Source organism: Heterodontus francisci, chromosome 1 (assembly GCF_036365525.1).
Source record: "Heterodontus francisci isolate sHetFra1 chromosome 1, sHetFra1.hap1, whole genome shotgun sequence".
Lineage (NCBI taxonomy): Eukaryota > Metazoa > Chordata > Chondrichthyes > Heterodontiformes > Heterodontidae > Heterodontus > Heterodontus francisci.
This window is the reverse complement of record NC_090371.1, coordinates 33,652,307-33,724,395: the sequence shown is the minus strand read 5'-3', so window position 1 is coordinate 33,724,395 and position 72,089 is coordinate 33,652,307. Positions and strand designations below refer to the sequence as shown.

The following is a 72,089-nucleotide window of genomic DNA, read 5'->3' as shown; positions in this document are numbered from 1 at the left end:
AGTTCTTGTTTGTTGATATATTTTGTTCTACTATGTCTTCACAGTTTCTTGAACCTGGCACAATTCAAGAGTCAGGACATTGTGAGGCAGTGATTCCTCTATCAATAGCTGTGTCTGGGGAGAAGACATGGGTGAGGACGAATCATAGGCTGGGTCCAATGATACTTTTATTTACATTGAATTGCATAAAATATACAACCCAGGAATAGGCTATTCAGCTCAACCAGTGCATGTTGGCATTTATTCTCCACTCGAGGTACATCATGTCTATTCTCATCTAACTTTATCACCATAACCTTCTATTCCCAATTTTTTACTCATTCATGGGATGTGACTATTGCAGACTAGGCCAGCATTTATTGCCCATCCCTAATTGCCCTTGAGAAGGTGGTGGTGAGCTGCCTTTTTGAACTGCTGCAGTCCATGTGAGGTAGGTACACCCACAGTGCTGTTAGTGAGGTTGTTCCAGGATTTTGACCCAGTCACAGTGAAGGAACAGTGATATAGTTCCAAGTCAGGATGGTGTGTGACTTGGAGGGGAACTTGCAGAGGGTGGTACTCCCATGCATCTGCTGCCCCTGTGCTTTGAGGTAGTAGAGGTCGCGGGTTTTGAAGGTGCTGTCAAAGTAGCCTTGGTGCGTTGCTGCAGTGCATCATGTAGATGGCACACACTGCTGCCACTGTGCGTCGGTGGCGGAGGAACTGGATGGGGTGACAATCCAGCGGGCTGCTTTGTCCTGGATGGCGTTCAGCTTCTTGAGTGTTGTTGGAGCTGCATCCATCCAGGCAAGTGGAGAGTATTCCATCACACTCCTGACATGTGCCTTGTAAATGGTGGACACGTTTTGGGGAGTCAGGAGGTGAGTTACTTGGGGCAGGGTTCCTAGCCTCTGAACTGCTCTTGCAGCCACAGTATTTATATGGCTACTCCAGTTCAGTTTCTGGTCAATGGTAACCTTCAGCAATGGAAAACTGGGCATGCATGAGGCAGCAACAGAATTGTATTCAACTACAACCTCTAACCTCATGGCCTGGCATATCCCCCACTCTACCATTCCCATCAAGCCAGGGGACCAGCCCTGGTTCAATGAAGAGTGTAGGAGGGCATGTCAGGAGCAGCACCAGGCATACCTAGACATGAGGTGTCAACCTGGTGAAGCTGCAACCCTGTACTGCTTGCATGCCAAACAGCGTAAGCAGCATGTGATAGACAGACCTAAGCAACAGATCAGATCTAAGCGCTGTAGTCCTGCCACATCCAGTTGTGAATTAAACAACTAACTGGAGGAGGTGGCTCCACAAATATCCCCATCCTTAATGATGGGGGAGCCCAGCACATCAGTGCAAAAGACAAGGCTGAAGCATTTGCAGGATTCTTCAGCCAGAAGTGCCGAGTTGATGATCCATTTCGGCCTACTCCTGAATTCCCCACCATCACAGAAGCCAGTCTTCAGCCTATTCGATTCACTCCATGTGATATCAAGAAACGACTGAAGGCACCGGATACTGTGAAGGCTATGGGCCCTGACAATATTTCGGCAATACTTCTGAAGACCTGTGCTCCAGAACTTGTCGTGCCCCTAGCCAAGCTGTTCCAGTACAGCTACAACACTGGCATCTACCCTGCAATGTGGAAAATTGCTCAGGTATGTCCTGCAGATAAAAAGCAGGACAAATCCAACCCAGCCAATTACCGTCCCATCAGTTTACTCTCAATTATCAGTAAAGTGATGGAAGGTGTCATCGGCATGCTATCAAGCGACGCTTGCTCAGCAATAACTGCTCACTGATGCTCAGTTTGGGTTCTGCAAGGGCCACTCAGCTCCTGACCTCATTACAGCCTTGGATCAAACATGGACAAAAGAGCTGAACTCAAGAGGTGAGGTGAGAGTGACTGCCCTTGACATCAAGGCAGCATTTGATCGAGTATTGTATCAAGGAGCCCGAGCAAAACTGGAGTCAGTGGGAATCATGGAGAAAACTCTCCCTTCTCCCTCATATGCTTATCTAGTCTCCCCTTATATCTATTCACCTCAACCACTTCCTGTAGTAACGAGTTCCACATTCTCATCGCTCTCTAGATAAAGAAGTTTCTTCTGAATTCCATTTGATTTCCTGGTGACTATCTTATATTGATGGCCTCTAATTTGCTTTTCCTCACAACTAGAAATATTCTTCACGTTGCCTATGCTTTAAAAACTTTCATAATTTTAAAGACCTCCATTAGATCACCCCTCAGCCTTCTCTTTTCAAGAGAAAAGTGACCTAGCCTGTTTATCCTTTCCTGATAGGTATAGTGTCATCCTTTTAAATTCTTCTCTGCACCCTTTCCAGTGCCTCAATATCCTTTTATTAATATAGTGAGGAGAACGGCATAAATTTGTTTTTAGCAGTACTGGTTGAGGGATAAATATTAGACAGACATTAGTTGAGGATGTAACTAGTAGAATAGATAAGGGAGAACCAGTGGATACTATAGACCAGTTAGCTTAACATCTGTCATTGGGAAAATGCTAGAGTCCATTATTAAGGAAGAAATAGCAGGACATTTAGAAAAACATAATGCAATCAAACAGAGTCAACATGGTTTTAGGGAAGGGAAATCATGTTGGACAAATTTGTTAGAGTTCTTTGAGGATATAACAAGCAGAGTGGATAAAGGGGAACTAGTAGATGTAGTGTATTTGGATTTTCAGAAGGCGTTTGATAAGGTTCCACATAAAAGGTTATCGCACAAAATAGGAGCTCAGGGTATTGGGGGTAATGTATTGGCATGGATTGAGGACTGGCTAACACACAGAAGGCAGAGAGTTGGGATCAATGGGTCTTTTTCAAGTTGGAACGCTGTAACTAGAGGGGTGCCACAAGAATCGGTCCTAGGGCCTCAACTATTTACTATCTATATTAATGACTTAGAGGAAAGGACAGAGTGTAGGGTATCCAAATTTGCTGATGATACAAAAATAGGTGGGAAGGCATGTTGTGATGAGGACACAAAGAATCTGCAAAGGAATTAGAGATAGACGCGATGTGAGTGGGCAAAAACTTGGCAGATGGTGTTCAATGTGGGAAAGTGTGAGGTAATCCACTTTGGTAGGAAGAATAAAAAGGCAGATTATTATTTAGATGGAGAAAGACTACAAAATACTGCAGTACAGAGGGATCTGGGTGTTCTTGTGCATGCAGGTGCAGCAAGTAATGAGGAAAGCAAATGGAATTTTAGCCTTTATTGCTGGAGGTTAGAGTTTAGAAATAGGGAAGTCTTGTTACAACTGTACAGGGTGTTGTGAGGCCACACCTGGAATACTGCGTACAGTTTTGGTCCCACGTTTAAAGGAGATACTAGCATTGGAGGCAGTTCAGAAAAGGTTCATTAGGCTGATTCCTGGGATGAAGGGTTTGTCTTTATCAAGAATGGCTAAACAGGTTACGCCTTTATTCATTGGGGTTTAGAAGAATGAGAGGTAATCTTATTGAAACATATAAGATGTTAAGGGGGCTTGACAGGGTAAATGTTGAGAATATGTTTCCACTAGTGGGGGAATCTCGAACTAGGGGACATTGTTACAGAATAAGGGGGCACACATTTAAAACTGAGATGCGAAGGAATTTCTTCTCTCAGAGGGTGGTGAATCTCTGGAATTCTCTACCTCAGAGAGTTGTGGAGGCTAGGTCACTAAATGTATTTAAGGAGGAAGTAGATAGATTTTTGAAATCTCGGAGAGTCAAGGGTTAGGCGGAGCAGGCCCAAAAGAGGAGTTGAGGCCTGGCATAGATCAGCCATGATCTTATTGAATGGCGGTGAAGCCTTGAGGGGCTGAATGGCCTACTCTTGCTCCTATTTCTTATGTTCTTATGTTTCAGTTCAACAAAATAAGTGACAGCTATTTGTAAGATTTAAGGTAGTTATGGAAAAGGACAAAAATGGACCAGAAATAAAGGTACTGAATTGGGGGAAGGCCGATTTCAATATGATAAAACAGGATCTGGCCAAAGTGAACTGGGAGCAGCTACTTGTAGGAAAGTCTACATCAGACCATTGGGAGTCATTCAAAAAGGAAAGAGTGAGAGTTCAGGGCCAACACGTTCCTGTCAAGGTGAAGGGTAGGACCAACAAGTCCAGGGAACCCTGGATGTCAAGGGATACAGAGGATTGGATAAGGAAAGAAAAGAGGTCTAAGGAGCTTTGGTGAGTTGCTGCAGTGCCTCTTGTAGGTGGTACACACCGCTGGCACTGTGCATTGGTGGTGGAGGGAGTGAATATTGAAGGTTGTGGATGAGGTGCCTATCAAGCGGGCTGCTTTGTTCTTGGATGGTGTTGAGCTTCTTGAGTATTGTTGGAGTTGCACTCATTCAGGCAAGTGGAAAGTATTCCATCACACTCTGACTTGTACCTTGTAGACAGGCAATGGGGAGTCAGGAGGTGAGTTATTTGCAGCAAACTTCCCAGCCCCTGACCTGCTCTCGTAGGCACAGTATTTATGTGGCTTGTCCAGTTCAGTTTCTGGTCAAAGGTAACCCCTAGAATGTTGCTAGCGGGGGATTCAGCAATGGTAATTCCATTGAACATCAAGGGGAGATGGTTAGATTCTCTCTTGTTTGAGATGGCACTTGTGTGACGCGAATGTTACTTGCCACTTATCAACCCAAGCCCAGATGTTGACCAGGTCTTGCTGCATCTGGACAAGGGCTGCTTCATTATCTGAGGAGTCGCTAATATTTCTGAGCATTGTGCAATCATCAGTGAACATCTTCACTTCTGACCTTATGATGGAGGGAAGGTAATTGATGAAGCAGCTGAAGATGGTTGGGCCTAGGACACTACCCTGACGAACCCCTGCAGTGATGTCCTGGGAGTGAGATAATTGACCTCCAATAACCACAGCCATCTTCCTTTGGGCTCGGTATAACTCCAACCAGCGGATATTTTTCCTCCTGATTCCCATTGATTCCTGTTTTGCTAGGGCTCCTTGATGCTATACTTGCTGAAATGCTGTCTTGATGTCAAGGACAGTCACTCTCACCTTACCTCTGGAGTTCAGCTCTTTTGTCCATGCTTGGACCAAGGCTGTAATGAGGTCAGGAGCTGAATGGCCCTGGCGGAACCCAAACTGAGCTTCAGTGAGCAGGTTATTGCTGAGCAAGTGCCACTTGATAGCACTGTCAATAACCCCTTCCATCACTTTACTGATGATCGAGAGTAGGCTGATAGGATGGTAATTGGCTGGGTTGGACTTGTGCTGCTTTTTGTGGACAAGACATAATTGGGCAATTTTTCACATTGCCGGGTAGATGCCAGTGTTGTAGCTGTACTGGAACAGCTTGGCTAGGGGCACGGCACGTTCTGGAGCACGTCTTCAGCACTATTGCTGGAATGTTGTCAGGGCCCATAGCCTTTTCAGTATCCAGTGCCTTTATTCGTTTCTTGATATCACGTGGAGTGAATCGGATTTTTTTTTTTAGAGATACAGCACTGAAACAGGCCCTTCGGCCCACCGAGTCTGTGCCGACCATCAACCACCCATTTATACTAATCCTATACTAATTCCATATTCCTACCACATCCCCACCAGTCCCTATATTTCCCTACCACCTACCTATCCTCGGGGTAATTTATAATGGCCAATTTACCTATCAACCTGCAAGTCTTTGGCATGTGGGAGGAAACCGGAGCAACCGGAGGAAAGCCACGCAGACACAGGGAGAACTTGCAAACTCCACACAGGCAGTACCCGGAATTGAACCCGGGTCGCTGGAGCTGTGAGGCTGCGGTGCTAACCACTGCGCCACTGTGCCGCCCCGATTGGCTGACATCTGTCATCTGTGATGCTGGGGACCTCAGGAGGAGGCCGACATGGATCATCCGCTTGGCACCTCTGGCTGAAGATGGATGAAAATGCTTCAGCCTTGTGTTTTGCACTGATGTGGGGGATACTTGTGGAGCCTCCTCCTCCTGTCAGTTGTTTAATTGTCCACCATCATTCACGACTTGATGTGGCAGGACTGCAGAGCCTATATCTGATCCATTGGTTGTGGGATTGCTTAGCCCTGTCTATCACATGTTGCTTCTGCTGTTTGACATGCATGTAGGTCAATGGTGACTCCAACTTTGTGATGGTGGGTGATTCAGCCATTGAATGCCAAGGGAAGGTGGTTAGACTCTCTTGTTGGAGCTGGTCATTACCTGGCACTTGTGTGGCGCAAATGTTACTTGCCACTGATCAGCCCTAGCCTGAATGTTGGCCAGATATGGCTCCATGTTGTCACTGGCTGCTTCATTATCTGAGGAGTTGCGAATGGAACTGAAGACTGTGCAATCATCAACAAGCATCTCCACTTGTGACCTTATGATGAAAGGAAGGTCATTGATGATGCAGCTGAAGACAATTGGGATTAGGACGACTAGGACGACTGAGCCTAGGATGACTGCCCCTAGCAACTCCTGCAGCGATGTCCTGGGGCTGAGATGATTGGCCTTTGTGATAGGTTTGACTCGGACCATTGGCGAATTTTTCCCCGATCCCCATCGGCTTCAATTTTACTATGTCACACTCGGTCAAATGCTGCTGTGATGTCAAGGGCAGTCACTCTCATCTCACCTCTGGAATTCAGCTTTTTTGTTCATGTTTGGACTAAAGCTGTAATGAGGTCTGGAGCTGAGTGGTCCTGGCTGAGCATTAGTGAGCTTATGTTATAAAAACAAGAAATACTAGAAATACTCAGCAGGTCTGGCAGCATCTGTGGAGAGAGAAACAGAGTTAATGTTTCAGGTGAGTGACCATTCATCAGAACTGGGCTTATGTTAATTTGTATCAATGCCCGGGACATCCATCAGCCTGTTGTTCTCAGACATTATCATTTGAACAGATAAATAAATAGCTAGTTAAAAAGAAACTGATCAACCCAGAATTGAAGAGCCTGAAGGGTGAATTAATTTCCACCTGTTTTGGAACATGAACAGGGTGGCGTAATAACTGGTCAAGGGTCATTTCTTTGAGAAGGGGGTCATGACATCAACTTTGAAATGGAAAATAGACAGTTTTCATACGGTGGATTGGTTCAAATATTAGTCCTTGATAACTAAAAACTATAAAGACACCACTAATATTCCCTTGAAACATTTCCTTTAAACATAAATTTACTTACAGTAACCTCACTCTAGTTTATCTTGCCTTGCTTCGCTGACACTGAAATATTGAAGGACACAAAGCCTTCCAGCTATTTGTTCAGATTCACACAATTACTGGCTATGCTGTTGGCTTGTTCCTAGTATAAGAATTCGGGCCCCAAATTGTCACCAAGGGCCCCAAATTATCAATGAGCCAGTACCCTTTTTGAAAGATCTCAGAAAGGACTGTCAATCATATTCATAACACAAGGGTCGACAACATTTTCTTACCTGACGAGCCATTAAAGAATGGCGTAAATGCATAAATACACCTCAGGAGGAAAAAGTTGTTTATCCAGAATCTGAGGAAAATTATGCACTTATTTGATGTTGTGAAAAGTAATTTGCTTTAACTTCTCTCTGATGCTTATTAGAATGATTACAGTTACAACTGAATTTCATGCCATTTCAATCTTGCCTACAGGTCAAGCAAAAATCCAGTTTTTACATCCTAGGAATAGGAAAAAACTATTATTTTTGTTTTAAAACTTGAATCTTGACGCTATTCAGTCTTAAATTTGCATTCATCGTTATTAACATTTTCCTGGAGAATCATAATAGCACTTTCATGTCCAGTAAAATCATGTCCTATTCATAACTTTAAACATGGACTGTATTCAGGATAAAATCTTCTGGAACTGCATTCTCTGTTTTTATTTTTAAATGAACCACAATGGATATTAAAAGGCTACATAAGATGGCGACTGAGGGTCAGGTGACTTTTGCCATTTCAGCCCAGACTCAGGAGTATCTCAAAACTCCGGAAGTTTCGAATTGAATGACCATAGGTGGAATGCCTCCCTTGAATGGTGTTACGGCCAGGTGAGAAAGGTGTCTAGGGGTCTCTTTCAGCATTTACCTGGTCTTATTACAACAGGATTTAATTTTTAAACACACTGTGTTTTGAGCTCCCCCTTGGTGAATCCTTATTCACCACTTTCCAATTATAAGGCAAAGAAATGAGCACAAACAGGCCTTCTTAGGTTTAAAGAAGAAAAGAGAAATGTATTAAAACTTAAACTTAAACTCTAATTCGGTTAACGCCTATGGATACATGCTATCCCCCACGCAAGCATGCATACGTGATACGCACATGCAAATAGAGACAGAAAAGAGCAGAAGAAAAATAAAGTGGAGAGGTTTGAGGCAATATCAGAAGAGTTTCTTGTTACTGTGCTTTGAGCTCACTGTGGTCCTTTTGCAGGTAATTCTTGCTTTTTATTGGGGCCCAGTATTCTTCTTAAACCTTGTTCACTGTAAGAGACTTTTCTCTCTTAGGGTTCCTGTGTTTTCAATGGATTTCAAAGCTGGTGAGAAAGAGATGAGCAGACAGGAGAAAGATGTTCTCAGTCCAGGAGTAAACAGCTTTCCCAGTTCAAATTCTCTGTGGCAAGTTCAGATTCAAAAAACTCCAACAGCCAGTTAGTCATGTGACTAATATAATAAAAGCAAGATATGCTGGAACCACTCAGCAGGTCTGGCAGCATCTGTGAAAAGAGAAGCAGAATTAACGTTTCGGGTCAGTGACACTTCTTCGGAACTGAAGATCATGTGACTAAAATGGTCTGACCACGTCTTCTGTGTAGTGGGGGAGCAGGAACTGGGTCCTTTGTTCCAACACTGTCTGCTAGTATGCAAATAAAGTCTTTCCGGTGAGGGGCCTGGCAATTCCTTGTGATAGGCCCTCTTTTCTTCTCAGCAACAATTTTAAATTTAATGTCCATGTGACGTAATTATGTGCCTCGTTCTTGGCAGATGGGGGCCTGCATGACAATGGACATACCAAGATGAAACCATTTGTGCAATTCACACCTCCTATTGTTTCTGATCTTACCCAAAATTCAATATCGCTATGGACTCCTAGACTCTCTGTCTCCGAGCTTGAAACTTAACAAAGAGAACTGTAAGAAAATGGTTAAGTCATAAGTAGGTGCAAATGGCCACCATCCACTCCCACTGTGTAGCAATGGCTTCGGCCTTCAAATCATTCTGCGTGGACAATAGAAGTATTGATCAGGTGGCCACCTGACTGAAACTAATCACAAATAACAAATCATGCTGCAGCTGTACAAAACTCTGGTGAGACCGCACCTGGAGTATTGCGTGCAGTTCTGGTCACCGCATTATAGGAAGGATGTGGAAGCTATGGAAAGGGTGCAGAGGAGATTTACTAGGATGTTGCCTGGTATGGAGGGAAGGTCTTACGAGGAAAGGCTGAGGGACTTGAGGTTGTTTTCGTTGGAGAGAAGGAGGAGGAGAGGAGACTTAATAGAGATATATAAGATAATCAGAGGGTTAGATAGGGTGGATAGTGAGAGTCTTTTTCCTCGGATGGTGATGGCAAACACGAGGGGACATAGTTTTAAGTTGAGGGGTGATAGATATAGGACAGATGTCAGAGGTAGTTTCTTTACTCAGAGAGTAGTAGGGGCGTGGAACGCCCTGCCTGCAGCAGTAGTAGACTAGCTAACTTTAAGGGCATTTAAGTGGTCATTGGATAGACATATGGATGAAAATGGAATAGTGTAGGTCAGATGGTTTCACAGGTCGGCGCAACATCGAGGGCCGAAGGGCCTGTACTGCGCTGTAATGTTCTAATGTTCTAATTCTAATGTTCTAATGTTTTTACTCCAAGCATCAGGGAGAAATGTGTAAGTCTTCAAACAACAGCAGAACACCTACACCTTAAAACTGTAGACCACAACATTCTAAGATTTCCAAGCCTGTTCCTTTTCAGGTCCACCAGTACAGAAAACTGACCTCTTAGTAATGAGACTACAAGCAATTAACATTGTGACCTGCTGAATATCCACCTCCTCGAGAGAATCCTGCAACAACTTCGATATATGACTCCGTCGATGGAATCCACCTAACTACACTTCAGGAGTGAAAATGCCTTCTTCACCAGGCTCACACCTCATACCTTTTCCCCAGGATGAGCCAAAAGCATGTGACTTATGAACCATTCCTTTGCTTGTAATTTGTAAAAGTACACTATTCTCTTTAACGGTTCTCTTTCTCGAGTGAATGTGTGAGTGGTGAGTGAGTAACAACGTTAGACTTTTGGAGTGATGTTAAAGAGTCACATGTGGCTCCAGACCCATAGGTTCCCGACCCCTGCACTAGCCCATGGTGGGACTTATTATTTGATCTGTGTCTGGATATTTTGGATGCATCCCAAAAGCCATCCTGAAAGAAAGGCAGCAGATATAGCTACAGCTTTAATAATTACATCAGAAAAAATTACCACTCATCATTATGGGCAATCTTTAACGAAGGGAAAGATGTATGAGATTCAATCTACTGGCCCCAGGTTGATCACTCAACTAGCACTTTAGACAACCATTGCACAGTCTTAAAAAGACTTTATGCCTTGTGGAGTACTTTCCAGACAACTCACATGTTCTGAGCTGCTGACTTGTTGCTGAAATTATGTTTTATGTGACCATGGGTGTTAATCCCTTACATATTGTTTCGAGCAGTGTAAAATGTATATAAGTTTACAGAAGGTAGAATGTGGCAGGCCGGCTAGGAATATGTTAGAATAGTCAAGTCTGGAGAAAACAAAGGCATGTATGAAGGTTTCAGCAGCAGACAACATTGAAGCAGGGGTGGAGACGGGTGATGTTACTGAGGTAGAAATAGACGGTCTTAATGATGGCACAGATAGATGGTTGGAAGCTCATCTCAGGGTTAAATATAACACCAAGGTTGTGAACAGACCTTTTCAGACTTAGATAGTTGCCAGGGAGAAGGATGGAGTCTGTGACGAGGGGAATGGAGTTTGTGGTGGAACCAAAGACAATGGCTTCAGTCTTCCCAATATTTAATTGGAGGAGATTCCTGCTCATCCAATACAGGATGTCAGATAAGCAGTCTGACAAGTTAGAGAGAGTGGAGGGCTCGAGGTGGTGAGGTAGAGCTCGGTGTTATCAGCATTTCTGTGGATACTAACGTTGTGTTTTGGATGATGCCGCTGAGGTACAGCATGTAACTGAGAAATAGGAGGGGACCAAGGATAGATCCTTCGGGGACCCAAGAGATAATAGCGTAGGAGTGGGAAGAGAAAACATTGATGCCAAATCTTTGGCTATGATTAGATAGATAAGGATGGAACCAGGTGAGTGTAATTCCACCTAGCCAGAAGACGGTGGAGTGGCATTGGAGGAGAATGGTCTGATCAACTGGCTCAAAGGCTGCAGATATGTTGAGAAAGAGGAAGAGGGATAGTTTGCCTTTGTCACGGTCACATTTGTGACTTTGCTAAGAGCCATTTTGGTACTGTGGCAGAGCGAAAATCATAGAGTTCCTGGAAGGATGGGCTTGGATTTGGGAGGTGACAATACATTCAAGGATTTTGGAGAGGAAAGGGAAGTTGGAGATGAGCTGGTAGTTTGCAAAGACAGAGGGGTCAAAGGTTGGACTTTTGAGGAGAGGAGTGATGATGGCAGATTTGAAGGCGAGAGGGGCAGAAGGTGAAGAGAAAGAACTGATAATAATGTCAGCTAGTATGGGAGCCAGGAAAGGAAGTCGGGTGGTCAGCAGTTTAGTGCAAATAGGATCAAGTGAGCAGGAAATGGGTTCCATGGACAAATGACAAACGAGGGATGTAGAGATGATGATGAAACATATCAGGTGAATTCAATTGAGAACCAGGCCATGTACAATAAGTTTAGAGTGGAGGTGAAGAGGAAAATAAGACTGGCAAAGAGAGAATATGAAAATAGAATGACAGTCAACATAAAAGGGAACCCAAAGATCTTCTACCGGCATGTAAATAGTAAACAAGTAGTAGGAGGAAGAGCAGGGCCTATCAGGGACAGAGAGACTAATAAATGCTTAGGACAAGGCTAATATACTTAATGAGTACTTTGTATCAGTGTTCACTAAGAAAATGGAGGCTGACAAAATATCAGTAGAAACAGAAAGGAAAGGAAAAATTGAGAGGGGTAAGGTCCTAAAAAGGCTATGCTTAGGGTAGATAGTCACCTGGTCCGGATGGCTTGCATCCCTGGTTGCTAAAGGAAGTGGGGATGAGATAGCAGAAGGGCTTGACATAATCTTCCAATCTTCCCTGGATATGGGGGAGGAGCCAAAGGACTGGAGAGTGGTAAATATGACATCTTTATTCAAGAAAGGGTATAAGGACAGTCCTAGCAATTACAGGCCAGTTAGTTTAATATCAGTGGTGGGTAAAATTTTAGAAACAATAATTAGGGAAAGTATCAACGGACACTGAGATATGTTGAATTAATTAAGGAGAGCCAGCATGGATTTGTAAAGGGAAGATCATGCTTGACTAATCTAATAGAATTCTTTGATGAAGTAACAGAGAAAGTTGATGAAGGAAATGCAGTGGATGTTGTTTATATAGATTTTAAGAAAGAATTTGATAAGGTACCACATAAAATGTTGATTAAGAAAATTGCGGCTCATGGAATAGCAGGGTCAGTGTCCAATTGGATAAAAAATTGGCTTAAGGACAGAAAACAGCGAATTGTAGTAAATGGTTGCTTTTCAGACTGGAGGATCGTAGACAGTTGTGTTCCACAAGGGTTCATGCTGGGACCTTTTTTTTAGCCATATATAAATGACTTGGATCTTGAAATGTAGAGTAGAATTTCAAAATTTGCTGATGACACCAAACTTGGAGGTATGGCATACAGTGAGAGTAATGTGAACTGCCTGAAACAGGACATAGATAGGCTAGTAGAATGGGCAGAGAGGTGGCAGATGGAATTTAATACTGCCAAGTGTGAGGTGATACATTTTGGCAGACGTAATAGGGAGAGGCAATATAGACTTAATGATACAGTTCTACAGAGTATCCAGGAACAGAGGGATCTGGGAGTGTATGTGCATAGATCTTTGAAGGTGGCAGGACATATTGAGAGAATGGTTAGTAAAGCATATGAGATCTCGGGCTTCATAAATAGAGGCATTGAGTACAAAGGCAGAGACGTTATGCTGAACCTTTATAAAGCTCTGGTTAGGCCCCAACTTGAGTATTGTGTCCAATTCATACTTTAGGAAGGATATGCGGATCTTTGAGAGGGTGCAGACTGATTTATCAGAATGGTTCCATGAATGAAGGATTTTAGTTACAAGGTTAGGTTGGAAAAACTGTGTTTGTTCTCCTTAGAACAAAGGAGATTGAGGATAGATTTAATAAAATGTACAAGATTATGACAGGCTTAGATAAGTTAGGTAAAGAAAAACAGTTCCTATTAACAAATAGTACTCAGTCTAGGAGACACAGATTGAAAGTTTTCAGCAAAAGATGCAGGGGAAATATGAGGAAGCACCTTTTTATGCAGTGGGTGGTAATAACCTGGAACTCGCTGCCCACAGGGTAGTGGGAACAGAGATGATTAATGATTTCAAGACGATGTTGGATGGCCTCCTGAGAGAAATAGACTTGCAGGGATTCGAGTCAGGGAGTAGGACTGTCTGCATAGTTCTGTGCTGAGCCAGTATGGGCTTGATGGGCCAAATGGCCTTCTTCTGTGCTGTAAATGACTCAATGAATCTATGAGCTTGGAGAGGGCATGGGGGGAGATAGGAGTGAAACTGGAGAAGGAAACAAGTTCCGGGCTCAGGCGGGAAAGAGCCTTAGAGGAAGGTTGGCCCAGTAGTTAGCAGGAGGGAGGGAAGTGACAGAGGCATCTAATAAGATGGTCTCAATCTTGGTGACAAAGAAATCCATGAGCTCCTCACACTTCTCGTTGGAGATGAGGCTGGAGGGGACTGGGGAGAGAGGTTTAAGAGGACGGTTTGCAATAGAGATAGGAAGGTGGGTGTTCCCTTTGCATTCCAGGATAATCCTGGATTAATGCTCCTGTGAAACATCTTTGGGATCTTAGTGCCTATGTTAAAGGCACTATTTATATACAAGTTGTTATTGTTGATATTGACATCTTTGAATGTTGTTCAAATCAATGCAGTTGACATTTGTGCCAGTTCCAGCTTCCCACTGTCTTGACTGGGGAAAGAATACCTTAAGCATTGTAGGGATTGGCATTTTCTCTGCTGGCACGAGGCTTCAAAATATTTCCACATAATATTTAGATATGTCAAGCTGCAATGTTAGCAATTTGACCATCAACATCACAGGCTCTCCACACCTACTATTTTTTTTTTAGCAGTGACTGGACCCAGTTAGTCAATGAGATTTGGCAGGGGAGCCTCAGCTCAATTATTCCTGGCGAGCACATGGTGCGCGCGCACTCTGGCTGAAATTGACACATTAAATTGAGACAGTGGCGGCGAGCTGCGCCTGCGCCGAGGCTCGGCAGGGACTCGCTGCTGGCTGGTTACTTCTGGGTTTCTCCGGCTCGGAGCAAAACAGACGGAGGGAGAGAGGGAGAGAGGGAGAGGCGGCCGCAGTCAGAGCGGGCTCAGCTGGCGATTCAGTGTTGCGGAAGGACGATCGGGGCGAGGTAGAAACCCCCTATTTTTAAGAGGAAACCCTTTGTTAAAAATTCGTCTTCTTGCAATGGAGGATCGGTAGTATATATATATATATATATCCTTTGTCGGGAAAAATTGTCAATACAAGGCTGATGGTTCTTTAAATGAATATCTCGGTGTGGATACACAAAAACAGTCTGTTGATGTTGTGTATTATGTCAGTCTGACACCGTAATCTCTTCCTGCAGTATTGTTTTAATATTATGAAGTCTATCTTCTGTCTTTTGCGAGGTTCTGTGTAGTCTCCAGAGGAACCAAGTGCTTTTGTTCCACACAGATAGAGTAATGCTTTGTCCACCTTTAGTACGTGGCAACTGACTGCAAGATTGCCAGAGATTGTCTCAGCCGCTCACCACTGAGGGCTGCATTAGACGGATTTTAAGCGGAGGAAATCAGGGAATTATTATTTTTAAAAGTGTAATAATCAAAAATCGACGATTAGGTTCACCGACGCGCTCGCCCTATCTTTTAGGTCAGTTTTAAGTGCTGTTATTTATCAGCACTTCTGAAAAAAAATCACTATCCTCCACTGGGTCCATTTGTTTGGGAACCGAACATTTACTTGCAAAGACGATTTCCCTACACAGACCTAGGTTCTCAGAACGGCTGCCCTATTTAAAGTTAGTTTTATTTTTTCGGAACGTTCCGTTGTAAGGGTTTTATTCTTCAAAGTAACTGAACTAATGTAAGCAGGCTTTCATTTTCGGAGTTCTGGTTTGTCCACCTGTTTTTTTGGGGAGTAGTTTTGGTTTGAAGAAAACGAGAGACTCAAATTTAAGTATTTGGGCGAAAGTTTTCGAATGTCTTCGGAATGTCTTGGCGGTCTATTACTTGGAGTTACACAGAATGAAGGCACAGCACAGAAACAGGCCATTCGGCCCAACTGGTCTATTCTGGCGTTTATGAGTCCCTGGAGCTTCTACTCCCCCTCTTCATCTAACTTTAGACGGTCCATTTCATGAGTAGTTTTAAAATGAAATTGCTTGTGGTAAACTGTATATGTGACGAATGATGCGACCGTGTGGCTAATGTTAGCGGGAAATAGCAGGCCGTCAGTTTCATGACGCTGTTTAAATGTAGAGAGGTGGCTTTTTGTAAGAACATGTTCAAAGCCCAGAGATGATACTTGCACTGTGTCACTTTGTCACCCTGTGATCATCATCCAAATACAAAAAAACATTTCCACAGCTCCCCCACTTCCCCGCCCCACTTTCTTCCTGCTTCAATAAGGGGTGAAGCTGGTTAATTCCAGCACTGCCCTGGCCCATTATTTCACATCTAGAGAGCTGTCACCGTGAGGGTAATGTTATAAATGCCATTTGTGACTGTTTTTAAATGTGGAAACATTGGCTGTGAAATGACGCCACACGGGATAGGACCGTACACCAGATCCGTGGGAGCCAGCCGAAAATTCCTGCCTTCGCTGTTTGGAGCAGAAACCTTACTCCACGCGTAGTCGTAATATTTACTTTGAATTTGACCAGCGCTTCCCGTAAAATGGAAGAATTTTCAGCCGATTGTGTTGAGCTTTTTGCGTCCCACAATGCAATGTCAGGGCCACACATTACTGTCTCGGTTTTGAAAGAGGAGGGAGATCAGAAAGCAGAGTGAGTGAGTCTGAGCTGAGGAGCAAGGAGTTGACAGCTCCGGGATTGACAGGAGCCGCTTTGATCAGCTGCCCCGGGTCCCGTGATCACCCGTTTGCAGCATCTTCAGACATTGGTCGGGGTGGTGACTTTTCTTTAAAGCACATCCCCTCCACACTCCCAAACACAAGCCTTGATCGTTCCCAACCATTGAGTGCTTCAGTGCTGGCAGCTAAACCAGGAACCTGCTGAAATTCTTCGAGGTACGTGGCACGATCACTGTCATCTTGTGCACTGCTCTTTTTCTGAAGAAGTAATGCGATCTCCAACAAATGCCAAACTCTTTGTGGCAGGTCACAACCGGGCATGTCCTATTCTTCTCACCTGGTTGTAGTCCTTTCACCCATGTTCCAATAAATCACCTTAACCTCTTGAAAACTGAGCAGCTGATTTCTGCTTTCTGAGAAAAGACTTGCGTTTAGATAGAACACATCAAACTCCCACAAACGGCAATGTGATAGTAACCAGACAATCTGTTTTTGTGATGCTGGTTGAGGTATAAATACTGGCCAGGACACCAGGGAGAAGTCCCCTGCTCTTCTTTGAAATAGTATCCCGGGATCTTTTACATCTACCTGAGTGGATGGGGCCTCGGTTTGATGTCTCATCCAAAAGACAGCACCTCCGACAGTGCAGTGCTCCCTCATTGCTGCATTGGAGCGTCAGCCTTGATTTTTGTGCTCAAGCCCTGGATACTATTTTGCAGTTATGCTCGATGAGCCATTAGTAATGTTGCAGTCTTCGAATAGTTTGCAATGGGAATGTCGATTTTAAGATTCACTGGACTAGATAGTAGTGCACAAATGTTTTAATATGTGATAATTTACTATTTCAATGGAGATGTTAATTCATTTAAAAGAGGTTAGTGTTTATTTTAAAATAGAGTAATGTCATAAGGACCGAAAAGCTTTTGTACTCTCATTGCACACAGTCATTTCCAGGTGACTGTAATAGTTTTGATTTCCAGCTAAGATATCTGTTTGCTTATCCTGGTCCATAATGTTCTTACTTTTCTGTGTCTACGTACTAGACTGGATTTTCTGCTGCTTTTGAGTTATTCCTTCCTCAGGGCATAGGCGACATTGGTAAAGCTGGCATTTATTGGCCACCCTTAGCTACTCTTGGGAAGGTGGTGGTGGCTCTGTCATGTGAGGAGGGTGGTAGGGAAACTTAGAAACAATAAACTGCCACAAATTTAATTGGAAATATATGGGTTAAAAAATAAAGGTCAGTGCAGTTGTTAATGGCAAATCGTGTTTAACAACTTGACTAAATTCTTTGATTAAGTAATGGAGCGGGTTGGTGAGGGTAGTGAGTTTGATGATGTGAACGTGGACTTTCAAAAAGCATTTGATAAAGGACATAATAGACTTGTAGTCAATTTGAAGCCCGTGGGACTAAAGGGACAGTGACAGCAGAAGCACAAAATTTACTAAGGGACAGAAAGTGGAGAGTAGTGGTGAGCATTTTTCCAGGCTGGAAGGACTTCAGTTATGTGGGGAGACTGGATGGTGTTTCTCCCCAGAGCAGAAAAGGTTAATAGGAGATTTGATAGAGATGTTCAAAATCATGAAGTGCTTTGATAAAGTAAATAAGGAGAAACTATTTTCAGTGGCAGAAATGTCAGTAATCAGATTTGAGATAAAAACAAGAAATGCTGGAAATACTCAGCAGGTCTGGCAGCATTTCTATAAAAAGGAATGAAACCGGATGGATCACCCAGCATCGACCTAGGCACCGGAAACGACAACGGCAAACCCAGCCCTGTCGACCCTGCAAAGTCCTCCTTACTAACATCTGGGGGCTTGTGCCAAAGTTGGGAGAGCTGTCCCATAGACTAGTCAAGCAACAGCCTGACATAGTCATTCTCACGAAATCATACCTTACAGACAATGTCCCAGAAACTGCCATCACCATCCGGCAGGACAGACCCAGCAGAGGTGGTGGCACAGTGGTATACAGTAGGGAGGGAGTTGCCCTGGGAGTCCTCAACATCGACTCCGGACCCCATGAAGTCTCATGGCATCAGGTCAAACATGGGCAAGGTAACCTCCTACTGATTACCACCTACCGCCCTCCCTCAGCTGATGACTCAGTACTCCTCCATGTTGAACACTACTTGGAGGAAGCTCTGAGGGTCGCAAGGGCACAAAATGTACTCTGGGTGGGGGACTTCAATGTCCATCACCAAGAATGGCTCGGTTGCACCACTACTGATCGAGCTGGCCGAGTCCTAAAGGACATGGCTGCTAGACTGGGTCTGCGGCAGGTGGTGGGGGAAACCAACATGAGGGAAAAACATACTCGACCTCGTCCTCACCAAACTGCTTGCCGCAGATGCATCTGTCCATGACAGTATTGGTAGGAGTGACCACCGCACAGTCCTTCTGGAGACGAAGTCCCGCCTTCACATTGAGGATACCATCCATCGTGTTGTGTGGCATGATCACCGTGCTGAATGGGATAGATTTCGAACAGATCTAGCAATGCAAAACTGGGCATCCATGAGGTGCTGTGGGCCATCAGCAGCAGCAGAATTGTACTCAACCACAATCTGTAACCTCATGGCCCGGTATATCCCCCACTCTACCATTACCATCACGCCAGGAGACCAACCCTGGTTCAATGAAGAGTGCAGGAAGGCATGCCAGTAGCAGCACCAGGCATCCTCAAAATGAGGTGTCAACCTGGTGAAGTTACAACCCAGGACTACTTGCATGCCAAACTGCGTAAGCAGCATGCGATAGACAGAGCTAAGCGATCCCATAACCAACGGATCAGATCTAAGCTCTGCAGTCCTGCCACATCCAGCCGAGAATGGTGGTGGACAATTAAACAACTAACTGGAGGAGGTGGCTCCACAAATATCCTCATCCTCAATGATGGGGGAGCCCAGCACATCAGTGCAAAAGATAAGGCTGAAGCATTTGCAACAATCTGCAGCCAGAAGTTCCGAGTTGATGATCCATCTCGGCCTCCTCCTGAAGTCCCCAGCATCACAGATGCCAGACTTCAGCCAATTCGATTCATTCCACTTGATATCAAGAAACGACTGAAGGCACTGGATACTGCAAAAGCTACGGGCCCTGACAATATTCCGGCAATAGTACTGAAGACCTGTGCTCCAGAACTTTCCGCACCCCTAGCCAAGCTGTTCCAGTACAGCTACAACACTGGCATCTACCCTGCAATGTGGAAAATTGCCCAGGTATGTCCTGTACACAAAAGCAGGACAAATCCAACCCGGCCAACTCCCGCTCCTTTAGTCTGCTCTCAATCATCAGTAAAGTGATGGAAGGTGTCAACAACAGTGACATCAAGCGGCACTTGCTTAGCAACAACCTGCTCAGTGACGCTCAGTTTGGGTACTGCCAGGGCCACTCAGCTCCTGACCTCATTACAGCCTTGGTTCAAACATGGACAAAAGAGCTGAACTCACGAGGTGAGGTGAGAGTGACTGTCCTTGACATCAAGGCAGCATTTGACCGAGTATGGCATCAAGGAGCCCTCACAAAACTGAGGTCAATGGGAATCAGGGGGAAAACCCTCCGCTAGTTGGAGTCATACCTAGCACAAAGGAAGATGGTTGTGGTTGTTGGAGGTCAATCATCTGAGCTCCAGGACATCACTGCAGGAGTTCCTCAGGGTAGTGTCCTAGGCCCAACCATCTTCAGCTGCTTCATCAATGACCTTCCTTCAATCATAAGGTCAGAAGTGGGGATGTTCACTGATGATTGCACAATGTTCAGCACCATTCGTGACTCCTCAGATACTGAAGCAGTCCGTGTAGAAATGCAGCAAGACCTGGACAATATCCAGGCTTGGGCTGATAAGTGGCAAGTAACATTCGCGCCACACAAGTGCCAGGCAATGACCATCTCCAACAAGAGAGAATCTAACCATCTCCCCTTGACATTCAACGGCATTACCATCGCTGAATCCCCCACTATCAACATCCTAGGGGCTACCATTGACCAGAAACTGAACTGGAGTAGCCATATAAATACTGTGGCCACAAGAGCAGGTCAGAGGCTAGGAATCCTGAGGCGAGTAACTCACCTCCTGACTCCCCAAAGCCTGTCCACAATCTACAAGGCACAAGTCAGGAGTGTGATGGAATATTCTCCACTTGCCTGGATGGGTGCAGCTCCAACAACACTCAAGAAGCTCGACACCATCCAGGACAAAGCAGCCCGCTTGATTGGCACCCCATCTACAAACATTCACTCCCTCCACCACCGACGCGCAGTGGCAGCAGTGTGTCGCATCTACAAGATGCACTGCAGCAATGCACCAAGGCTCCTCAGACAGCACCTTCCAAACCCGCGACCTCTACCAGCTAGAAGGACAAGGGCAGCAAATGCTTGGGAACACCACCACCTGCGAGTTCCCCTCCAAGTCACACACCATCCTGACTTGGAACTATATCGCCGTTCCTTCACTGTCGCTGGGTCAAAATCCTGGAACTCCCTTCCTAACAGCACTGTGGGTGTACCTACCCCACATGGACTGCAGTGGTTCACAAAGGCAGCTCACCACCACCTTCTCAAGGGCAATTAGGGATGGGCAATAAATGCTGGCCTGGCCTGTGACGCCCACATCCCATGAATGAATAAAACAAAAATTTTGTGGAGAGAGAAGCAGAGTTAACGTTTCAGATCAGTTCTGATGAAAGGTCACTGACCTGAAACATTAACTCTGCTTCCCCACAGATGCTGCCTGACCTGCTGAGTACTTCCAGCATTTTTTGTTTTTATTTCAAATTTCCAGCATTCTGCAGTATTTTGCTTTTATACCAAATCTAAGATGATTGGCAAAAGAACCAAAGATGGCTGAGGAAACCTTCTTTTACAAGTTGTCATGATCTGGAATGCACTTCCCCTGAAAGCAGGTTCAGTAGCAACCTTCAGAAAAGGAATTTAAATAAATACTTGAATGGAAAAATTTGCATGGCTATGGGGAAAGAGCAGTGGAGTGGAACGAATTAGATAACTCTGCCAAAGATCCAGCACAGGCATAATGGGGTTGAATGGCTTCCATCTGTGCTGTATCATTCTATGAAGGTAGTCCCCAGAATGCTGTTAGGTAGGCAATTCCAGTGTCTTCACACAGTGCCAATAAAGGAACGGTGATACAAGTTCAGGTCGCAATGGAGTGAGACTTGGAGGGGAACTTGGAGGTGGTGGTGTTCCCGTACACCTGCTGCCCTTGCCCTTCTAGGTGCTGGTGGTGCTGCTGAAGAACCTAGGTGACTTGCTGCAGTGCGAGCTGTAGATACACCTCTGGTGTCCACTGGGTGTCACCCCATATTGGGGGCAGTAGTATTGTGGTGTCCAAAGAACTTTAAAAAAAAAATCTCGAGTTTTCTCTTTGGCTCCTGCAATATGTCACTCTCTAAGAGACTGGCCAAAGTTTGGCAGCAAATAAAAATTTTGTGGCTCCTCTGTTAATGAACAGCTGGGATGGAATAGTTTCAGAATAAAGTTTATTTTGCAAAGGCTCGGTAAGGTACCTTAACTCCAGCCCTACTACGTCTACGACTTCATCAGCACGCTATAACCAGTGCCCACAGCACACATACTTGTGGCTTCTCTTGTGCAGTTTCTGCAGTTTGGGATGTGGGAGAATCAATATCAACAATGTGAGTCTCTGAATCTACCAGTGAGATAAGGTCTTGATTGGCCCCTGGCTTGTTGATATTGGTCTCTCGGGAGAGAGAGACCAATGTCCTAACTGCACTATTCTGCAACCTGTAAGATATCTGAGGACCTGATGAACACTCTGTGACTGAGCATCCTTTTTAGTAACTCAGACAAATGGTTGCAACACTTAAACATTTAAAACAATGCATCAAAATTAGGGTTTGAAACAGCTCATATGTCCTCTGATGTGGTCACTAAAAAAGGTGTAGGGAGCTGGTAAAATGTGGAATTGAGATTACATAAATCATTTCCCGTGGAATCTTCACACCCAACAGACAGGAGTTAATCCCCGTCATTCTGGGCTCAATTCAATTTCAGTCCCAGAAATGGAAAAGCCAAATGGAATTTGATAGATGTCCTCCTGATCTCATGCTGTATCTTCAGCGGGAAACATTGGAGAAATAGGAGAGACAAACACTTAGGTCTTTTCTACAGGATTCACGGCCAAGTTATGGTGGGAGATTGGGAGAAGAAGCAGCTAAAGTCCTGCCGTCACACTGTCCACCCCAGCAGTCTGCAACTTGCAGCTATTTGACATCTCATTTGCAGCCATCAACCTTTTCCAGTTGGATCTCATTGACATGAGAAAAGCCTGAAAAAATTAAGTCAAGAAACTAAGAGCCTTGTTTTTATTGTGGGGATAAAAAGCCAATCATTATGCAGCATTTTACAGTTTCAAATTATTATTTCAATGAAAAACAATCATCGTGCTCTAAATAAACCTGTTTGATTGGTATAGCTACACCATGGTTATAGATAACGCCTTTGGTTCAAGGAACATGTTTTATGGTTGTGACCATTACCATTTCCAATATAGCTGAGGTGATAAATTATCTGAATATGCTATTAGAAGCTATTTTTATCACAAGAATCAATAGCTGATAAAATATCTTAATTCCACCCATCTGAAGTTAAAGTTTCAAAGATGACTTTACTAACAAAGTTATAATAAGAAGAATGTCAAAAAACATGCTAATTCAGAGCTAGGTCTATTTTCATTTCAATTTTTTCTACAATGCATGAATTCGATGCATGTATTTTACTTACTAGATATGCAAATTATGCATTCCACCAGAGACACTTGGCAATTTGCCAAGTATTTGGTTTGGAAATGCTGAATTTTCATCTTGCAGCTCCCAGTAGGTTTTATTTTAGGCAATTTTTTTTAAAAGGCTCTTCGGGTAATAAAGGTTGCCAACCCCTGGTCTAACTCATGATGTCACCGGTTTGCCTGTATGCTGCTGTTGCACCTGTTGTAGCTGAGCATGTTCTGTGAATATTTGTCATTGATGCTGAGAGACTAGCTCAGGAGTCTAGAACTAGGGGCCATAACCTCAGGCTAAGGGGGTTGGCCATTTATGACTGAGAGGAGGAGAAATTTCTTCAATCAGATGGTTGTAAATATTTGGAATTCTCTACCCTAGAGGGCCATGAATGCTCAGTTGAAGAGTTATATTCAAGCCAGAGATCGATAGATTTTTGGACACCCGGGGTATCAAGGAATCTGGGGATAGGGTGTGAAAGTGGAGTTGAGGTACAAGCCATTATTCAGTGGTGGCGAAGGCGCAAGGGGCCAAATGGCCTACTCCTGATCCTATTTCTTGTGCTCTGATTGATCCTGGCCAATCTCTGTATCATTTTCCTTCCTAGTTTCCATAGAAGAAGAGCTTGGGCGGTATGCAAAGTTGTGAAATATCTTCAGACAGTGCAGATGATCCTCTCAGTAGTGGCTCACAGAGAAAGCGACAACCTCGAATAGTAGTTATCGGTGCTGGGCTCGCTGGCCTATCTGCTACGAGAAAACTCCTAGTGAATGGATTCACAGACATTGTCATTCTAGAAGCATCTGAGCGAATCGGCGGCAGAGTGCAAAGCATTAAACTTGGTAAGCCTTCTCTTGTATTGTTTGAAAAGCAACATCTGATGACATGGAATGAACAGAAGAACCTTAGTTAGCAGTGGGTTCACAACAACAACTTCTGTTTATATAACATTTTTAACATAGTAAAATATCCCAAGACGCATCACAGGAGCATTATCCAATAAAATCTGCCACCGAACCACATAGGGAGATATTAGAACGGTCAAAAACGTAGGTTTTAAGGAGCATCTTAAAGGATGAGAGAGTTATGGGAGGAATTTTCAGAGCTTAGGACCTAGGCAGCTGAACGCATGGCCACCAGTGGTGGAGCGATGAAAGTCGGGATGCACAAGAGGCCAGAATTGGAGTAATGCAGACATCTTGGAGGGTCGTAGGGCTTCATGAGATTACAGAGGGATGGGGACATAGACGGATTTGAAAACAAGGATGAGAATTTTAAAATTGAGGTGTTGCTGGACTGGGAGTCAATGTAGGTCAGTGAACACAGGGGTGATGGGTGAACGGGCCTTGGTGTGAGTTGGGATTCAGGTACAAGATACTTCGTTGTTTGAATATCTAGGTGGTTGGACCATCCATATGCAATTCTGATGCATGTCGCAATGACCCATATTTTTGGTGATGCGGTAAAACCGGGTGGCTGATCCACAGGGTCAATGATTAGGCCTTGCTTGAGGGATAGGCACCGACATGTTGCACCACAGACATTTGCCAAAATTATTGACTCATCCAAGGACATGGAGCGATTAATCTGTATATAAAGTATATAACCAATCCAATGCCATCAAAACACAGTCCAATTTAAAACACATTTCTCCTATAAATAAAGTAGGTAAGCATACAAACATCAATGGAGAGCAGCACAACTGTATTAGCTAGTTAGCAAGTAAAATATTATGCAATGCCAATGCAAATTACTTTTGTAATTACTTTTGGTGTTAGGTTATTTTAAAACACAATATTAAAGGCTTGAAACGGAGCTTCCAAAATTTTCGCGTGGGGGACCATATTACAATTTTTGTCTGAACTGAGGTGGCTGGTGAGACAATTTCGGAAAGATAAAGGCATTAACAATTTATCTTACTATTTATCAAAACAACAAAAAGGTGCATTTTTGTGACGAGGCTTTAAATGAGAAGACTAATTTATTGACTACTTTCTGGTCATTATATTGGATGCTGATTTAGTGATATATCTGGCATTTATTTTGCTTGCACAAGTAGTCAATGTTTGTCTGCTATTATGACTGAGGCAGGAGGAGTGCACTGTTAATTCAGACCCACTTCTCCACAGGTCACAACATATATTTACATTTTCTCACTTACCGAAACAATCAATCATACCCTACTTTTCCCCAGAATAAACACACCAACCAGGTTTCTTACAACCAAATCATCCATTTATTATAAACCAAGTCTTAACCAATAATGTACAAAGCATACACACAAATGGAAATATTAAAGCCCCTTATTTATCCTAGCCCTCATGTGCATACACATCTTCTTCTTCTTCTTTGGCCTCCTTATCTCGAGAGACAATGGGTAAGCGCCTGGAGGTGGTCAGTGGTTTGTGGAGCAGCGCCTGGAGTGGCTATAAAGGCCAATATTAGAATGACAGACTCTTCCACAGGTGCTGCAGAAAAAATTGTTTGTCGGGGCTGTTACACAGTTGGCTCTCCCCTTGCGGTTCTGTCTTTTTTCCTGCCAACTGCTAAGTCTCTTCGACTCGCCACACTTTAGCCCCGCCTTTATGGCTGCCCGCCAGCTCTGGCGATCACTGGCAACTGACTCCCACGGCTTGTGATCAATGTCACAGGACTTCATGTCACGTTTGTAAACGTCTTTAAAGCGGAGACATGGACGGCCGGTGGGTCTGATACCAGTGGCGAGCTCGCTGTACAATGTGTCCTTGGGGATCCTGCCATCTTCCAATAGGCTCACATGGCCAAGCCATCTCAAGTGCCGCTGACTCAGTAGTGTGTATGAGCTGGGGATGTTAGCCGCCTCGAGGACTTCTGTGTTGGAGATATGGTCCATCGCCTGATGCCAAGTATTCTCCGGAGGCAGCGAAGATGGAATGAATTGAGACGTCGCTCTTGGCTGACATACGTTGTCCAGGAATGAAAACAAGAAATGCTGGAACCACTCAGCGGGTCTGGCAGAATCAGTGGGAAGAGAAGCAGAGTTAACGTTTCGGGTCAGTGACCCTTCATCGGAACTGACAAATATTAGAAAAGTCACAGGTTATAAGCAAGTGAGGTGGGGGTGGGGTAAGAGATAACAAAGGAAGTCTAGATTGGACCAGGCCACATAGCTGACCAAAAGGTCACGGAGCAAAGGCAAACAATATGTTAATGGTGCGTTGAAAGACAAAGCATTAGTACAGATTAGGTGTAAATACACTGAATATTGAACAGCAGCAAGTGCAAACCTGAAAAAAAACAGTGGGTAAGCAAACTGAACAAACTAAGATGAAATGAAATAAATGCAAAAAAAAATTGTTAAAAATGTGAAAAAGGATGTAAAAAAAAAAGAAAAAATAACTAAAAATGAAAGTAAAACGGGGGGCTGTCATGCTCTGAAATTATTGAACTCAATGTTCAGTCCGGCAGGCTGTAGTGTGCCTAATTGGTAAATGAGATGCTGTTCCTCGAGCTTGCATTGATGTTCACTGGAACACTGCAGCAATCCCAGGACAGAGATGTGAGCTGTCCCTCTTGCCGTCCCTCTTGTCCTGCCGCCCAGCTCGCCTGCAGTCCCTCTCGCCTGCCGCCCTTCTCTCTCTGCACCCCTCTCGCCCTGTTCCCACCCACTCTCGCCCTGTTCCCACCCACTCTCGCCCTGTTTCCCCTCTTTCGTCCTGTTTTCCCCTCTTTCGCCCTGTTTTCCCCTCTTTCGCCCTGCGCCCCCTCTCTCCCTGCGCCCCCTCTCGCCCTGTCCCTCCCTCTCGCCCTATCCCCCTCCCCCCTCGCCCTATCCCCCTCCCCCCTCGCCCTGTCCCCCTCCCCCCTCGCCCTGTCTCCCCCTCCCTCGCCCTGTCTCTCCCCCCCTCGCCCTGTCTCTCCCCCCCTCGCCCTGTCTCTCCCCCCCTCGCCCTGTCTCTCCCCCCCTCGCCCTGTCTCCCCACCCCCTCGCTGTCTCCCCCACCTCGCCCTGTTCCCCCCCCCACCTCGCCCTGTCCGGCCCCACCTCGCCCTGCTCTCCCTTCTCTCGCCCTGCTCTCCCTTCTCTCGCCCTGTCTCCCTTCCCTCGCCCTGACCCCCCTCTTGCCTGCCCCTCCTTGGCCTGCCCCCTCTTTCTGCGCCTCCCGTTTCTTTATGTGCCCCCATCTGTCTCTGCCCCCTTCTCTCCTACCCCCATCTCTCTGACCCTCTCTCTCTGTCCCCCACTCTCTTCCTCCCCCCTCTCTGCCCCCTCACTCTTTGTACCCATCCCTTTCTCTCTTGCTCTGTCTCTCTCACTCTGACAGTTGCAGAGACTGGGAACTCTCAGCTTTGTGGTTGCTCCATTTTAAAAAAAAATTGCAGCTGTTAGTTTCACATCTGACAGGTGGTTGGAGCAGAGACAGCACTTTCAAACTTTGGACAAGTTCAGGGTTTTCGGCAGGCTTTCAAAAAAAATCGTGACCCATCGGAAAACCATGAACTTGTCCAAAGTTCAGAAACTGCTGTCTCTGCTCTAAGCACCTGTCAGCTGTAACTTTTTAAAAGTTGGACTCATCTGGAAGAAGAAGCCAATGTGAAATTTCACATTCCTGAAATTATCAGTCACAGACCTCAAAATCTTTTACCACGGAAATTGGTGTCCGTGTACGGACATGTTGCCGACCCCTTTCCTGCTTCTTCATGCCTGCTGGTTCCCACATCCTCCACCACTTTTCTTTAGGTGAGCTTTCCAAGGTTTTGAGACTGCTGACAAGAAAAGGTTCCTGAATGCCATCTTTAGAGCTTCTGGAGATAATTCAATAATTGGCCGATCTGAGTTCGCTCTGGCCCTGCTTTAGTCTCCAATTTTTGCTGCTTCTCTCCTGAGAGTTGGTGGTAAAATATGTACGAGGAGGAAACCAGATTTTCGGTGTTGGTTTAGTGCTCGTGTGAAGATTCTCTCATTGATGTTCTGCCACAACATTCGCAAACACACTTTCTGCCCACTTTTATGCACAATAACAAGCTACTGGATCTAAAACTGGTGGCTGTAAATATAAGATAGTCACTAATAAATCCAATAGTAGAATTCACAACTGCAAGGAGTAGTTGAGGCAAATAGCATAGATGCATTTAAGGGGAAGCTAGATAAATACATGAGGGTGAAAGGAAAAAAAAGTTATGCTAATAGGGTTATATGAAGAGGTGTGGGAAACAGACAGTGGCATGGAATAGCTGGGCCCTGAATAGTCAGTATCTGTGCTGTACATTCTATGTAATACTGAGACAACAAGGGCTAAGGTGACTGTCCACATGGTGTGAGCATCTGCTCCTCAGTTGGTCCCAGCTAATTTTTTTTTATTCGGTCAAGGTGTCACTATCAGCACCAGCATTTATTGCCAGTCCCTAATTACCCTTAAGAAAGTGGTGGTGAACTGCCTTCTTGAACTGTTGCTGTCTGTGTGGTGAAAGTACTCCCATGGCACTATTAGGTAGGGAGCTCCCAGACTTTGATGCAGTGACAGTGAAGGAATGGTGATATATTTCCAAGTTGGGGTAGTGTGTGGCTTGGATGGGAACTTGCAGGTGATGGTATATTCCCATGCTTCTGCTGCCCTTGTCCTTCTAGGTGGTAGAGGTCACGAGTTTGGAAGGTGCTGTCTAAGGAGCCTTGGTGCATTACTGCAGTGCATCTTGTCGATGGTACAAACTGCTTCCATTGTGTATTGGTGGTGGAGGGAGTGAATGTTTGTGGATGGGGTGTCAATCAAGTGGGCTGCTTTGTCCTGGATGGTGCCGAGCTTCTTGAATGTTGTTGGAACTACAATCATCCAGGTAAGTGGAGAGTATTCCATCACAGTCCTGACTTGTGCCTTGTACAAGGTTGACAGGCTTTGGGGAGTCAGGAGATGAGTTACTTGCTGCAGAATTCCCAGCCTCTGACTTGCTCTTGTAGTCACAATATCTATTTGTCTGGTCCAGTTAAGTTTTAGGTCATTGAAAACCTCCAGTATGTTGATAGTGGGGAATAATGTTAATGCCACTGAATTTCAAGGGAAGGTGGTTAGATTCTGTCTTGGTGGAGATAGCCATGCCTGGCACTTGTGTGGCATGAATGTTGCTTGCCACTTATCAGCTGAATATTGTCCAGGTCTTGTTGCTTGCAGGCACAGACTGTTTCATTATCTGTAGAGTTGGGAATGGAACTGACTACTGTGCAATCATCAGTAAACATTCCCACCTCTAATCTTATGAGGGAAAGTCATTGATGAAGCAGCTGAAGATGGTTGGACCGAGGATGCTACCTTGAGGAACTCCTGCATGTCCTGGAGCTCAGATGATTGACCTTCAACAACCACAGCCATTTTCCTTTGTGTTAGGTATGACTCCAACCAGTGGAGAGTTTTTACCCTGATTCCCATTGACTTCAATTTTTCTCTCCTTGATGCCACACTCGGTCAAATGCTGCCTTGATGTCAAAGGTAGTCACTCTCACCTCACCTCTGAATTCAGCTCCTTTGTCCATGTTTGGGCCAAGGCAGTAATGAGATCTGGAGCTGAGTAGCCCCGAAAGAACTCAAATTGAGCATCGCTGAGCAGGTTGTTGTGAATAAATACTGCTTTGTTTTATTCTTTCATGGGATGTGAGCGTCACTGACAAGGCCAGCATTTGTTGCCTGTTCCTTATTGCCCTTGAGAGGGTGGTGGTGAGCTGCCTTCTTGAACTGCTGCAGTCCATCTGGTGTAGATACACCCACATTGCTGCTATGGAGGAGTTCCAGGTATTTGATCCAGTGACAGTGAAGGAACGGCGATATAATTCCAAGTCAGGATGGTGTGTAGCTTGGAGGGGAATTTGTAGGTGGTGGTGTTCCCATGCATCTGCTGCCCTTGTCCTTCTATGTGGTAGAGGTTGAGTGTTTGGAAGGTGCTGTCGAAGGAGCCTTGGTGAGTTGCTGCGGTGCATCTTGTAGATGACACACACTGCTGCCAGTGTGTGTCGGTGGTGGAGGGAGTGAATGTATCTGGATGAGGTGCCAATCAAGCAGGCTGCTTTGTCCTGGATGGTGTCGAGCTTCTGAGTGTTGTTGGAGGTGCAGCCATCCAGGCAAGTGGAGAGTATTCCCCACACTCCTGACTTGTGCATTGTAGATGGTGGACAGGTTTTGGGGAGTCAGGATGTGAGTTACTTGCCACAGAACTCCCAGCCTCTGACCTGCTCTTGTAGCCACAGTATTTATTTAGCTGCTCCAGTCAAGTTTCTGGTCAATGATAACCCCCAGGATATTGTTGAATTTAAGGGAAGGTGGTTAGATTCTCTCTTGCTGGAGATGGTCATTGCCTGGCACTTGTGTGGTGCGAATGTTACTTGCCACTATCAGCTCAAGACTGCATGATGTCCAGGTCCTGCTGTATATGGACACAGACTGTCTCAGTATCTGAGGAGCTGCAAATGTTACTGAACATTGTGCAATCATTAGCAAACATATGGTGTGTTAGCTTTTATTAGTAGGGGGATCGAATTTCGGAGCCACGAGGTCATGCTGCAGCTGTACAAAACTCTGGTGAGACCGCACCTGGAGTATTGCGTGCAGTTCTGGTCACCGCATTATAGGAAGGATGTGGAAGCTTTGGAAAGGGTCCAGAGGAGATTTACTAGGATGTTGCCTGGTATGGAGGGAAGGTCTTACGAGGAAAGGCTGAGGGACTTGAGGTTGTTTTCGTTGGAGAGAAGGAGGAGGAGAGGTGACTTAATAGAGACATATAAGATAATCAGAGGGTTAGATAGGGTGGATAGTGAGAGTCTTTTTCCTCAGATGGTGATGGCAAACACGAGGGGGCATAGTTTTAAGTTGAGGGGTGATAGATATAGGACAGATGTCAGAGGTAGTTTCTTTACTCAGAGAGTAGTAGGGGCGTGCAACGCCCTGCCTGCAGCAGTAGTAGACTCGCCAACTTTAAGGGCATTTAAGTGGTCATTGGATAGACATATGGATGAAAATGGAATAGTGTAGGTCAGATGCTTTCACAGTTCGGCGCAACATCGAGGGCCGAAGGGCCTGTACTGCGCTGTAATGTTCTAATTCTAATTCTAAAAATGGAAGGAAGGTCATTGATGAAGCAGTTAGAGATGGTTGGGCCAAGGACACTACCCTGAGGAACTCCTGCAGTGATGTCCTAGGGCTTAGATGTTTCGCCTGCCCAACCAAAACCATCTTCGTTTGTATTAGGTATGACTCCAACCAGCAGAGAGTTTTCACCCTGATTCCCTTTGACTCCAGTTTTGCCAGGGCTCCTTGATGCCACACTTCGTCAAATGCTGCCATGATGTCAAGGGCAGTGATTCTCACCTCACTTCTTGAATTCACTTCTTTGTCCATGTTTGGTCCAAGGCTGTAATGAGGTTAAGAGCAGAGTGGCCTTGATGGAACCCAAGCTAAGCATCAGTGAGCAGGGTTTTGCTTTGAAGTGCTACTTGATAGCACTGTCAATGACACCTTCCATCACTTTGCTGATGATTGAGATCAGACTGATTGGGCGGTAATTGGCCAGATTGGAATTTGTCCTGCTTTTTGTGTACAGGACAATTTTCCACATTGTCGAGTCGATGAGAGTGTTGTAGTTGTATTGGAGCAGCTTGGCTAGGAGCGCAGCAAGTTCTGGAGCACAGGTCTTCAGTACTTCTGCTGGGATGTTGTCGGGGCCCATAGCCTTTGCTGTATCCAGTGCTTGCAGCACTTTCTTGATATCATATAGAGTGAGTCAAATTGGCTGAAGGCTGACATTTGTGATGCTGGGGACTTCAGGAGGAGGCTGAGATGGATCATCCATGTTGCTGTGGGTCTAAAGACACATGTAAGCCAGAGTGGCTAAGGATGGCTGATTTCCTTCTGTTAGCGGGAATGAAGAATCACTCGACACTCAGGTCTGCTTCAATGTCGAACAGTTTATTTAGTTACGCCAGCGGGGAGCAGGTCCAGGCACTGGGCTGTCCAGATGCCTCTCAATACTACCATTATTCCCATTATCTCCTTTGTTTATCCATCTCTCCCTTAAACCAATATCCAATTCCTGACATTTGCTACTTAAAACAGTCAGTAAAACATGTCTTTAATTTAAACTCCAAAAAAACTAGAACAGATTTTAAACTGGAATTCCAATTAAAGCAGGAGTTGTAAACTTCAAATTGGATTTCTGCCAAACATCTTCAGACCTTCAAGGCTGAAGTTTATCTCTTAGAAAATTGTTCATTGCCTTTTCACAGTTGCAAAACCAACTTTTAAAATCAAAATAAAATTTTAACTTAAAATATAATTCAATTTTATATCCTATTCCTGGGTGCACAATCTTAAATCGAAATGAACACACTCAACAATCACTTTTCACACTCATTCAATTCCAAACAACTTAATAGACTCATACTTTCAACATTAAAGCCAGACAACAAAGCATTAACGACAGTCAGTTCTGCAGAACACAAGTTTTACAGAACACAAGCTGTACATCCCAGACATTCAATTCATTCGTGGACGCTTCCAACATTCACACATTCGAATCAAAGACACAGTAACTTGTTTTTACTCTAAAACATAGTCTTTTATGTCGCTCTGCCATAAACTCAGTGAATGCTTTTCTTCTTTTTGTCACCACTCCCTTTGTTTTGCAGCAGGGTCGTGGGGATTCCAAACTGAGTCAATCATCTTTCCTATTAACTTTTTGTGTTTCTCTGCCAGTTGGCAGGTAATGGACCCCTCCGGTCCCCACTCGAGCTCTATCTTTTCACTGGCCATACTTGGGTAGGATTAGAACCGTTAGAATCTACTCTCAGAGGTCCGCTTTTAACCCAGAGCAACTTGTAGTAGACCGTCTCCTGGCTAACTGTCGGGTCACAAGTTTGTCCGTATTTCATACAACAAGCTTATGATATATATACGCATACATATATTCCAAACCCTCCTTGACAGTGCCTACGTCTCTTAACGAACTACCTACCACCGTTTGACCATTGTTCAGATCCTGTTCACAAACTTGGCATTCGTCGGTCGTAAAACACCACCCGGCCCCGGGATAAGCTTTAAAGATACTCACATGGTATTCCTGATGGCATCAAGCGACCATCGAATCCTGTTCTCAAGTTCGGGATCAGGCTCCAGCCAACTCCCCCTTGGCCCTTTTGGGGTTACAGAAGAGCTGACTTACACCTGATCCTGCCGACTACGCCAATTGTTAGCGGGAATGAATCTAGAAGAATCACTCGACACTCAGGTCTGCTCAGTTACTCAGCCCATCCTGGCTGGACATGATCCAATCATAACAGTTATTGATTACATACATTACACATATTACCAATTAGATTACTCACTAGGCATCAGGTGGCTACGTGATCAGCTCATAACAAGCCCCCTGATCATCTTGTGATGTTTCCCAGACCCCCTTATCAACTATCCTTGAGTCTTCACAATGAATCCTTTTACCTTTATCAAGCTTGCATTCCTGATTGCTTTGTGCAGTCTGCAGTTACACAAAGCAGCTGTCTTATACACTGATATGAGGGGCCCTCCTTGGTCAGGCTAATTGCCTGTGCTAAGCAGTACCATGCTCAAGGCTGCAAGCTAACTAACCTGACCCACAATGCCTTGGGTAAATACTCCATTTTGTAACAACATGTGGCTATACTTTCAATATATATATATGTGTATTTATTTAGCTGCATCGGCCACAATTTTTTCCTTCTACACCTTCCCTAAAGAGCATTAGTGAACCAGATGGTTTTTTATAACAATCTGGTAGTTTCATGGTCACCATTACTGAGACTAGCTTTTAATTGCAGATTTATAGATTAATTGAAATTAAATTCCACCATCTGCCAAGGTGGGATTTGAACTTATGTCTCCAGAGCATGAATCAGGGTCCTTGGATTGCTAATCCAGTAACAGTACCACTTCAGTAACGCCACCTTCCCCCAAATAACACTGTTGACACCATCTTCAATCATTTTGTTGATGATTGAGAATAGACTGAATGTGCAGTTATTGGGCAGAATGGATTTGTCCTGCTTTTTGTGGACAGGATATACCTGGGCAATTTTCCACATTGCCAGATAGATGCCACTGAAACAGCTTGGCTAGGGGTGCAGCTATTCTGGAGCACAAGTCTTCAGTACTAGAGTCAGGATGTTGTCAGGTCCCATAGCCTTTTCTGTATCCAGTGCGCTCAGCCATTTCTTGATGTTATGTGGAGTGAATCGAATTGCCTGAAGACTGTCTTCTGCGATGGTGAGGACCTCAGGTGGAGGCATTACTCTACTTGGCACTTCTAACAGATGATGGTTGTAAATGCTTCAGCTTTGTCTTTAGCACTCGTGCTGTGCTCTGCCATCATTCAGGATGGATGTGTTCATGGAACCTGCTCCTCCCATTAGTTGTTTAACTGTCCGCCACCACTTGTGGATTACGTTGATCCTAGGCTTTACCTCGGCTGCAGTTTTCCTCCGGTGTCGATGCTACTTGACATTATGATCCAGTACCACTCCAATGTAATTTGGGAAGTCCCAATGCCTGCGTTCAGTACCACACGAGGAATCGCTTAAGTGTCTCATGGCATAATGAGTAAAGTATTGCAGAGACAAGCATTTTCTGAGGATTCAGGCAAAGCACCATGGTCCTCAAGTATTTTCAAGTCTACTGAAGGCACGCTCTCCGCTTGACTAAGAGTGCTTACTTGGATGGCTCTTGCAAGGTTATCTGCATGTTCAAAATTCCTTGACTGGTTCGGGAGGATATCACTGATGTGCCAAGACTGAGTCCTGTGGAATCCTGTTATTTGGTGGTTGAGGTCTGCTGATTTGTTGCTTTGGATATACACAGAACTTGGTGTTGGTGAGCATGGCTTTTTTTCAGCATAATATTGGATAGTACATTTTGGCTTTTAGAAAAGGGGCTGCAGTTGTGAGACTGGGTAAAAACAGTAAAACCTGACTTGCATTTTCTTCCCCTGCTGGGGAGGCATGGATATATATGTATACTTTAGAATAAGTTATTACCTTATATATTTTTCATAATTTGCCTTAAATGTTGCATTATGTAACTGAAAATCCTATTTCTCTTTGGTTGCTATTTGAAGAAAGAACTTTTACCAATATAGCTCCTTACAAATACCCTTCCAAAGGTGCTGGGTCAAAATCCTGGAACTCCCTCCCTAACAGCAGTGTAGGAGCACCATATGGAGTGCAGCGATTCAAGAAGGCCCTCCATCATCTCCTCAAGGGCAACTAGGGATGAGCAATAAATGCCAGTGATGTCCAAAGACCAAGAATGAATTAAAAAAGTGCTTTGCTACAGTATGGTCATCATGGTTATGTGGGCAAATATGGCCACCATTTTAGGAACACTGTAACAGAAGTAGGCCCAACAAACCTGTTCCATTATTTTGTTAACCATGGTAACTCTATCTTGAACCCTGCCCTTTTTCCATAGGCCCAATTTGAGATAGCCACACTCCCAGTGGGATGCTGCACTGACAAGGAATGGTGTTGGAGATAGAGCAGCAACATGAAAACTTTAATTCTCTGATCTACATTCCTTGTAAGCACAGCTTCTCATTGGAAGCACACAATTTGCCAAATTACCCATTTTATTCCCCCCCCCCAATACCATTACTTTCCAAGTAAATATCTATTTCTCTCCTAAACTTGGGGGCCATAAATATAAGATTATGAATAAATCCAATAAGGAATTCAGGAGAAACATCATTACCCAGAGAATGTGGAACTTGCTAACTCGATAAACAAGATGGAGCAAAGAATATAAAGTTATGCTGATAGTGTTAGATGAAGTGGAATGGGAGGAGGCTTGAATGGAGCATAAAAACAAGCGTAGACCAGTTGGCCCAAATGGCCTGTTTCTGCACTGTAAAATCAGTGTAACATCTCAGTTGATTCTACATCTGGGGCACTGCATTCTTCATTCTCACAAACTTTACCCTGGATCATCTAATAGGTTTAACTTGAATTCTAAGGTTATGTCCCCATTCCGGACTCCCCTACTAGAGGACTCATTCCCTATCTACCACCTTAATTATTATAAATATCTTGATCACCTTAAAGGGAAGATAAAGGTTTCACTCCTTACAAGGCAATGAGGCAGCTCCTGGAAATAGTGGAGGCCTGGCACATTGTTCAATGGATTTTAGTCTGTGTATTTTTCATGGGGATGTGTAAATAGCATTAGTGAAGGCCAGTATAAAAGTGGCAATTAAATATTTATGTTTTATGCATTAAAGCTCTCCCTTAATTTTAAAACTAAATGGAAGAAAATGAGAAATTAGAAAACAATTACCTGCAGACAACCAACACTATAAGTTGCTGCCTGCCTTTATCAGACGTGTAATTCTTTCTCAGCTATGGTGCAGCTATATGTCCAATGCCTGCTCTGAGAGTGTGCATTGTTTTCTGCTCCATCCTGAAAAGGAGCATTGAACAAATGTCTTTTATTTCTATAGCACTTTTCATAATGTCAGGGCACCCCAAAGTGCTTAATAGCCAATGAAGTATCACATAGAAAACACACTTGCCAATTTTTGCACCGCAAGCTCCCACAAACAGCAATGAAATAATCATTAGATAATTTCTTTTTTGTGACCAGAACACAAGGGAGAACTACCCTGCTCCTGTTTGAAATAGTACCATGGGTTCTTTTACATTGAGCTGAGAGGGCAGATGGGCCTTGGTTTAACATTTCATCTGAGAGACTGCACATCCACCAGGGCAGTACTCCCTCAGTACTGCACTGCAAGTGTCAGCCTGGATTATGTACCTTCCAAATCCGCGACCTCTACCAACTAGCAGGACAAGGGCAAATACATGGGAACACCACCACCTGCAAGTTCCCCTCCAAGTCACACACCATCCTGACTTGGACCTATATCGCCGTTCCTTCACTGTCACTGGGTCAAAATCCTGGAACTCACTTCCTAACCGCATTGTGGGTGTACCTACCCTACATGGACTGCAGCGGTTCAAGAAGGCAGCCCACCACCACCTTCTCAAGGGCAATTAGGATGGGCAGTAAATGCTGGCCTGGCCAGCGACGCCTACATCCCATGAATGAATAAAAAAAAAGTCTCTGGAGTGGGGCTATGAACCCAAACCTACTGAGTTCAGAGGTCAGAGTGCTACCCAGTGAGCGACAGCTGGCACTTGATTGAGCTTAAGTTGATCAACAGATCACTTTGAAAATGATGGTTAGCAACTTTTTCTCACAAGATCACATGATAAATTTGAATGAACAAGGCCTTGAGCCCAACTGATCTCATCTCTCCAAAGTTCCAACCTTACCATCTTTCCATTACAGCATCTACACAAGATCATTTCTTGAAAAAAAATCATTTTTAAAGATTATATAAAAAAAGCTTTTCTTTAACCATATAAGAAATTCACTTTGATAAAACCTCACCGAGTGATACATGGGTGGGACATTTCTGTTGAGGCCCACTCAGACTGATCACCTGACCAACACAGTGTTCTAAATCAGAGCTTCTGTGGCAAGATGGTGAACCTATCTGAGTGATCAGCCATGATCTCATTGAATGGCAGGTCAGGCTTAAAGGGGCTGAATGGCCTACTTCTGTTCCTATCTTCCTATGTTCCTATGATATCCTTTTTAAACTGCGCACAAGGAATTCTCTTGTGCCCTCTCACAAAGTTTATTTTAGATATGCCATGTATAAAAACCTCATTTTACATTATTTAAAATAACATATAAAAACTATTCTTTGCTTAGGCTGTGCTACATTTGACCTTGGGGCAACTTGGATTCACGGTGCTCATGGGAACCCGATTTATCAGCTAGCAGAAGATCATGGTCTCCTTGAAGAAACTACAGATGGGGAGCGAAGTATTGGCCGCATCAGTTTCTACTCCAAAAATGGGGTGGCACACTACTGCACCAGCAGTGGTCAGAGAATACCTAAGGATGTCGTTGAGGAATTCAGCGATGTATACAACGAGGTGAGATCTTATCGCAGTCTTTTATAAACATGCAGTGCATAATACTGTACATTTCTTCCAGACTTCTAACAGTGGGATTTATCATTTAGAGGATCAAAATTTAAAAACCATTTTGTTTATTTAAAAAGATCCTTTCAGCATGTAACGCTTGGAATGAAAACAGGTGACTTTGAGCCATTGAGCCCACTTTCTTCCAAAAAGCCACATACAATTTATCCTGTTGTGAACCTTCTCCAATGTGTTTAGTCTGTTGAAGGAAATGGATAACTGCAGATAGCCCGTCAATGAAGGTGCTGCTTTTTGAAGTTTCTCCCTGATCCCCCAAGGATAACTGATGGGAAACTCCACAATAATGTAACATTACAGTTTACATTGTTCATCCCTTACCAGTGTATGCAGTTTGTCAATGGCTGCACTTCTTTTCATCCTCCTCAGTGCTAATCCTGACCAGATATGAATCCAGCATTGTGTTAAAGAAGCTGTCCCTTTTCTCACTGTTAGAGATTGCTTAGCACAAGGATTCTTCCTGTTGTGGGAAGAGGCTAATCTCCATGTTTCTTCATTAGCTAGAGAGAGGGCACAGTACAGATGGTGACACAACAACCTACATCTATAAAGCATCTTTAAAGCATCTTTAACATAGAAAAACATCTCAAGGGTTCTTTGCTCAGGTGTTGTCAGACAGAAACCTTCTCCTTCCTCCATTTCTCACCCATGAATCTCCTTGCTTCTGTCTGACTGTCCAAAAGGGGATCCGAACACAAGTTGCCGGAGTGGGCTGAACAACTTCTGAATGACCAGCCTCAGCAGGCTGTACAACCCAGACCTCTGACTGGAATAAATGTTCAAATGGCACCTCCCCAAGTGGCCCATTTCCTGAAAGAAAAACTTATGCCTTCAACGACAATAAAATCCCAACTCTACAAAAAGCAAAATTCTCTGGTTTGTGATGCTGATGTAGACTTAGAGATGTTCGTGTCTTCTTTAAACCATGATCGGAGTAGTAATGAGCAAAGGTGGTGGCGTAGTGGTATTGTCACTGATACTAGTAACTTACACGCTCAGAGTATTGCACTGGGGACATGGGTTCAAATCGCACCATGATAGATGGTGGAATTTGATTAGAGGTAACAAGTCTGGAATTAAGGAGAAAAAATAGCTAATCCAATGATGGCCATGAACATAACAGGAGGAAGAGGCTCCACAAATATCCCCATGCTCAATGATGGGGGAGCCCAGCACATCAGTGCAAAAGATAGTGGTGAAGCATTTGCAACAATCTTCAGCCAGAAGTGCCGAGTGGATGATCCATCTTGGCCTCCTCCTGAAGCCCCCAGCATCACAGGTGCTAGTCTTCAGCCAATTCGATTCACTCCGCGTGATATTAAGAAACGACTGAAGGCACTGGACACTGCAAAGGCTATGGGCCCCGACAATATTCTGGCAATAGTACTGAAGACCTGTGCTCCAGAACTTGCTGCGCCCCGAGCCAAGCTGTTCCAGTATAGCTACAACACTGGCATCTACCCGAAAATTGCCCAGGCATGTCCTGTACAAAAAGCAGGACAAGTCTAACCCAGCCAATTACCAATCAATTATCACTAAAGTGATGGAAGGTGTCAAGCGGCACCATCAAGCGGCACTTGCTTAGCAATAACCTGCTCAGTGACGCTCAGTTTAGGTTCTGCCAGAGCCACTCAGCTCCTGACCTCATTACAGCCTTGGTTCAAACATGGACAAAAAAGCTGAACTCAAGAGGTGAGGTGCGAGTGACTGCCCTTGACATCAAGGCAGCATTTGACCGAATATGGCAGCAAGGAGCCCGAGCCCGGTCAATGGGAATCAGGGGAAAAACCCTTGGCTGGCTGGAGTCATACCTAGCACAAAGGAAGATGGTTGTGGTTGTTGGAGGTCAATCATCTGAGCTCCAGGAGGCCACTGCAGGAGTTCCTCAGGGTAGTGTCCTGGGCCCAACCATCTTCAGCTGCTTCATCAATGACCTTCCTTCAATCAGAAGGTCTGAAGTGGGGATGTTCGCTGATGATTGCACAATGTTCAGCACCATTCGTGACTCCTCAGATACTGAAGCAGTCCGTGTAGAAATGCAGCAAGACCTGGACAATATCCAGGCTTGGGCTGATAAGTGGCAAGTAACATTCGCGCCACACAAGTGCCAGGCAATGACCATCTCCAACAAGAGAGAATCTAACCATCTCCCCTTGACATTCAACAGCATTACCATCGCTGAATCCCCCACTGTCAACATCCTAGGGGTTACCATTGACCAGAAACTGAAATGGAGTAGCCATATAAATACCGTGGCTACAAGAGCAGGTCAGAGGCAAGGAATCCTGAGATGAGTAACTCACCTCCTGACTCCCCAAAGCCTGTCCACCATCTACAAGGCACAAGTCAGGAGTGTGATGGAATACTCTCCACTTGCCTGGATGGGTGCAGCTCCAACAACACTCAAGAAGCTCGACACCATCCAGGACAAAGCAGCCCGCTTGATTGGCACCCCATCTACAAACATTCACTCCCTCCACCACCGACGCACAGTGGCAGCAGTGTGTCGCATCTACAAGATGTACTGCAGCAATGCACCAAGGCTCCTTAGACAGCACCTTCCAAACCCGCGACCTCTACCAATTAGAAGGACAAGGGCAGCAAATGCATGGGAATACCACCACCTGCAAGTTCCCCTCCAAGTCACACACCATCCTGACTTGGAACTATATCGCTGTTCCTTCACTGTCGCTGGGTCAAAATCCTGGAACTCACTTCCTAACAGCACTGTGGGTATATCTACCCCAAAAGGACTGCAGCGGTTCAAGAAGGCAGCTCACCACCACCTTCTCAAGGGCAATTAGGGATGGGCAATAAATGCTGGCCTGGCCAGCGTCGCCCACATACCCTGAATGAATATATAAAAAAAAATAAAGGTTACAATTCTGAAGAGGGTTCAGAAGCAGAAGGACCTGGGGGTTTGTGTGCACAAATCATTGAAGGTTGCAGGACAGGTTGAGAAAGTGGTTAATAAAGCATTTGGGATGCTGGGCTTTATAAATAGGGGCATAGAGTACAAGAACAAGGAAGTTATGATAAACCCGTATAAAACACTGGTTTGGCCTCAACTGGAGTATTGTGTCCAATTCTGGATTTAATAGAGGTGTCCAAAATCATGAGGAGTCTGGACAGAGTAAATAGGGAGAAACTGTTTCCCTTGTCTAAAGGTTCCAGAACCGGACACTGATTGAAGGTGACTGACAAAAGAAGCAACGGCGACATGAAGAAAAACTTATTTACGCAGCGAGTGGATAGGATCTGGAAAGCACTGCCTGAGAGTGTGGTGGAGGCAGATTCAATCACGGTTTTCAGAAGAGAACTGGATAATTATCTGAAGATAAAAAATTTGCAGGGCTACGGGGAAAAGGCAGGCGAGTGGGACTAGGTGAGTTGCTCTTGCAGAATGCCAGCACAGACATGTCGGGCCAAATGGCCTCCTTCATGCTGTAACCATTCTATGATTCTATGCTTCCAGCATCCTTTCAGACAGTGCATTCCACGTGGTAGTAACATAAAAAAATCTCCTCATCTCACCTCTGGTATTTTTGTCAGTTAGTTTAAACATGTCTGTCTAGCCCTCCTGCCTGTGTAATCAGCTTCTCCATATCTACTCAATCAAAACAGTTCATAATTTTGAACATCTCCATTAAATCATTCCTTCACCTTCTCTGCTGTAAGGAGAACAATCTCAGCCTCTCTAGTGTCTCCACATAGCTCAAGTCCCTCACCCTTGAATGCCAAAGGCTAACTAGTATTTTCTCCTATTGCATGATTCTCAGAACTAATTAGAAAAATTCTAAGCTGGGTGACATAAGAGGATTTATTGATGTTTAGAATGCATCTTCACATGTTTTCAAATTTTTAACCAAGTATTTTCCTCAATGAAAACCTTGATTTTTAGGAATAGCTTTGGTGGGCTTTAATGCTTTGAAAAGGTCGCATTAATAGTCTAGAGCAAATAAAAAGCAAAGGGAAAAGCAAATAAAGTCTGAATTTGCTAATCCCTACTCAGGTCTGTCAAAACATATTTAAAAACAATGCACACTGGTATACACATTTAAACCTTTGTTGCCCATTGCTAATTGCCCTTGAGAAGGTGGTGGTGAGCTGCGTTCTTGAACCGCTGTAGTCTGTGTGCTGTAGGTACGCCCACAGTGTTGTTAGGGAGGGAGTTCTAGGATTCTGTCGCTGGGTCAAAAACCTGGAACTCCCTTCCTAACAGCACTGCGGGTGTATCTACACCGTATGGACTGCAGTGGTTGAAGAAGGCAATTCACCACCACCTCCTCAAGGGAAATTCGGGATGGGCAACAAATGCTGGTCTTGCCAGTGACGCTCACATCCCATGAAAGAATAAAAAAATGCAGATTGACAGGCTTAGAAAGAGGAGGTTGTTTTCTTCCCTAATTAGCTTTTTTGATGCTTAATTAATATTGCAGTTGGTAGGGGTAGTCAGGGCTGACAGGTAATTATGGAATGGTGCAGTTGAACACAGCGCCTGATTTCATGAATCACAATGGTCAATCTCCCAGCTAAAGTAGGGAGTTAGGAATGAGGACCCCAAAATTGGAAAGAAATCAGTGTAAATTGAATTATATAGAACAGAACAGAAACAGGACATTTGGCACAACTATGCCAAGATGTATGCTCCACATGAGCCACGTCCTGCTCTATTTACTTCATTTCACCCTATCTACATAGACTTCTGTTCCTTTCACCCTCACCTGCTTCTCTAGCATCCCCGAAAATGCATCTTTGCTATAGGACTCAACTACTCCATGTGGTAGCGAGTTTCATTCTCAGCATTCTCTGAGTAAAGAAGTTTCTCCTTATTGGATTTATTAGTGACTATCTTAAATAATATCCTGCATACCTGTTCAGGATGCAAGACTTCTTTAGTCATGGTTGTTTCTGAAATTCATCTCCAAACACCATAAATTTGTACAATGGAGCAAACATTTTCCCCCTTTTTTAAACTCCACCTACCCCTGCTCCCCAATTTTCACCCCTCTGTCCCTGGATGAGTTGATGTAATATGGTTTGGCAGACTGATCTCCTGGGTACTTCACCCAGGTGGCCATACCTCATGTATGTAGACAGGCCAACCAGGGGCGATGCCACATTGGATTTGGTACTGGGTAATGAACCCGGCCAGGTGTCAGATTTAGATGTAGGTGAGCACTTTGGTGATAGTGATCACAATTCGGTTAGGTTTACCTTAGCGATGGGCAGGGACAGGTATATACCGCAGGGCAAGAATTATAGCTGGGGGAAAGGAAATTATGATGCGATTAGGCAAGATTTAGGATGCGTAGGATGGGGAAGGAAACTGCAGGGGATGGGAACAATCGAAATGTGGAGCTTATTCAAGGAGCAGCTACTGCGTGTCCTTGATAAGTATGTACCTGTCAGGCAGGGAGGAAGTTGTCGAGCGAGGGAGCCGTGGTTTACTAAAGAAGTTGAAGCGCTTGTCAAGAGGAAGAAGAAGGCTTATGTTAGGATGAGACGTGAAGGCTCAGTTAGGGCACTTGAGAGTTACAAGCTAGCCAGGAAGGATCTAAAGGGAGAGCTAAGAAGAGCAAGGAGAGGACACGAGAAGTCATTGGCGGATAGGATCAGGGAAAACCCTAAGGCTTTCTATAGGTATATCAGGAATAAAAGAATGACTAGAGTTAGATTAGGGCCAATCAAGGATAGTAGTGGGAAGTTGTGTGTGGAATCAGAGGAGATAGGGGAAGTGTTAAATGAATATTTTGCGTCAGTATTTACAGTAGAGAAAGAAAATGTTGTCGAGGAGAATACTGAGATTCAGGCTACTAGGCGAGATGGGATTGAGGTTCACAAGGAGGAGGTGTTAGCAATTTTGGAAAGTGTGAAAATAGATAAGTCCCCTGGGCCAGATGGGATTTATCCTAGGATTCTCTGGGAAGCTAGGGAGGAGATTGCAGAGCCTTTGTCCTTGATCTTTATGTCGTCATTGTCGACAGGAATAGTGCCGGAAGACTGGAGGATTGCAAATGTTGTCCCCTTGTTCAAGAAGGGGAGTAGAGACAGCCTTGGTAATTATAGACCTGTGAGCCTTACTTCGGTTGTGGGTAAAATGTTGGAAAAGGTTATAAGAGACAGGATTTATAATCATCTAGAGAAGAATAAGTTCATTAGCGATAGTCAGCACGGTTTTCTGAAGGGTAGGTCGTGCCTCACAAACCTTATTGAGTTTTTCGAGAAGGTGACAAACTGGTGGATGAGGGTAAAGCAGTGGATGTGGTGTATATGGATTTCAGTAAGGCGTTTGATAAGGTTCCCCACGGTAGGCTATTGCAGAAAATACGGAAGTATGGGGTTGAAGGTGATTTAGAGCTTTGGATCAGAAATTGGCTAACTGGAAGAAGACAGAGGGTGGTGATTGATGGCAAATGTTCATCCTGGAGTTTAGTTACTAGTGGTGTACCGCAAGGATCTGTTTTGGGGCCACTGCTGTTTGTCATTTTTATAAATGACCTGGAAGAGAGTGTCGAAGGGTGGGTTAGTAAATTTGCGGATGACACTAAGGTCGGTGGAGTTGTGGATAGTGTCGAAGGGTGTGGTAGGGTACAGAGGGACATAGATAGGCTGCAGAGCTGGGCTGAGAGATGGCAAATGGAGTTTAATGCGGAAAAGTGTGAGGTGATTCACTTTGGAAGGAGTAACAGGAATGCAGAGTACTGGGCTAATGGGAAGATTCTTGGTAGTGTAGATGAACAGAGAGATCTTGGTGTCCAGGTACATAAATCCCTGAAGGTTGCTACCCAGGTTAATAGGGCTGTTAAGAAGGCATATGGTGTGTTAGCTTTTATTAGTAGGGGGATCGAGTTTCGGAGCCACGAGGTCATGCTGCAGCTGTACAAAACTCTGGTGAGACCGCACCTGGAGTATTGCATGCAGTTCTGGTCACCGCATTATAGGAAGGATGTGGAAGCTTTGGAAAGGGTGCAGAGGAGATTTACTAGGATGTTGCCTGGTATGGAGGGAAGGTCTTACGAGGAAAGGCTGAGGGACTTGAGGTTGTTTTCGTTGGAGAGAAGGAGGAGGAGAGGTGACTTAATAGAGACATATAAGATAATCAGAGGGTTAGATAGGGTGGATAGTGAGAGTCTTTTTCCTCGGATGGTGATGGCAAACACGAGGGGACATAGCTTTAAGTTGAGGGGTGATAGATATAGGACAGATGTCAGAGGTAGTTTCTTTACTCAGAGAGTAGTAGGGGCATGGAACGCCCTGCCTGCAGCAGTAGTAGACTCGCCAACTTTAAGGGCATTTAAGTGGTCATTGGATAGACATATGGATGAAAATGGAATAGTGTAGGTCAGATGGTTTCACAGGTCGGCGCAACATCTAATTCTAATTCTAATTCATCGGGGTGATTCTGCAGTTTATCGCTCTCAGCAGGCAGCATCACTCACAGGGAATGCAACCCCGCAGATTGTGAATGCTCAGTGTCTTTTACTGTATAATTCATTATGGGCTGTGGGCCTGCGATTTGCTGAGAAGTGTTCTCTTGCAATTGCCTCTTGGTCTTTACATTTTGGATACCAAAATCACCTGACATGCATGATTTTAGCTGGTGATTAACAGAAGACGATCAAATGTGGATCACATTATAGTCAAGATTGTTGCCTGGCTCACTTCAGGGAAGAGACCTGTTGTTTCCTACATGTAGCCCCCTGGCCTACATGTGACTTCAATCTCCCACTGTGTGATTGACCTCATGGGCATCTGGGGATGGGCTACAAATACTGCCTTGCAATGCTTCCCACCTGCCAAGAACAAGAAAAAAACGATTGACATCAACTATAGTGCCGCAAACACTGCTCTGGCTGAGGTCACTAATTCTGTACAGTCCACTATTTGTTGTCCTCCAGAGTTACGCAAGATGATGCTTTTGTCCAGCAGGTTATTGGCGATATTGTGCACAAGTTTTTAAAGTTTCCTAACTTCTTTTGATAGGTCTACAACCTGACTCAGGAGTTCTTCCAACGGGGAAGGCCAGTTGGTGCAGAAAGCCAAAACAGTGTTGGCGTTTTCACGAGGAATGTGGTGCGTAAGCGCCTCAAAGCTGATCCTGAGGACTCGGGTATCACCAAGAAGCTGAAGCTGGCAATGCTTCAGCAGTTCTTGAAGGTACGAGACATCTTGAAATAGAATCATAAAATCATACAACATAGAAGGAGGCCATTCAGCCCATCATGCCTGTGCTGGCACTTTGACTGAGTTCCACTCCACTGCTGTTTTCCCTGCAAATTTTCCCTTTTATGTAGAGATTCAATTCCTTTTGAAAGTTACTCCTGAATCTGCTTCCTTTGCCCTTTCACACAATGTATTCCAGATAATAACAGCTCACAGCATTAAAAAAATCACTTCAGCTCTCCTCTGGCTTTTTTGTCAGTTACTTAAAATCTATGTCCTCTGGCTGCCAACCCTCCTGTCAGTGGAAACAGTGTCTCCTTATCTACTCTATTAAAACCCCTCATGATTTTGAACACCTATTAAATCTCCCCTTAATCTTCTCTGTTCTAAGGAGAACAATCCCAACTTCTCTAGTCTAATCTAATATTATAAAGGGATGAGGGAAGATGAAGCCTAGAAAAATTAACTAATCCTCTTTGCATCAAGGGAGACTGATCTTTGGCCTGTGGAGATGGAGTGTAAAAGATTCTTTATCGGAAAATTGCTTTGTCAGCATTTCGAATTCTAACTGTAAAAATAAATTGACTTTTCCCCGAATCATGCCAATGTTATATATTGAATTTTCTAAAAAGCAACACAGGTCAAAAATGGATAAATATTTTTAAGACAATTACCAACATTTTAGTAAACAACAGGAACGGAAACTCATTTAACCATATTCTGTGTCAGTCTTGCAAGTTCAAGTCTTGTGTAACAGAATATGTGAATCTCCGTATCTATTCTCTAGAGAATTTCTCAAAGCACTGTGTAATCTTAAATTCTGCCATCTGCCTTAAGCTAAACCTGGAAACAAATTCTTCACAGAGCTTTGTGAAAGTCTCCAGCTGTCTCCTGTCTATGCTAGCAGCTGTTTACAAAGGCTTTTACATCACAGGAAAGCAGCGAATGGCAGACACCCTTTTCCTTCCATAGTAAACAAACCATTTCAGCCCAACTAGTCTACCCTCCACATAGGCAGTAGGCCTAATCCCTTGTGCCTGCCCTGTTTCCACATCCCTTTATTTCACTCCCCTTCAAACACTTCGCTAACCTATTTTTAAAGGTCCACAGAGTCGCTTTCAACCAGTAACTCTGCTAATGCATTCTGTAGCCTTGCAACACTCTGTGTTACAAAAAATAAATCTCCTGCTCCTGTTCTAAATCTCTTGCATTTAATCTTATAACTATATACCCCTTGTACTGGACCCCTCAACCATGGGACACTGTCTGTTTCTATTTACTCTAAAACATCCCTCTTCAACAACAACTTATATTTATATAGCACCCTTAATATAATAAAACATCCCAATATGCTTCACACAATGTTATTAAAGCAAAAATAGACACCGAGCCACATATTAGGGCAGATGGCCAAAAGCTTGGTCAAAGAGGTAGGTTTTAAGGAGTGTCTTAAAGGAAGAAAGAGAGGGAGAGTTGTCGAGCTTTAGGGAGGGAACTCCAGAGCTCAGGGCCTTGCCAACTGAAGGCATGGCTGCCAGGAGTGCAGCGATTAAAATCGGGGATGCTCGAGGCCTGAAATAGAGGAGCGCAGATATCTCGGAGGGTTCTGAGGCTGGAGGAGATTACAGATTTAGGGAGGAGGTGAGACCATGGAGGAATTTGAAAACAAGGGTGAGAATTTTAAAATCAAGGCGTTGCTGGACTGGGAGCCAGTGTAGGTCAGCGAGCATAGGGGTGATCATTAAAAATACATCTATCAACACACCCTGTAATCTCTGTTCGAATAAAAACAGCTCTGAACAATGGTTATATGGGATAGACTGCTAGCAAAAACATTTGAGGCTAAATTCATTCACTGCTTTAAAACTGATCTGGATAAACATACAGGTGGAAATGGGATTGATGCATTGCTGAGAGAGGGATAGACAGAAATGATGGAAAACTCCACTGGTTACTGTATTGTTACTATACAGCAGTGCACGGTTGAATAAAGGAGAAGTGGAGATGACTGAATATTCTGGGGGTTTTGTTTGGGGATTCAGAAGTATTGATGCAGAACTGTCAGTCAGGAGATTGAATGGGTGGAAAAGAGGCTGAGTCCATGACAGGGTAGATTTTATATGATCAGTGACAGGAGTAGGCCAGATGGCCATCTCCCACTTTGCATGCTCTCACGTTGGTTTGAATCAGTTATCTGACTCTATGCCGACTGTGCCCTTGGGTAGGTGGGACAGAGTTTGGCCCTGTTTTTAATGGTTTCTCATTCCTGTTGGCAGGTTGAAAGCTGTGAGAGCAGTTGCCACAGCATGGATGAAGTATCCCTTAGTGAGTTTGGCGAGTGGACAGAAATCCCTGGTGCCCACCATGTCATTCCGAGCGGCTTCATTAACATAGTGGAGATCCTGGCGCGCGATATCCCTAAGTCGGTGATCCAGCTGAACAAGCCGGTCAAATCCATTCACTGGAACCACTCGGTCAGCAAGGAAATCCACTTTATCAACAGCTCATTCCCGAACCACAACCTTGACAGCCAAGAGGAGGAGGGCTACCAGGTGTACGTGGAATGCGAGGATTGTGAGCTCATCCCAGCTGATCACGTAATCGTGACCATGTCTCTCGGGGTGCTGAAGAAGTACCATGAAACCATGTTTCACCCACGCCTCCCCGAAGAGAAGGTCTCTGCCATCCAGATGCTGGGCATTAGCACCACGGACAAGATCTTCCTGGAGTTCGAGGAGCCCTTCTGGAGCCCCGAATGCAACAGCATCCAGTTTGTTTGGGAGGACGACGCAGAGAATGAGAGCCTTGCCTACCCGGCGGACCTGTGGTACAAAAAGATCTGCTGTTTTGATGTGCTGTACCCACCTGAGCGGTATGGGCATGTGCTGAGTGGTTGGATCTGTGGAGAAGAAGCCATCATCATGGAGAGATATGACGATGAGACGGTGGCGGAAGCTTGCACAGAACTGCTGCGAAAATTTACAGGTTATTCACGTTCTTTTCCAATCTAAACACGGTGCCTCTGCGATGCAAGTCATTGCTTAGGATCCTTGTGTAGAACCGCACTGTACAAGCTGCTTCCCATTTTACTTCATTCTGTACAGGGATTGTTGGTGGAGGAATCATTTTTCCTCAATCCATGTGCAACTTACTGAATGTTGGCTGTTTCTGAGATGAAATTAGGCAAAGACGTTTCTCTCTCTCTAGTAAAAGTAATTCTTCAAGTTCAGGCAGGACAGTTTCGTGGGAGCAAATGACCTGCTTCTATTCCTATGTTCCTAAGTATGCTAGCAACTTCCAGAACATGGTTTATCACAGTGCCCCAGCAGGCTTGGCAAATGGCTTCCTCCTCGGACCAGGACCTCTAGGAAAACAGACATTCTGCATGGCATCAGGGGTTGTGCCTGTGGAAAGTCACTTCAGTATTGGAAACAGGTTTTATTGCTTACCCCAAATATCATCTTGGCCCAAAACATTACTAAAAGGGTCCCTGAACTGGGCCAACAATAATGATGTGCTTTTAAAAAGCACCATGAATGTAATTAAAGGTGCTTTGCAGAGGAAAGAAGATGCCAAGGAATAGGAGGAGATTTAAGAGAGAAGACCTGAAGCATGATTGAAATGATAGGTTTTGAGGTTCTTCCATCTATTGGTTATTGGGGTAACTTATTTTACTCTATTTGGCCTCAAATAAGCACGTTAAGCATATCAATCTCTGCACTGTAAAAACGGCTTGTCATTGCAAGCATCTTCTGAAATGTTCAGAAAAGTTGATGAGACTTTGAGCTGATCTTGGCTCACTTTTTAAAACAGCTGTACTCGTGTTCATCTTGTCATGAGTATCATGGCTGAACAGCAACAAACAACTTATACCGTGCCTTGGCTGTGGCACTTCGACAACTGGAGTTGTAATAAAAGGATCTATACTGTAACTGAAAAGAAGACCTCAAAGAAAAATGCTGGCAATATACAACAGGCCTTAAAAGAAAAAAGGCAGGTTAACATTATTGGGAGAGACTCTTCATCCTTTGTGTGTTTCCAACATTTTCTGTTTTTCTGTGTCTATTCCAGCATAGTAACATTTTTCTACTGTCCCTCCTAAAACAAAATTGGTTTATTCTGGAGAAAGTTACTTTAATAGCTAGGATTTGGTATTTGTAAGAAGGAAATTTTGTTTTGCTTGAGTGCCTTTTGGCATTCTTTTCAGTTCCTTGCAGTTCCTAAATGGGGTATGCCATTTAGAATCGAGATGAGGAGAAATTTCTTCACTCAGAGGGTGGTGAACCTGTGGAATTCTCTACTGCAGAAGGCAGTGGAGGCCAAGTCATTAAATATATTCAAGAAGGAGATAGATATATTTCAGGTCTACAGGTCACTGAAAGTGGCAACGCAGGTGGATAAGGTAGTCAAGAAGGCATACGGCATGCTTGCCTTCATCGGTCGGGGCATAGAGTATAAAAATTGGCAAGTCATGCTGCAGCTGTACAGAATCTTAGTTAGGCCACACTTAAAATATTGCGTGCAATTCTGGTCGCCACACTACCAGAAGGACGTGGAGGCTTTGGAGAGGGTACAGAGGAGGTTTATCAGGATGTTGCCTGGTCTGGAGGGCATTAGCTATGAGGAGAGGTTGGAAAAACTCGGATTGTTTTCACTGGAACGACGGAGGTGGAAGGGCGACATGATAGAGGTTTACAAAGTGATGAGCGGCATGGACAGAGTGGATAGTCAGAAGCTTTTTCCCAGTGTGGAAGAGTCAGTTACTAGGGGACATAGGTTTGAGATGAGAGGGACAAAGTTTAGAGGGGATGTGCGAGGCAAGTTTTTTACACAGAGGGTGGTGAGTGCCTGGAACTTGCTGCCAGGGGAGGTGGTGGAAGCAGATACGATAGCGACGTTTAAGAGACATCTTGACAAATCTATTAATAGGAAGGGAATAGAGGGATATGGGCCCCGGAAGTGCAGAAGGTGTTAGTTTAGGCAGGCATCAAGATCGGCGCAGGCTTGGAGGGCCGAATGGCCTGTTCCTGTGCTGGACTGTTCTTTGTTCTTTGTTGTTCTTACTGCCAAAGGGATCAAGGGGTATGGGGAGAAAGCGGGAACAGGGTACTGAATTAGACGATCATCATGATCATTTTTGAATGGCGGAGCAGGCCCGAAGGGCTGAATGGCCTACTCCTGCTCCTATTTTCTATATTTCTATGTTTTGGAGGAAATAAAACTTGGCATGATTTATTCTAGTCATGTGATATTGTGCAGTTAGTTCCTCATTGGATTAAAAGTTCAAGCATTTTGTTGTGATGTGAGAGCCATGGTTTGATAAAGTTCAGTCAGGGTATTGTGGTTTCTGTGTGGGAGTTGTACTCTTTGGATGTTCTGTTCTCCAGCCCCTCTATTTTGCTTTTTTGATGTATGCTAAGACTATCTCCACTGATATATTTTTGATCTTGTTTCTGCTTTTTTATGGTGTCAGCTGTTGTGTTCTGATGTAGTTACTTTTCAAATATAGTCAGTTATCCCACTTCCTTCAGAAATTCTCACGCTCCACTTCCTTTACTCAAATCTTTCAAATTCACGCTCCATCTGCCGCTCGCTGGGCGGGCACTGTGGGGCCTTGGTCAATGCAGCTTTTGAGCCAACAGCAAGGAGTTTGCACACTTGGTCCTGGTAGTAATTCTACCTGCACCCCTGGACCACATCTGGCCTCCCTTTGACACCTCCAATAACTCAGAGGAAAGGCAGACCATGGGGCTGTTCTATGTCTCACAGCTGTGGTACAGTGCACTGGAAGACCAGTTGTCCTGTCGGGATGCTCTGTGAGTTCAGTTGGAATGGAATGCAGCAGACATGCACTGTGCTAGGAGATTGAGCTTTGTGTCCCCAATTTCCTCTGGGGGCTAATTAGCATGTGGTGGGCATGCACTGTCTATGCATTGGTGCGCACCATTTATCACATACACACACAAATGGGAGAAAAGACACATGAGACAAGGATGGAACTTGCATTTATATAGCCTTTCATGATATCAGGACTCCCCAAAAGGTTTTGTAGCCAAAGAAGTAATTTTGAAGTGTAGTCACTATTGTAATAATGGGAAATGCAGAAGCCAATAGGTGCACAGTAAGTTCTCACAAACAGTGTGGCTTAAAAGGAGCATGTCGCTGTATGCCTTCTGCGAGTTGCATTCCGGATATTTCTTTGCATCTTGAATCAAACGTTGGGAGTCTCTGAGCGGCAGCTGCTTGTTTGCTTTGCCTTTTATACCAGGCGATAGCTGCATTGTGCTTGACTTTTTGCTGTGCCTTTAGTTTGCTGTCCTTTGCTCCCTTTTTATGTGCCTTCACCTGCAACATCTGCTTTGACTACTCAACCTGGCTTAGTGTGGCAGGTGTACCTCCTGGGGGAATCAGGGTGCCCTGCCTTGATGATGACAGCATTGAGCTAATGTTATAGGCAGTAAAGTAGAGGAAGGTGTGTTGTGCCTGTCAGAGTTAGGTAGACGTCCAAATCAACTGTTTGGAAAGCATAGTAGGAGGTGATGGACTTAGTCAATGCCAGCAGCACTGTCAAGCACATCTGGCTGCAGTGCAGGAAGAAATTTAACGTGAAGGGGCAAGGTAGGCAACTGGCTTGACTCTTGCTGACTGGATGCCAAATCTCTGAACTATTATGCATGCCTTCCCTCACAATTTCTCTTCCTTACCAGGGAGAGGCTCCATATCCTCAAAGGTTCACTCTTCACAACATCTCTTGCATGCTAGTCCTGCCCCCTAGCACAAGCAAGCCCAATCGTACATATTGCCAAGCTAGCAGGACACCCTGTGTAGGCATTCATATCCTTCAAGTCACAGATGCGCTTTTGTCACTGCTTCACAGCTTACAGGAGGAAACAGCCATAATAGAATGGAGCTGACTTCTGCTGTTGCTCGAGAAACATCTACTAGTAACCTCATCCTTTGAGGCCTGGTCTCTGGGTCTTTCAGGGCCACGATATTCTGGAGCTGACAGAACATGTCATGCGTTTCTCTAGGACAGTGCAGCACTGCTGTTAATTTGGTTCTTTCTTATAATGCTGTCTTGTTTCTATCTTTGCAAGAACCACTCGAGCATCAGAACCCGACCCGACCTGACCCACCACTGGTCAATAAGAAGCAACTTGTCATTGCATCTTACCTATCTACTTATCAGCACAGAGACATACACCTCGGGGAGATTTAGATAGTCAGCTTGAGGGCAGCACAGAGGGTGAGGCACAGAGGAATGGGTTAACAGGAAGAGGAGCATCAAGCCCCTCACAGAGTGATCATTATAGGGCAGTGCAACCCCTTCCCAGTGATGCAGTTATGAAATTAAGACGACTACTGTCTAGTTCTTGGGCTGAATAGCAGATGAGCTGGCCCAAATGACAATATATTGGGACAGGCTTGTGAGTCATCTCATTGCTGGCGCAGGGCTTGCTCAACCACAGAACAAGAGTGTAATGACATAACGTTGCTCCCTACATCCTTGACAGGTTGGTTGCCTTAGCAGGACATTTCCATGGTCCCGCATTTCTGGAAGCATCATGGGGTAAGATTTCAACAGTTTGCTATTGACAGCGATATTGTGAACTAATTTATGAATACATTTACAGTTTCACGTTTGAAGGTGGATGCAATATTACTTCTTCCTTTGGTATGTGGACAATTGTAAGATTCACGGCACTCCAAGTAATATCTAAGGAAAACTTGGGTTTTTATTGATGCAGGAGCCACACCAACACACGTCTCACTCTGTCCGGCTACACCCACAATTCCCTGGTCATTTGTGATGCACCATCACTTCCTCCGGTGACATTCACTTTTTTTTCTTTTGGGCCTCCTTATCTCGAGAGACAATGGATACGCGCCTGGAGGTGGTCAGTGGTTTGTGAAGCAGCACCTGGAGTGGCTATAAAGGCCAATTCTGGAGTGACAGGCTCTTCCACAGGTGCTGCAGAGAAATTTGTTTGTTGGGGCTGTTGCACAGTTGGCTCTCCCCTTGCGCCTCTGTCTTTTTTCCTGCCAACTACTAAGTCTCTTCGACTCGCCACAATTTAGCCCTGTCTTTATGGCTGCCCGCCAGCTCTGGCGAATGCTGGCAACTGACTCCCACGACTTGTGATCAATGTCACACGATTTCATGTCGCGTTTGCAGACGTCTTTATAACGGAGACATGGACGGCCGGTGGGTCTGATACCAGTGGCGAGCTCGCTGTACAATGTGTCTTTGGGGATCCTGCCATCTTCCATGCGGCTCACATGGCCAAGCCATCTCAAGCGCCGCTGACTCAGTAGTGTGTATAAGCTGGGGATGTTGGCCGCTTCAAGGACTTCTGTGTTGGAGATATAGTCCTGCCACCTGATGCCAAGTATTCTCCGAAGGCAGCGAAGATGGAATGAATTGAGACGTCGCTCTTGGCTGGCATACGTTGTCCAGGCCTCGCTGCCGTAGAGCAAGGTACTGAGGACACAGGCCTGATACACTCGGACTCACTTACTCCTTCTTAAAGGGGTCCCATGTCCCACAACATCCCCCTTTTTCCAAAGATAAAAACATATGTATAATAAACAATGATGTTGTGGTTTGGACTAACTATACATGATTAAACTAAACATTATTTACAAATAAGTAAGTTTAACACTCTCTGAAACATAGAGGAGATTTGCTTATTCGTCCTGATCGTGTTCCCAGAGCTGAGCTTGTCTTGATGACTCCTCTGAGACTCTGATGACTCGGAACTCTGGTTAGCATGTTCTTTCTCTGTGCTGATAGTTTCTGTACATTCATCTTCAGACTTTGTCTCTGAACATGTCTGCGATGCCACAGGGTTTTCACATGTAGTGTTGTTGTGCAGCTCTCTGAGTTGACTTCGGTTCCGTCTGAGAATCGCACCATTGTGTGTCTGAACCTCGTACAATATGGGCTGGTTGCATATTCTAGCGACCTTTGCAGGATACCAAGTTCCTGACAAATGATCGAGGACAATTGAGGTAATTCTGGTCCTGCTTGCCTGTCATACGATGCTTTTATCTTCCCTTGTTTAGAAATCTTTAGAAAAATGATGACTGGTGACATCACCAATCACCGGCAATCCCTCGGGCCTCCGGCATCAAATTTTACTTTGAGCTTATTCTTGCCACTGTTCAGTGAACGTATAATCCCGATCATGGCGAATGCCTCAGATTGTGTAATAGCATTGACATGTTGATCCAAATTAACTATGTGAAATGCTTGCTCACTGTTTGCACAAGTGCATTCTTCATCCATGTCCTGCTGGCAATCTGTCTGTCTGCCAACCTGATGTACCTGCTTGGGCTTTAGTTTTGTGTTGGCATACTTTTTTGTTAAGCTTGATTCTCTCTGCATGTGATCTGCCACCATTCCTGTGTGCAGTATTTGAGCTCTGCCTTCTGCACTGCCTTGCCCAATGTCCTCGCATGCCACAAGCTTTGCACTCATCCTGGTACACCGGACAACTGCGAATTGGGTGAGTCAGGCCACATTTGCCACATTTGCAGACATCTGAGCTTTGGTTACCATACCAATTGTTCTAGCCGCCCCGAGTGCTATTTTAGGAAAATGATGACTGGCGACATCACCAATCACTGGCAATCCCTCTGATGGCCTCAAATTTACTTCTATCATTAAGTAGTGAATCTATGGTGCACCTTTTCTTTTTTTCTATCAGGTCTTTTTGAAAGGCCTCTTTTGGGGTAGATGCGATTACTAGCTCTATGACCTGTATTCGATATCAGCGAAGTTGCATTCTTGAGTTTTGTCCTGGCACCTTGCAACAAATTGGTCAATGGACTCATCTTGCCTTTGCCAGTAGGTCATAAATTCAAGCCTATGTACTCAGATATTGACCTTTACATTCAGTTGCTTCTCCGGGAATGTGCATAGTGTGATAGGGTCCTTCTGATCCTCAATGATGTATTGATCCATTGCAGGCCCTCTTGCCCAGTGCGATCTTGATTTTCACAGCTTGTTTCTCTGGTCCGCTCACTTCTTCATCCAGGAAGCACAGTTCCATCTGCTGTCGAAACAATTTAAAATCAGATGCTATGTCCGACGCCTTCCAATCCAAGACTGGATACCTGAAAGCTATTTTTTGGATGATTCTGCTTTTTTACAGATATAGGACTTTTTACGGGTTTTCCTTTTCAAAGGCCCATTTCTTTTACAGACTCTGCTTTACAGGTTTTCTGTCTCACAGGTACAGCTTTTTGTTTCCTTTTTTAGACAGGTTCACTTTTTTAGGCCTGGCCCTTTTAAGAGTGAGAGACTACAGCTTTCTTTGTTTAAACAGCTTGATTTTTTAAAGAGAGTAGTTTGCTTTGTTTACACAGTTTGTTCATTTTTTTTTTAACTGAGCAATGTTTTTTATGGCGAGCACTGCAGCTTGCAGCATTGGTAGCTGCCACAGCCAGCCTATCTTTTGTGCTTGACCTCCAGTGGCGCTGTAGAGCTCTTCTCACTCTTTTTGGCTTAGGCCCCATCAACAAAGCAAAGAAAAAGGAAAACTAAAGCAGTTATGGCTGAACTACTTCTTTTCAAATGTTTCAACCCACTGGCAGATTAGATGAAAGCTCTGATCTCCTGGCAATTTCTCTGCTGTACTTAGAGTTTCAACACCTCCTGGGGCCCTGTCTGCAGTCCTAGTTCGCTACACTGTCGTGGAGTCTTTTGCCAACTGCACACCTGGTAAGCAACCTTATTCTCTCTTGGTGGGTTCTTCAGAAAAAATCAAACCTTGCCACCATTTATTTTCAGAAAAATAAATCTTAAACATTGCCACCATGTAATATCACTTGTTCCTTTGGTATGTGAACTATTGTAAGATTCACAGGACTCCAAGTAATATCCAAGGAAGATATGGAATGTTATCATAACTTATATATATAGAACATATATATACCACAACAATACATGTCTCACTCTGTCGGGCTACACCCATAACTCCCTGGTCATGTGTGATATGACATCACTTCCTCTAGTGACCTTCACTTACAGCTTCTTAAGGTGCTCCTCTTCTTAAGGTGGTATCATGTTCTACAACAGCGGACAGTGGAAATCTCTCTCTTCCACATATTACTCCTAATGGTTGATTGTCAATATCAGTTGTTGCAATCCACAGCTCTCTTCTGGACCAAGTAGTTATCCACTTCTTTTCTTAAATGTATTAACTAAGAGCCAAGAAGTCCTTCTGACCTGGTGTTTCTGCTACGGGCCACAGTCAGTAACATGCAGCCAGAATGTGCTGGACAATGCATTGGCTTTGCAGAGGTGGAAGTTTCCACTCAAAGTTATTAGTCTAAATGTATAATCCAATATTATGAGCTTAAAATTCTGCAGTCTTTTTCCCCTTTTCATTGAATTCCCCCTGGATTCCGCTCTTGTCTGGGCGGAAATCATATGGAAACTCTGGACCAGTATGTTTAATCTGCAACAGAAAGTGGAAATTTGTGTGGCAACATTGGGCATTCTCTAAACTGTGGATCATTTCTAATTGCAAATCCAGTAACAAATACTTCATGTTAACTAAATTGCATAAATGGCTTGCAAAGATACATTGGATGTCTTTTTAAATGTGCACAAGCAGCTCACATTGTGCACAGTACATACTATTCCCACAGTTCAAATCTGCTTCGTAATATTTTTGCATTTAACTGCTATTTGTCATCAAATTCCATTTTGTAACTAAATTTACCTTGTTTGGCTATCTATCCATCTGTATTTGGTACCTTACCACCTCCTACCTCAAGAACTCCCAAAGCCAATAGAAATTGTGGCAAAGTCCAGCTTAAATGCACTGTTCAATTCATTGTTTGTGACGTACCTCAGACTGGCAGATGGTTGGTGACTCTTGCACTTTGAAATCTTTTCCACTTGTATTGATCATATGCTTTATTCCTGACACTTGCGTAACTCCTCTGGGATCTAAGTCAGTTGTCAAAATCACTTCCTGTCAAATTGTTTGAAAGTGGGATTTTACTTTATGTTAATCATAGTGTCTGTTGGCAAAACTTTGGCGGGCATATGATTTGTATCTTAGTACACATGTACTGAACTCTTTCAAAATTCTTCCCACAGGCAATCCACACATTCCGAAACCACGTAGGATCTTGAGGTCTGGATGGGGCAGTAACCCTTACATCCGCGGGTCTTACTCTTACACACGGGTTGGGTCGAGTGGAGCGGACGTTGAGAAACTTGCAAAGCCACTGCCTTATCCAAAAAGCACAAAAGCAGCTGTAAGTACCACATCAGTATTTACGAGGGGTGGATGGGATCCAGGTGAGGAGGTGGGAAATCTGTCGTCCTTTGTTTGTCTCATTCTAATTCTGTTATGTCAGGGCTACCAACAGTGGGATGTCCACACTAGGCAACAAGATATTCATTACAAATAGTGACCGTTCAGAACTGACACACTGCTGCAAGTATAGGCCGGGATTTTGTCTTGGTGACGGGGTTCTTGACCACCGGCAAAAGCACCGGTGAGAGCCCCGCGTTGCCTCCCCAGGGGAACACTTGCCAAATCAAGTGTCAATTAGACATTTACGTGAACAACAGCGGGCCTTCTCTGGGATCAAGGACCCTGGCGACGGCAGTCCCACCTGCTGAGAGCTGTCAGCCAAACAGAGGCTGGCAGCTCTTTAACTGAGCATCGCTAATATGGAGGCGGTGGTTGCTGCCGGTAATGAACTAACCCAAGGCCCTGGAACCAGGCCACAGGGAATCCACAGCAGGAGATGGTTCGGAGGGTTGGGTCATGAGGGAAGAGAGTGTAGTGAGGTTGGCAGCAAGGGCAGGGTTTGGCTCTTAGCAGGTTACCCCCTTCCTGATGCTGGGTCCCTCGTTCAGGCAATAATTGCCTTTTAACAAGGGGTCCCCCCCGCCTCCCCCCTCTGGAGCGGGTAAGCAACCTGCACAGGTTTGCTTGGCGTGCTCTCTGTTCAGCGACATGCCTGCTCGCTGCTGGGCTAATGCCGGCAGAGGTGGGATGAGGTCCTTAATTGGGCATTAATTGCCCACTTATGGGGCTCATTTGTTGACGGGTCGGGAAGGCCATTCACAGGCCTTCTCGCCCCGGACTTAATTTGGGTGCAAGTGGGAAGGTGGCTGCCACCATCCAGCCTAACTAAATGCTCTCCCTGCCTTCAAATCTGAAGCAGGGGAGAGCATAAAATTCCCCCCATAGATTGTGAAGTATTGTCATTAGATCATAGAACCTTTCTTGAAAGTGACTGTTGTTTTCATTATTATTAACAAATGCAAGTGAAAGGCTGAGGCTCAGACTACCTGATAGTGACGAGGCTAAAACTAGTAGGGGAGAAGAATTAAGTAAATAAAGAAGTGCTGATTAGGTGGCAGTAATCTTCGAGTTTAAATGCCTGTAGATTGTAGCAGAACAGAAAGCTGGGGGACACGAGGAGTAGCACAGTTTGGAAGTCTTGGGAAAGAATTACTTAAAGTAAGACATAGTGTGATGATCCTTTACATCTATTAATATGGGTGAATAAAGAAATTCTTGTAATGTAGTCTGGAAAGTCTTCATTTGACACAGGTACTTGTGATCCAAAATATTATTGCTTTGTGATTCACTACCAACTTATTCAACAAACTATGGCTGTTGCTCCTCTGAAGTTACCTTCATAGAATCGTACAACACAGAAGGAGGCCATTTGGTCTATCACGTCTAAGAGCTATCCAATTAGTCCTACGACCCCCGCTCCTTCCCCATAGCTCTGCAAAAGTTTCCATTTAAAGTATATGTCCAGTGGCCTACTGAAAAGTTACTATTGAATTTGCTTCCACCACCCTTTAAGGGAGTGCGTTCCAGATCATAACAGCTCACTCCAAAATGTGCCATTCCTCCCTACTTTATTCTCACTGAAATCAAGATTGTCTCCTCCACTAATGCATCTTTTCCCTAGACATCATCCCTACTATCCTTAGCCTTCCTCCAACAGTCTACAGATTTTGAAAACATATGATTGCTATCACTTAAGCACTATCTAGATTGTCTTACCTAGACTTCTATCTACTGGTCTTTTTGGCATTGACAAATTTCTCAATATAAAAATAAACTATTAGTTTATCCTCTCTTGATGGAGTGCCTCCTTGGCTTTTTGCCTTACATATATCCTCTTACATGGAGAACAGGTAAACTAATTGCAGACTTAAGCATACCAATAACAATATAGTTCCTTCCTAAGAACGTATGTAGGGAAGATCCCTTATCCATCAGTCCCCAAGTTTACCACACAAAGCAGTCTATCTAAGCCACTTGACAACCAGAAAGTGAGAAGATGCAGCTTAACTTTGATTTTAGAAATGAAACAGTAAATGGAAACATAGAAAATTTATAGCACAGAAGGAGACCATTCGACCCATTGTATCTGTGCCTGCCAAAAAAGAGCTATCCAACCTAATCCCACCTTCATAGTTCTTGGCTCGAAGCCCAGTAGGTTACGGCACCTCCAGTGCTTTTTAAATGCGATGAGGGTTTCTGCCTCTACTACCCTTTCAGGCAGTGAGATCCAGACCCCCACCACCCTCTGGGTGAAAAAAATTAGTCCTCAACTCCCCTCTAAACCTTCCATTAATTACTTAAAATCTATGCCTCCTGGTTATTGACCTCTTTGGTAAGGGAAATTCACTCTGTCCACGTCCCTCATAATTTTATAAACCTCAATTAAATCTCCCTTCAGCCTCCTGTGTTCCAAAGAAAATAAACCCTAGCCTATCCAATCTTTTCTCTTAGCTAAAATTCTCCATTCCTGGCAATATCCTCATAAATCCTCTGTACATTCTCTATTCCAATCGCATCCTTCCTGTATTGTGGTAACTAGAACTGTATGCAGTACTCTAGCTGTGGTCTAACTACTGATTTATACAGTTTCAGCATAACATTTCTGCTCTTATAGTCTATACCTCAGCCATTAAAGGAAAGTATTCTATATTTTCCATGACAGTATTGCTTGGAGTGACCACTGCACAGTCCTTGTGGAGATGAAGTCCCATCTTCACATTGAGGATACCGTCCATCTTGTTGTGTGGCACTACCACGGTGATAAATGGGATAGATTTCAAACAGATCTAGCAATGCAAAACTGGGCATCCATGAGACACTGTGGGCCACCAGCAGCAGCAGAATTGTACTCGACCACAATCTGTAACCTCATGGCCCGGCATATCCCCCACTCTACCGTTACAATCAAGCCAGGAGACCAATCCTAGTTTGATGAAGAGTGCAGGAGGGCATACCTAAAAATGAGGTATCAACCTGGTGAAGCTACAACACAGGACTACTTGCATGTCAAACTGTGGAAGCAGCATGCGATAGAGCTAAGCGATTCCATAACCAACGGATCAGATCTAAGCTCTGGGTCCTGCCACATCCAGCCAAGAATGGTGGTGGACAATTAAACAACTAACTGGAGGAGGTGGCTCCACAAATATCCCCATCCTCAATGATGGGGGAGCCCAGCACATCAGTGCAAAAGATAAGGCTGAAGCATTTGCAACAATCTTCAGCCAGAAGTGCCGAGTTGATGATCCATCTTGGCCTCCTCCTGACGTCCCCAGCATCACGGGTGCTGGTCTTCAGCCAATTCGATTCACTCCGTGTGATATCAAGAAACGACGGAAGACTTTGGATATTGCAAAGGCTATGGGCCCTGAGAATATTCCAACAATAGTACTGAAGACCTGTGCTCCAGAACTTGCTACGCCCCTAGCCAAGCAGTTCCAATACAGCTACAACATGGCATCTAACCGGCAATGTGGAAAATTGCCTCGTTATGTTCTGTACACAAAATGCAGGACAAGTCCAACCCGGCCAATTACCGCCCAATCAGTTTACTCTCAATCATCAGGAAAGTGATGGAAGGTGTCATCAACAGTGTTATCAAGCGGCACTTGCTTAGCAATAACCTGCTCAGTGATGCTCAGTTTGGGTTCAGCCAGGGCCACTCAGCTCCTGACCTCATTACAGCCTTGGTTCAAACATAGACAAAAGAGCTGAACTCAAGAGGTGAGGTGAGAGTGACTGCCCTTGACATCAAGGCAATATTTGACCAAGTATAGCATCAAGGAGCCCTAGCAATACTGAATTCAATAGGAATTGGGAAAACTCTCCGCAGGTTGGAGTCATACCTAGTGCAAAGGAAGATGGTTGTGGTTGTTGGAGGTCAATCATCTGAGCTCCAGGACATCACTGCAGGAGTTCCTTAGGGTAGTGCCCTAGGCCCAACCATCTTCAGCTGCTTCATTAATGACCCTTCTTCAATCATAAGGTCAGAAGTGGGGATGCTCGCTGATGATTGTGCAATGTTCAGCACCATTCGTGACTCCTCAGATACTGGAACAGTTCGTGTAGAAATGCAGCAAGACCTGGACAATATCCAGGCTTGGGCTGATAAGTGGCAAGTAACATTCACGCCACATAAGTGCCAGGCAATGACCATCTCCAACAAGAGAGAATCTAACCATCTCCCCTTCACATTCAAAGGCATTACCATCGCTCAATCCCCCACTATCAATATCCTAGGGGCTACCATTGACCAGAAACTGATCTGGAGTAGCCATATAAATACTGTGGCTACAAGAGCAGGTCAGAGGCTAGGAATCCTGAGGCGAGTAGCTCACCTCCTGACTCCTCAAAGCCTGTCCATCATCTACAAGGCACAAGTCAGGAGTGTGATGGAATACTCTCCACTTGCCTGGATAGGTGCAGCTCCAACAACACTCAAGAAGTTCAACACCATCCAGGACAAAACAGCCCGCTTGACTGGCACCCCATCTACAAACATTCACTCCCTCCACCACCGACGCACAGTGGCAGCAGTGTGTACCATCTATAAGATGCACTGCAGCAATGCACCAAGGCTCCTTCGAAAGCACCTTCCAAACCCGTGACCTCTACCAACTAGAAGGACAAGGGCAGCAAATGCATGGGAACACCACCAACTGCAAGCTCTCCTCCAAGTCACACACCATCCTGACTTGGAACTATATCACTGTTCACTGTGGCTGGGTCAAAATCCTGGAACTCCCTTCCTAACAGCACTGTGGATGTACTTACCTCACATGGACTGCAGCAGTTCAAGAAGGCAGCTCACCACCACCTTCTCAAGGACAATTAGGGATGGGCAATAAATGCTGGCCTAGTCAGCGACGCCCACATCCCGTGAATGAATAAAAAAAAAATTCACTTCTCTGGTTGTGAAATGGTGGAACCTTTTTTAACTTTAGCAAATAAAAAGAGATTGGAAATTTAATCTATTAATAACAAATATTTCTGTTTCTGTTAGCCTATGCAGATTTTATTTGCTGGGGAGGCCACTCACAGAAAGTATTACTCAACTACCCATGGTGCTTTGCTTTCTGGCGAGCGAGAGGCTGCACGTCTCATAGAAGTATATCAAGACCTCTACCAAGGCAAAGGCATGAAGTTCGATAACCAACAAACCACTTACTAATGAGACCTTGTACGATCTGGACTAAAAGTGTGTGTTCAATGTAGCATTTCTTAAAGTAAAATATTATAATCCTGTTTAATAAAGATATGTTTGAATCATTTTTAAATGGATATATGTACAATTAACACATTCTGGTAATACTTTGGCCATGCAAATGTTTACACTTCAGTACTATTTTGATTTTTAAATTAATGCACTTCTAACCTCATTTTGATTTTCTGCATCGTAAGTGCCTTCCTGTATTAAGTTATCAGTCTAATAAAAGCAACGATGGCTGTTTGGAAACTGATGATTCAATTGCTTATCTGCGAAGTGAGGCTAAGGGAAAGTCCCCCATGTTGCAGCTGTCTGAAGATAGGCTGCAAAATGCTGATGTATTTCACTACATCTTGCCATTTGATGCTATAGGTATTAAACAAAATGCCATTGTTAGTATGTGTCAGCTGTGGCTCAGCGTTAGCAGTCTTGCTTCTGTTTCCGAAAATTGTGGTTCAAGCTCTAGAGACTTGAGTGTAAAATCTAGACTGATGCTGTAGTGTAGTACTGAGGGAATGCTGCACTGTTAAAGGTGTCAACTTTTGGATGAGCTTTTAAACTGATTCCCCTGTCTGCCCTCTCAAGTAGATCTAAAAGATCCCATGAGAGTATTTGAAAGAACAGGGGAGTAGGAATAATGGATATGTACTCAAATTAGCAGGATGTCACATGTGGTGTCTCCCAGGAACTTGTACTGGGGCCTCAGCTTTTTCCTGTATTTAGAAAAGACTTTGATGAATGAATAAACAGCCGTATATCTAACTTTGTTGATGACACCAAGTTGGGTAGTGCCGTAAATAATGTAGATGGGAGCAGTAAATTATATAGGGACGTTGATCGATTTAATGAGTGGGCAGATGCAGTTCAGTGCAGGGAGTGCCAGGTAATCACTGAGTAGCGAAGAAAGATAAATCAGTGTATTTTCTAAGTAGTGAGAAACTAGGACCTGTAGAGGAGCAGAGAGATTTAAGGGTCCATGTACGGAAATCACTAAAAGCTAATGGGCAGGTACAAAAATTAATTTTAAAAGATAATGGAATGTTTGCTTTTATCACAAAGGGGTAGAAGTTATATTACAATTATATAAAGCTCTGATTAGGCCCCATTTAGAGTACTGCGTTGATTCTGGGCACTGCACCTCAGGAAGGATATTTTGGCCTTGGAGGGGTTGTCGTGCAGACTCAGCAGAATAATACCTTGCTACAAAAGTTAAATTATGAGTACAGGTGGCATAGACTAGGCTTGTATTCTCTTGAGTATAGGAGAGTAAGGAGTGAACTAATTGAGGTGTTTAAGAGGCTTATAGTAGTTGATGGAGTAGATAAAGAAAAACTATTTCCTCTGGTAGGGGAAGTCCAAAACAAGGGGGCTTAAAATGAAAGTTATGCTGTTCAGGGGCTATATCAGGAAGAACCTCTTCACATAAAGGGTAGTGGAAACCTGGAACTCTCTCCCCCAAAGAGCTGTTAAGGCTAAGTCAATTGAAAATTTCAAGACTGAGATGGATAGATTTTTATTAGGTAAGAGTAGTGAAGGGTATGAAACCATGGTAGTAGATAAGAGTTAAGCTACAGATCAGCCATGGTCTAATTGAGTAGTGGAACAGGTCTGAGGGGCTGAATGGCCTACTCCCATTCCTATGTTCGTATTTTGTTCCCACCAGTATCCTGGCCAATATTTATCTCTCAACCAATGTCACTAAAATAGGTTATCTGGTCGTTATCACATTGCTGTTTGTGGGAGCTTGCTGTCTTGTTTCCGACATAACAACAGCGACAACACTTCAAAAAGTACTGAATTGGCTGCAAAATGCTTTGGGATATCCCAAAGTCATGAAAGATGCTATATAAATGCAAATTCTTTCACCAAACCACCACCTCCCCATAACCTTTCCTTGACTATAAACATTTCAGACTAGCACCTCAACATTGCAGGGGTGAAATTGGTCTACACCAATAGCAGAGTGTGGGCTGATAGCATATTACACCATATCTGAATTTCTTTGCCATCGTGTATGGTATAAAATGGGCTGCCAAATCGCTATTGGCCTGTTTTGTGCTATTGGCAGAGACCAATCCCACCCCCTGCCTTTTCTGGGAAGAGGGTGGAGGCTGTAGGAACCTGTGTTTTCTGCCAGTGAATGGCAGAGGAAAGGCTCAATGACATCTTTTGTTTTACAGTTAAAAGATGCCATTCTTCTTCTCATTTCCCCCAACCCAAGAAATCATCGACTACCTTTAACAGACATGGCACTTATGTTTATATATATGTTACATATGACTGGCAATCCCTGTGTTGCCCATTCTAATTGTTGAAATAAATGTTGATGCAATGTGGAGAGAAAAAGGTGACACTATCAATGTCTTAAAACTTGTATCTAAAATTAATTCAATGACTGCTACAACCCTGTGTTACTGTGACCTACTGGTCGACTTTTAATTTGACAATGTTATACTTTGACTAATTATTGGAATTTTGTTGCCACGCATTTACATTGCAATTACATTTTTCTGTTTTTTGGAGAGAATACAGCAAAGAATGTGCTTAAAGATGCAGATCAGTCATAGAATTGGGCAGACAAATGGCAAATGTAATGTAACCTTTGAAAAATGTGGAATATTGCACACAAGTCCAAATAATGCAGGGTCCAACTATTCAATAAATAGAACTGAATTAACACAGTTTCATTTTGTAATCTGTTTCTATATTTAAATCTTCTATTGTACAGATTACAGAGCAACACCCATGGATCAGTTTGTTGAGTTTACGATGTTAAAACTGGCTGCCCTTGTTCCAGAGGCAAAATTGTCTCTGCACAATTGGTCCAAGGCAATAAAAATAGACATAATAAAAGCAAAATACTGCAGATGCTGGAAATCTGAAATAAAAACAAGAAATGCTGGAAATACTCAGCAGGTCTGTGGAAAGAGAAGCAGAGTTAACGTTTCAGTCAGTGACCTTTCATCAGAACTGGCAAAGTTTGGAAATGTAATAGGTTTTGTGTAAAGAAAGTGGGGGTGGGGCAAGAGATAACAAAAGGGAAGGTGTTGATAGGATAAGGCCACAGAAAATAACTGCAAGAAAGTCATGGAGCAAAGGCAAATGGTATGCTAATAGTGTGCTGAAAGACAAAGCATTAGTGCAGAGAGGGTGTTACTAGATAGAAAAATGAACAACCCTGGCCCAAGTACAAACATGTAAAAAAACAGTGGGCAGGCACATGTTAAAAAAAAAGAATGATGAAACAAACTAAAATAAAAGAAAAAAATAACTACAAATAAAAAGGGGGGCCTGTCATGCTCTGAAATTATTGAACTCAATGTTCAGTCTGGCAGGCTGTAGCATGACTAATCGATAAATGAGATGCTGTTCCTAGAGCTTGCGTTGATGTTCCCTGGAATACGGCAGCAAGCCCAGGTTAGATGTGTGGGCATGAGAGCAGAGGGGAGTGTTGAAATGGCAAGCAACCAGAAGCTCAGGGTCATGCTTTCAGACTGAGCAGAGGTATTCCGCAAAGCGGTCACCCAATCTGCGTTTGCTCTCCCCAACGTAGGGAAGACCACATTGTGAGCAGTGAATACAGTATACTAAATTGAAAGAAGTACAAGTAAATCACTGCTTCATCTGAAAGGAGTGTTTGGGGCTTTGGATAGTGAACAAAGAACAAAGAACAAAGATAATTACAGCACAGGAACAGGCCCTTCGGCCCTCCAAGCCTGCGCCGATCCAGATCCTCTCTCTAAACATGTCGCCTATTTTCTAAGGTTCTGTATCTGTTTTCTTCCTGCCCATTCATGTATCTGTCTAGATACATCTTAAAAGACTCCATCGTGCCCGCATCTACCACCTCCGCTGGCAATGCGTTCCAGGTGCCCACCACCCTCTGCGTAAAGAACTTTCCACGCATATCCCCCCTAAACTTTTCCCCTTTCACTTTGAACTCGTGTCCTCTAGTAATTGAAACCCCCACTCTGGGAAAAAGCCTCTTGCTATCCACCCTGTCTATACCTCTCATGATTTTGTACACCTCAATCAGGTCCCCCCTCAACCTCCGTCTTTCTAATGAAAATAATCCTAATCTGCTCAACCTCTCTTCATGGCTAGCGCCCTCCATACCAGGCAACATCCTGGTGAACCTCCTCTGCACCCTCTCCAAAGCATCCACATCCTTTTGATAATGTGGCGACCAGAACTGTACGCAGTATTCCAAATGTGGCCGAACCAAAGTCCTATACAACTGTAACATGACCTGCCGACTCTTGTACTCAATGCCCCGTCCGATGAAGGAAAGCATGCCGTATGCCTTCTTGACCACTCTATTTACCTGCGTTGCCACCTTCAGGGAACAGTGGACCTGAACACCCAAATCTCTCTGGACATCAATTTTCCCCAGGACTTTTCCATTTACTGTATAGTTCACTCTTGAATTGGATCTTCCAAAATGCATCACCTCGCATTTGCCCTGATTGAACTCCATCTGCCATTTCTCTGCCCAACTCTCCAATCTATCTATATTCTGCTGTATTCTCTGACAGTCCCCTTCACTATCTGCTACTCCACCAATCTTAGTGTCGTCTGCAAACTTGCTAATCAGTCCATCTATACTTTCCTCCAAATCATTAATGTATATCACAAACAACAGTGGTCCCAGCACGGATCCCTGTGGAACACCACTGGTCACACGTCTCCATTTTGAGAAACTCCCTTCTACTGCTACTCTCTGTCTCCTGTTGCCCAGCTAGTTCTTTATCCATCTAGCTAGTACACCTTGGACCCCAAGCGCCTTCACTTTCTCCATCAGCCTGCCATGGGGAACCTTATCAAACGCCTTACTGAAGTCCATGTATATGACATCGACAGCCCTTCCCTCATCAATCAACTTTGTCACTTCCTCAAAGAATTCTATTAAGTTGGTAAGACATGACCTTCCCTGCACAAAACCATGTTGCCTATCACTGATGAGCCCATTTTCTTCCAAATGGGAATAGATCCTATCCCTCAGCATCTTCTCCAGCAGCTTCCCTACCACTGACGTCAGGCTCACCGGTCTATAATTACCTGGATTATCCCTGCTACCCTTCTTAAACAAGGGGACAACATTAGCAATTCTCCAGTCCTCCGGGACCTCACCCGTGTTTAAGGATGCTGCAAAGATATCTGTTAAGGCCCCAGCTATTTCCTCTCTCGCTTCCCTCAGTAACCTGGGATAGATCCTATCCGGACCTGGGGACTTGTCCACCTTAATGCCCTTTAGAATACCCAACACTTCCTCCCTCCTTATGCCGACTTGACCTAGAGTAATCAAACATCTGTTCCTAACCTCAACATCCGTCATGTCCCTCTCCTCGGTGAGGAGAGAGGAGGTAAATGAGCAGGTATTACATCTCCTGTGATTGCATGTCAAGGTGAAGTGGGAAGGGGACAAGGTGTTGGGGATAATGGAGGATTGGACCAGGGTGTCGCGGAGGGAACGATCCCTTCGGAATGCTGACAGGGGAGGGAGTGGGGAAGATGTGTTTGGTAGAGGCACCATGCTGGGCATGGAGGAAATGGCAGAGGATGATCCTTTGGATGTGGAGGCTGGTGGGGTGGAAAGTGAGGACAAGAGGAAGCCTGTTGCAGTTCTGGGAGGGAGGGGAAGGGGTGAAGGCAGAGGTGTGGGTAATGGCCGGACACGGTTGAGGGCCCTGACAACCACAGTGGGGGGAATCCTTGGTTGAGGAAAAAGGAAGATATATCAGAAGCACTGTTCTGGAAGGTTGCATCATCAGGGCAGATGCGCCTGAGACGGAGAAACTGGGAGAATGGAATGGAGTCCTTACAGGAGGCAGGGTGTGAAGAAGTGTAGTCGAGGTAGCTGTGGGAGTCGCTGTGCTTATAATGAATATTGGTAGATAGCCTATTCCCAGAGATGGAGACAGAGAAGTCGAGGAAGGGAAGGGAAGTGTTGGAGATGGACCATGTGAAGGTGAGAGAAGGGTGGAAATTGGAAGCAATGTTGATGAAGTTTTCCAGTTTGAAGCAGGAGCAGGAACGGCACCAATACAGTCATCAATGTATCAGAAAAAGAGTTGGGGGAGGGGGCCTGAGTAGGACTTGAACAAGGAATGTTCGACATTTCCCACAAAAAGACAGGAATAACTAGGACCATGCAGGTACCCATAGCAACACCTTTTTCTTGAAGGAAGTGAGTGGAGTTGAAGGAGAAGTTGTTCAATGTGAGAACAAGTTCAGCCAGGCGGAGGAGGGTGGTGGTGGATGGGGACTGGTTGGGCCTCTGTTCAAGGAAGAAGCAGAGAGCCCTCAGACCGTCCTGGTGGAGGATGGAGGGGTAAAGAGATATATTATAAAAATAGGCATGTCTGGATTAATTATTCCCAATTTGTGTGGTTCATGTCTATTGGTGCTTATCCTGCTTAGAAAAGTATTCTAATTTCCTGGGTCAACTGTTTATTCACTGATCCACCAGACGAACTCTGACTCACATATGGAGCATGCTTATGGTGGGGGATGGAAGATTGCAAAATTTACAAGGACAGGAGAAATGAAACTGAAGTCTCACTGAAGCGGGAAAATAAAACTTTCAAAAGCCTTTTGAACGATTCAAAAATTATTTTGACCAATTAGTATCCTTTTTCCAAGGCTGAAAGAGAAAGGGATTATAGAAGTGACAGACCAAAATGAAGGGAAACAAAACCCATAAACAGCTTGTTCTGTTAATGGCATGTTTGTTAGCAATAGGTGCCTTAACCAGCTTATGACACTATTGTGCATTGACATTCCAAACTCTGTGAAGACACATCCCCGAAGCTGTTACTAATTAATGACAATGCCTGCACATTTCTTCTTCCATTCATTTTTGGATTGTGGGTATTCCTGACTAGGCTGGCATTTATTGTCCCAATCCCACTAGTCCTGTGTTTGATACAACTGAGTGGCTTGCTAGCTCACTAAGAGTCAAGGATGGTACATGCCAGGCTGGATAAAGGATGAAATGGCTTCAATGATAAGAGAGGATCTGCCCATCCCTAATAGCCCTTGAGAAGGTGGTGGTGAGCTGCCTTCTTGAACCACTGCCGTCCTTGTGGCGTCGGTACACCCGCAGTGCTGTTAGGAAGGGAGTTCCAGGATTATGACCCAGCGACAGTGAAGGAACGCCGATATGGTTCCAAGTCAGGATAGTGACTTGGAGGGGAACTTGCAGGCCGTGGTGATCCCATGCAAGAGGAAAGTAGGCAGTTGAGACTTTATGGATAGAATTAAGAAATAGAAAAGCATCTGCAGCTGGCTGCACATAAATAAATAATCCAGGTGACTGATGGGTTGCTTGTCATTTATGTAAACTCTACGCTTTTATAAAGAGCAAGAGGGTAGCCAGCAAAAGGTTAAGAGTGGCATGGACAGAATGGATAGTCAGAAGCTTTTTCCCAGGATGGAAGAGTCAATTACTAGGGGACATAGGTTTAAGGTGCGAGAGGCAGAGTTTATAGGGAATGTGCGAGGGAAGATTTTACACAGAGGGTGGTGAGTGCCTGGAACTTGCTGCCGGAGGAGGTGATGGAAGCAGGTACAATAGCGACGTTTAAGAGGCATTTTTGACAAATACATGAATAGGATGGGAATAGAGGGATACGATCCCCGGAAGTGCAGTAGGTTTTAGTTTAGACAGTCTTCAAGATCGGCACAGGCTTGGAGGGCCGAATGGCCTGTTTCTGTGCTGTACTGTTCTTTGTTCTATGAGAGTGTGGTGGAGGCAGGTTCAATTGAAGCATTCAAAGGGGAATTAAACAGTTTTTTTTTATTCATTCAGGGATGTGGGCATCGCTGGCTAGGCCAGCATTTATTGCCCATCCCTATTTGCCCTTGAGAAGGTGGTGATGAGCTGCCTTCTTGAACTGCTGCAGTCCATTTGGGGTAGATACACCCACAGAGCTGTTAGGAAGGGAGTTCCAGAATTTTGACCCAGCGACAGTGAAGGAACAGCGATATAGTTCCAAGTCAGGATGGTGTGTGACTTGGAGGGGAACTTGCAGGTGGTGATGTTCCCATGCATTTGCTGCCCTTGTCCTTCTAGTTGGTAGAGGTCGCGGGTTTGGAAGGTGCTGTCGAAGGAGCCTTGGTGCATTGCTGCAGTGCATCTTGCAGATGGTACACACTGCTGCCACTGTGCGTTAGTGGTGGAGGAAGTGAATGTTTGTAGATGGGGTGCCAATCAAGCGGGCTGCTTTGTCCTGGATGGTGTCAAGCTTCTTGAGTGTTGTTGGAGCTGCACCCATCCAGGCAAGTGGAGAGTATTCC

General features: G+C 44.4%; 1 protein-coding gene across 2 annotated transcripts; it reads left to right on the top strand.

Annotated features, from left to right (window-relative positions):
* Positions 1-14,459: 14,459 nt before the first annotated feature.
* smox (spermine oxidase) lies at positions 14,460-66,468 on the top strand. Of its 2 annotated transcripts, none has more exons than XM_068028808.1 (7): positions 14,460-14,607; positions 23,637-23,871; positions 37,789-38,015; positions 46,068-46,241; positions 48,524-49,232; positions 58,363-58,523; positions 63,588-66,468. In XM_068028808.1, exons 2-7 carry the CDS (start codon positions 23,664-23,666, stop codon positions 63,753-63,755), a joined length of 1,647 nt encoding a protein of 548 aa, XP_067884909.1. In that variant the 5' UTR covers positions 14,460-14,607; positions 23,637-23,663; the 3' UTR covers positions 63,756-66,468. The 2 variants fall into 2 exon arrangements, with proteins under 2 accessions (XP_067884909.1, XP_067884916.1); XM_068028815.1 differs by lacking the exon at positions 14,460-14,607 and adding an exon at positions 16,139-16,487.
* Positions 66,469-72,089: the final 5,621 nt, after the last annotated feature.

What these genes read in the sequence shown, in the direction of transcription:
- smox (XM_068028808.1), top strand. Translation starts at nt 23,664, where the DNA reads ATGCAAAGTTGTGAAATATCTTCAGACAGTGCAGATGATCCTCTCAGT. An exon ending in TGCTTCAGCAGTTCTTGAAG is followed by an intron (nt 46,242 to 48,523) that starts GTACGAGACATC and finishes TCCTGTTGGCAG; the next exon opens with GTTGAAAGCTGTGAGAGCAG. An exon ending in ACTGCTGCGAAAATTTACAG is followed by an intron (nt 49,233 to 58,362) that starts GTTATTCACGTT and finishes TTCTTCCCACAG; the next exon opens with GCAATCCACACATTCCGAAA.